Source organism: Eucalyptus grandis, chromosome 3 (assembly GCF_016545825.1).
Source record: "Eucalyptus grandis isolate ANBG69807.140 chromosome 3, ASM1654582v1, whole genome shotgun sequence".
NCBI lineage: Eukaryota > Viridiplantae > Streptophyta > Magnoliopsida > Myrtales > Myrtaceae > Eucalyptus > Eucalyptus grandis.
In genome coordinates, this window is record NC_052614.1 from 56,606,242 (window position 1) to 56,678,330 (window position 72,089).

The 72,089-nt window shown below is 40.9% G+C and overlaps 3 protein-coding genes and 1 long non-coding RNA gene across 8 annotated transcripts; 3 read left to right on the plus strand and 1 right to left on the minus strand.

Annotated features, from left to right (window-relative positions):
- Positions 1-10,923: 10,923 nt before the first annotated feature.
- On the plus strand, positions 10,924-20,023 carry LOC120291981 (toll/interleukin-1 receptor-like protein). Its single transcript, XM_039309816.1, has 2 exons — positions 10,924-11,523; positions 19,969-20,023. Exons 1-2 carry the CDS (start codon positions 11,021-11,023, stop codon positions 20,021-20,023), a joined length of 558 nt encoding a protein of 185 aa, XP_039165750.1. The 5' UTR covers positions 10,924-11,020.
- An 818-nt stretch (positions 20,024-20,841) lies between these two features.
- Positions 20,842-23,513, plus strand: LOC108958706 (disease resistance protein TAO1-like). Of its 5 annotated transcripts, XR_005549540.1 has the most exons (5): positions 20,842-21,072; positions 21,254-21,535; positions 21,622-21,710; positions 21,815-21,998; positions 22,055-23,513. XR_005549540.1 is itself a non-coding variant. In XM_039308907.1 (4 exons), exons 1-4 carry the CDS (start codon positions 20,857-20,859, stop codon positions 22,095-22,097), a joined length of 918 nt encoding a protein of 305 aa, XP_039164841.1. In that variant the 5' UTR covers positions 20,842-20,856; the 3' UTR covers positions 22,098-23,513. The 5 variants fall into 5 exon arrangements, 4 of the variants coding, with proteins under 4 accessions (XP_039164841.1, XP_018726841.2, XP_039164840.1 ...); XM_039308907.1 differs by having other exon boundaries at positions 21,622-21,998; XM_018871296.2 differs by having other exon boundaries at positions 21,815-23,513.
- Positions 22,929-24,558, plus strand: LOC104437909. The gene is made up of 4 exons (XM_039309817.1): positions 22,929-23,019; positions 23,789-24,003; positions 24,184-24,259; positions 24,392-24,558. Exons 1-4 carry the CDS (start codon positions 22,929-22,931, stop codon positions 24,541-24,543), a joined length of 534 nt encoding a protein of 177 aa, XP_039165751.1. The 3' UTR covers positions 24,544-24,558.
- A 1,991-nt stretch (positions 24,559-26,549) lies between these two features.
- On the minus strand, positions 26,550-29,123 carry LOC120291240. The gene is made up of 3 exons (XR_005549169.1): positions 29,066-29,123; positions 27,875-27,997; positions 26,550-27,137 (listed from the first exon to the last, which is right to left on the minus strand). It is a non-coding gene; the product is annotated as an uncharacterized LOC120291240 (long non-coding RNA).
- Positions 29,124-72,089: the final 42,966 nt, after the last annotated feature.

The window sequence follows — 72,089 nt, forward strand, 5'->3', positions numbered from 1 at the left end:
AACCAGCTTTCTATTGCTATAGGACTCAAGCTGCATATTTGCTGCTTGTCCCGGCGAATGCTGATTGGGCTTCCGTTGGTAACTTCTCAGTTCTGTACGATAACAATTAGAGCATGCGAGTTCAGCCAATGGCGAGGGGTGCATATTTCTCCGGTGGTCTATGGGTCTCCGAATGGGGTGCCTCCAAAAAGACCATCTAGTTTGCTGCGATTGCTGAATGTGATATAGGTTGATTTTGTATGCTATGAGTTGATTTTCACGCGTAGAATGGATTTTAGAAAGAAAGCATCTCTCCACGTGATTTGTCAATTAATAATCTCATGGCGATGGTTTATGATTTTCTTCTTGATATCTATTTATCTGTTATAGCCAATTCCAAGTTCCAGATTTTGCTTCTAACTCTTGATTGTTTCTATGAGTGTCGAGCAATAGACTGAATCAAAAGCCATAAGCAGAAGCAGGAAGTAATAAGGACAGGGTAGCAAAATGAGCGTTGTATGTAATGTCATGTAGTGCATAATAGCGCTAGTACTTGAAAGAAGCATTTAATGACATTACTTAGAACTTCTGTCTAACACTTAACGTAACAGTATTTGCTTGTCATTTGGGTTTTTGAAATCTAAGTTTGGCTCGACCATCAACAAATTCTTTGCCAGGGTCTTCACTTATGCTTTGATTTGGAGTTTCATAAGAGGGAAAATGCTGACAAAATGGAGATGAGATGGATGATCTTCTGATATTGGTTGTCTTGGAGGTGTGGCTTGACAAGTACTCAATCCAAGGAAACCAAGAATGGGTAGTGAAGCTCAATTCTTCAACTGAAGGTAGCTGACTTTGTATCTCGCTGCTTCTATTAACTATCATTGCATCAGTAGTCACGGCGGTGTATGCAATACACACTCACCATACTATGGGCTTCATCTTTATGCCGTTGGAAATTTTGACATAAATTTTTGTAGACACCCCATCAAGTGAAGGCTGTCTTGTTTTTTTTACGGTGCCTTCCAGCTACAAATTTCCATTGTTCTTCTTGAGATCTTTCACATTTGATGCGAGAGAACTGTGTTAAGTTTGTCGAAGAAAAGCAGCTTTAAATGAGGTCTCTGACACTTGGGTGTTCCATCTTTGTTTGAGTAGTGACTTACCTTAACATTTCGCTTTTGAGGCATATTGCACTTAAAAGCAATTATGACTTACCTTATGGCACCTTCTCCATTGATGATTTTCATTCAGAGCTAGGCAATGCTGAATGTTTTGAGGCCATGGGAAATGGGAGGCAAATAAGGGACAAAAAGATTGGGAACTATGGCAGTGTCGATGAAGGGACAACGATGAGTATGGAAAATAGGAACAATGACAAGGATGAGATTGGAGAATCTGCTGACCAAAATGATGTTGTCTGGTTTTGTTCCCTAAGCAACATGACTATTAGCATGGGAGGGGCAGGGACTCTACTTCAGGAAAGGGCACAATGGTGAGTTCAGGAAGGGGCATGACTAGAATGGGCACGAGTTTAAGATCAGGGACAAACAAAGGTTCAAACTTGGCCAAGGCTGAGCCTCAAACATCGAGGTCATTAGAAGAGCAATAAGGCAAGCATGAACAAGCACAGAAGCAAGCGGTAGATCTAAGGTAATATAACATATTTAGTGGATGTGCATGTTCTTCGTTCTTTGTATGTGCTCACCCCACAGGCAATGCAAGGTTGCAAACTCCACTTTTACGGGGAGATTCGAGACCAATATGTCATAGTAGAATCCTATTTTCCTTTCTTCATTTCTCTTAAGGAGACCCAAATCCAACAAATAGTGACAGGACGCAGATCATCTGTCTCCTTCCATGGAAAAATCTTGTCTCCAAATCTGCTGTCTCCATTCTGTTATAGGTGTTTCCGGTTCTTCTTTTCTGACCTCTTCCCTAGTTTCATTTTCCATTCTGTTAAGTAGCAGGTTTAATCCATTCTTCTTTCTTGCCACTCGTCATTTTATGGTGATGTTGCAGTGTTCTCTCCTAGTTTTAATCTAACCACGGGAGGATTGGATTTTTTTTTTTTTTTTTTTTTTTTTGGTAAAGGTAAGTAATATATTGATTTTGCAAGAAAGAAGACAAGAGGAGGCTGGCACCAACAAAAACAGACACTCAAGAAGACAAAAGTCTAGAACGAGTGTAAGGGTGCCATGGTTCCCAGAAAAAGGAGCAACAACAACAAAAGGAAACAAAAGACAACAAAAACTAGAAAACCTCCATCAATCAAAAATAGAAGGATGGATGTTCCAGTTTCGTTGAAGTCTTCTATTCATGGGCACATCAGGAACATGCTTAAAGGTCATAGCCTTATCTTTGATAGCCTTTTGAAGATGCATTTTCATCGCTAGAAGATAGAGAGTCTGATTCCGAAAAAGCACATTGTTCCGCTCTTTTCCAAATGATATAACACATTGCACCAAAATTAAACCGAGCTAGGATCTGATAAAACTCTTCCCCATAAACCGCTTGGGAAGCTGAGGCCAAATTATCCACCCAACGCTTGTTGAATCTTGCCGCCCAAAATGAAATAAGACTATCAGAAGCACGGCACGCATAAAAGAACAAATGATCTATAGAATCAGGTACGCACGAACAAAGGGGCAATTTGTAGGGGGATCCTACCATAAGAGATGAGCAAAACCTGAGTCGGCAGCCGATTGCAAAATAAGCCAAAGATGCATTTGATATCTTGGAGGCAAGGCAGTATTCCAAACAAAAGAGGCCCACGAGATGACATTACGCTTGGACGGATCAAATCCCAGGCAGAAGCAATGGAGAAGCGGCCAGGATGGGTGCGGAAGCCCGAAACCGATCCTCCTCTTGGTTGAATACCGGAAGGGGATTCCACCAATTAGCCATGATATTAATGATATACCAGCCCATAGGAGTAGCAAAACCATCAGCTTAGAAGCTGAGGCGGGATATACCTGAGCGATAAATATCACGATTAGAAAAGATCTTGTATAAAGGACCATTTAGGTGCCAAGGTCGAACCAAAAGAGACCGACCTCCATTTCAATGCTCCATCTGAAATATTGCTGAAATTGATCACGAAGATCTAATGGCAGGAGGATTGGATCTTTGGGGTTTTCCATATGCCATAATATAATTGTCTAAATAATTTTCTATGCATTTATACTTCCTTGTTTTACTCTATGTAGAATTTCAGATTTACTTTCTTTTTGTTGTTTCCACATATGATTCTTCTTGGCAAAACTTCCTTTCACACGGAGTGTATATTTCTATAGGCTATTTTATTTGGTTTTCATTTTCTTTTTGAAAGAAAATCTTCTTTTAGTGTTGCCATCTATTTTAAAGGAAGTGCTAATAAGTTTACTTGGAAATCTGAAAACGTGAGGGAGGTTGTCCTCGGGTACCGTACATTTGTTGGGATGAATAGTCGTAGACGCTTTCTCTGGCAATTTAGGATCATCCTATAAGCAGGATATTATTGACTCAACTGCTCAATTTTATCGATCTACATTTGTTAAATCTAATTTCTGTTTTCCTTCTTTATATTTACTATAAAAAATATCATAAAAAATCTTAAAAATATATATTGTAACACAAATACTTTCATAAAAAAAAATTAAAAGTATGCACTACAAACCCCAATCTTATATCCGTGTAACACATGATTCGATCACTATGACTTATGTGGACAACATAACGCAGACAGAGCTTGAGACAGACTTGGGCTTCATTATTAGACATATATCTTGCCAGAAGATGGCCGTGAAAGTTATCTTCTGATTTCGAAATTAAATATTAGCGCCCTTTATAAGATATTTCATTAAGTTGACCTAGAAAATCCATTAAATTTGTGGAACACTGTAAATCATTGATTAATGAGTTGCCGTTCAGTAGTCGGTGATTCTCAAAGCTTCATGAGTTAAAGTAAACTTCTTTAAAATTCTGTATGAGCCACTTCATAGAACCATAAGACTAGAATCTGAAATAATTCGCATGGTACACTCGTAATGAAGGCAGAATTTGCTATCTGAGGACGTCAATCAAGACTTGGATTAAATTATCTGCGGAACCTATGCATAGTCTTTGTTTGGAATTTAAATAATTAATCAAAAACACGTATCAACGATATGATGTAACAAAGCCTATGGTTTTTCTTCATAAGTCACGGCGTAAATTTCATCCTACTCTGTATAACACTTGACCTTCACAGCTCCTTTTTGGCTATTGCCGTCGTATCTTCGTACTTCAATCAGCATACTAGAGTGATTTGGAAGATCATTGGCATGGAAAAGTTGCATCGCTGTCTCCAGTCACTAGGTGATCAAAACTAGATGAATAAGATATGTGAAGACTATATATAAACCTGCTACCATGAAAGTTCCCATAGATAGGCCTAAACCCAGATAGACCTTGCCTCCAAACTTATATATGTAACCTTGACAATAGTTGTTAAGTCAAGTCTCCAAACTTATATTTGTACAATTAATCCTCCCAAGGCTCTTCACTTCATGTGGAAGTCCGATTGTTATAATTTTCCTGTCCGCTTGTTTTTTGGGGGGCTTCTTATGTGGGCTTGGATTCCAATCTTGGGCTTGCATTGTACAAAATGCGCCAGGACCCAATGGTTTGTTGAAGCACTATGTGCACTCGGAATACATTCAGTTGGGGTTCCGTTTTTGATTCGTTTAGAATGTCGAGTTTTAATTTTTATTTTATTTTTATGAGTGTTTCTTAAGCAAAATAACATTTGATTCGGCCGAAACATAAATGTTCATTAAATATAGATGTTACGGACTTGTTTGTTTAATCAAGACAGGGCATAAATGTGACATTAATTTTTTTTATTTATTTGATCAGCACTTCCTTCTAGGGAAGTTCCCTAGAAGACTTGTTTGTTTTGTCTCCTTGTGATGATGATGGTTTGCGGTAGCAGGAGTTGGATTGGATCATGGATGGTGGTGCCTCAGGTCTTCCACCCCACGTGTTGATTTCTTTGTGTCTTACAAGGCGTGAGATTAGAGTTTTGTGAAGATGGGCAATTCTGATGTTGCGAAAATTGTTTATGTTGTCTAGAAACTAGCTTGGGCAACAAACTAATGCTCGAGCATGTGAGGCAAATTCCAGACATTCGGACGAACTTGATTTCTACCGGAAATTTAAATGACGGATTGAAAAGTCGGTCCAAGGATGGGAGTTGGAAGCTTGTCAAGGGGCGTCTCTCACTAACAAGGAGGAAGAAGTGTTGTAACTCTTTACCGCACACAAGCTAAGGCGTGCAAGGACCAAATTCATGCCGCGGGAGAAGAAGCAACACCTGATCTAATGGCATATGACACAATGTATACTAAAGTTGCTTTGAAAAAACAATTTCAGCAACTTATGCTTAGTTGAATCATATTTTGAAAATATATAAAAGGAGAGACAAATCAAGAACTTATGCTCCAATAGACTCGCACAAATAAATAGAAGTTTAAAAGGAAACACAATATTGGAAATAGTGAGAAAATGGAAGTATTAACAGATTATTTAAGGAATAAAAATTAAGTTACTCAAAGCTATTCCACCTATCAAAACATGACTTCTTATGGCACTCAAAACCAAGTTAACACATCATACATCATGATGCACTAGGTATACAACCAGACAAGTCCGATCATCTAATCCAATCAAGCATCAAAAAGCATGTTATGATGAAAGGGATAACAAAAGGCGCAAATTTCCGTCCTAATAGGTAAGCAACATAAGAATCCACTTTTTGCATCCAACATTAGCTCATGGAACAACAACTGATCGAAAGTGAAACTCACGAGAAAATAGAAGTATTGGCAATTGGAGAAGAAGACGACGTCCCAAACCCTTCCACTTCTGTTTATTGACTTGGTTTCCTTGTTATTCAGATATCGGGCCACTAGAGAAAGGTCAAAACATAAGGCCTACAAAATTCATTAAAGCCCACAAGCAGAGCTGGCCACCGGCCGCAAGCCGACGCCCGCCCGGCTGGGGGGCTCCCTCGCCCGGATCTGGCGAGGCCAGCCCTCGCCGGGGCGGGCGGCCTCGCGCCAGCGTCCCGATCACTCGGCGGGCCTTGCCTGTGGCGAGCGGCGAGGCGGGCGAGGCCCGACGCTTGCCTAGGCGGGCGAGGCTAGTCGGCGGCCGTGGCCTATGGTCGGCCGTCGCTGTGGCTGGTGGCCGGCCATCGGAAAAGGCCAAAAAAGAAAAAAAAGGAAAAAGAAAACAGAAAATAAAAAAAATAAAAAAATTTTAAAATATTAAAATATTATTAAAAATTATCAACGTCGGCACTAGCGGTTCTACGTGGCCTTGCCGGCGTCCACATCAGCATTTCCGGCCAAAATGGACCGGATGGACTTAATTGGCAAGAAATGAAAAGGTTTAGGACTCAATTAGCAAAGTTAAAAGGTTTAAGACTGAATTGGCAAAACTGTAATAGGTTTAGAACTTTTTAGACAATTTTCCCCACTGAAACAGTGGTCTCTGCATCCTAACTGTGTAGTTGAATGATCTTACGTCGGTAGTTTCGGTAGTTTCATTCTGCATTTTATACTAACAAGTCGCGTATTTTAATTTGAATGTGGCTTTAACCGATTTGGCTCAAGCATACCGTTTTATTGGCAGCGTCTTTGACCCGAACACCTCTGGTCATGTGCAGAAACCGAAAAATATGGATCTTATGGACGTCGAAGCAGTATGTGCTCTTCTGCTCTTCCTACTTTTGGGAACTATTTCCTTGGTCACTTGCTCTACCAGGAGTTAAGGCTCTGCTGTAATCCTTAGAATTAGTGTCCTCATTGATAATTGAACGGCTTCAGAATTTTATATGAACTATAAGACCTTTAAGATTTAGTGAGAAACAGCTAAACTGTGTGAATTGGAGGCTAAGCTTTTTCGGTTCAGAGAACCCAGGCGTGAGCATGGATACTGGACCAGCTTGACAACAAATTGTCTAAATCGCAGTCTGATAGCTGGAGTAGGGCAGCAATCAGCGGTCACAGAATTAGACAGGAGACCCCACGTCATAACCTTAATCAATATTCCTTCCTAATTTCTAGTTCACACTAGAAAAGTTGGTGCTACAAGTGGTAAAAGGAAAGGTAGCTGTGATTCATGACTATTCTTTGCTTTACCTTTTTCTTTTATTGGTTCTTTTTTGTGATGTCCATGTTTCTATTAAAGACCCGATGCTTTAGTGCGATCAAGTGGGGCAGGGTGCAAGTATCCGTCATTTATCCCAATTTATTAGGTGTACGAAAATGACACTCTCCGCTGAAATTGAATCTAAATCTATTTATTAGGGTAGAATGTGGCACCCGTGAATGATCCAAACCGAAAAGCAGTTGACAGAAGCTAATGGGAAAAGACTTGGACAGGGTGGAGCATGTCTCCCCCACTTCATCTATATGCACTCACATAGCTGTAAGACATATTGAACCATTCTAATCTTGCACTGAAGAATAGAATTCAAGCATCAATTAGAATCACATAAAGAAAACAGGACCTAAGATAAATCTGACCTCCAACCATTGTTCAAATCAGCTCTCTAAGAAAAAGTTTGAAAATGCTAAGAAATCAAACAAGGCGTGTCGATTTTGAATGCCTAAATAATTTTCAAAAGGTAGGAAATAAAAATAGCACCGAAGAATAGGAACTCGATTTTGGGTCCTGAAAAACGAAGTCTCAAAGGAGTGATAGACATTATTTCTGATCAATGGTGTTTATGAGTACTAATTAACGTTTCAAAGCCTTAGAAAATATCATTCCTAAAATATTTCCCAATAATGCCACGTATTGCACTGGCTATTGGCCTAACGTAAGTTAATCACGAGCCTTATCATATGCGCACGCACGCACAAAAAAAAAAGAAGGGGGGTGGTTTGAGGTACATGGGGTCCTTAAACTAGCAAAATGTACAGAAAGGTTCCTGAACTTTTTTTTTTTTTTTATAGAATGGATCCCTAAACTGTATACTTGTTTTGTTTGAATTGGTTCTTCTATTAAAATTACAAATGGAGATGCTAATGTGGTCGTTAAACGCTGACATGGCATTTTATGTGTCAAAATTTTTTTCGCAGATATACTAGTTTGGGATTTTTGGTAATCAAAAAATTAATTTAAAGTATATTTGTTACAGATATATAGTTTGAGATTTTTCACGATATTAACCCAATTAAATTTATAAAAAAAAAACCAAACAGAAATTCATTTTGGAGAAACGCATGCATCTACATCTAAAAGAAGTTTTGTAGTGCATTCTAGATTGCATTCGTTCTGCTTAAAGATGAATTCATTCTGCAATAAATGAAATCAATTCACGAAATTCATGAGAAATGCATTTGTATCCTTTTAGTTTTTGTAGACGATTGCACTCTTTGCTCGCTTTGGTCCTGTCCACTCGCACATGAAGCTCCTGGAGAAGCCGGGGATTGTCCTCTTGGATCTTCTTCAATAGGTTATCCACGAACACACGCTTTGCGACGTCCACCACCTCACAGTCCGGTATACACACGCTCTCCGATCTTCTTACAGGTACAAGTGATGAAGGACACTAACCCTCGCCTCAGATTTGAGTCGGCCCCTACCTCACTGAAGATATGAATGAGAGCCAAGAAAAAAAGTACATAATTTTTGGGAATTTGGTTGCACAAAAAAAGGTTGAGGGAACCCAATTGTGGGTAGCCGTGCTGGTATTAGAGTCTCTCCCTTATCGCCGAGGTCGAAGTTCAAATCCTACCGGTTGCTAGTGTTATAAGTGGAGGCCGTGGTGTTGGTCATGTCTTAGTCTCCCGAGGTATAGGAGCCTGGCCGTTTAAGCTCATGGTGTAGTCCCTCGGTTACCAAAAAAGGTTGAGGGACATGATTGAACATTTTTCAACAGTTTAGGGACTTGATGTCCTATTGCAAGAAAAGAAGAAAATAAGAGCTTCTGATTGGCCTTTATGGTCTCCCAAGGAGTCTTAAAAAAATTTCTATAACTCGTTGAAATGTCTTGGACGCCTTCGCTGGTGTCCACTTGCTGCTGCAGAACGTTAGGTGGGATATAGACGATTAGATTTGATATTAAAGTGAGGCAGCCAACTTTGTTTCTTCCCTCGGACCAATCCAGAAAAAATCTCTTATCTTTTGAGAAAGATTCTCGCAATGACTTGACTGTGGCATTGAATTAATTTAAATTTTCAAGGATTTATACTTAATACAACAATACAATACCCTCAAATGACATCATGTTATCTTAAAAAATCAAATCTACCAAAAAAACGGTTGAGCTTGGGTGACTTTATGTATTCCAGTTGACTAGGATAATGCAATATAATCGATGTCTAATTTCCTATTTTCCTTACAACTATCACCTTAGTATCTTTTACAAACATATCCCAAACACTAGAGTCAGTATTTATGACTTATGAGATTATTTATCCACAGAGACATCCGTAGAAAGCTACATATAATTCTCAAAAGGTGGGACCTCGGTTCATTTCCAAGACATGCAACCTTGGGCCTATGGGTTTGCACATGTATCTTATCAAGCCAAAAAGGAAAATAATTGTGAACTTATCTGATTAGCAGCAAATTTGCCTTTACGTTCTTTCAAGGAGTCCAAAAAAATTTTCACTTGCTGAAAAGTCCGGGGCGCTTCATTTAAAAAACGGAGCGTCTAAAAAATGCAAGGCTGTGCTGAGATTAACATCATTACTTATGGACTGGACCACTTGAGAGTACGAAATTATGCAAAAAATTGCTGGCATTTTGTCTCATTAGAGGCCGATTAATTAATAAATTAACAGGTAAAATCCAGGTCTTTTTTTTCCGAACAAAAAAAAAGTGCACTTCCCTCGGAGTCCACAACAGAAAATGACATACCTCTTAACACTCTCGACTTTTAACTATTCAATGTTTGCAGGATTTGGTCCTCTTCTCCACCATGTTTTGGGCTACCAGAAGTGATCCATCCCGCATGGGAGGTAAATGGTCGCAATAGGAATGTCGCGCAAATCAAAAGTAATTTTGGTTTTTTTTTTTTTTTTTTTTTGGATACCTATAAAATGTCTAGTTTCCTATAATATGTGCATCTAGAGATTTTCTTTCGATAGACAAAAGACAGAAAAATATAATTTGCCTTCTTCGTTTTTAATTTTAGATATTCAATTAGATACTTTTACATATTTTAATTAACAAAGCCAATAAGTCAATGTTATGCTACGGGATAGTTAAAAGTAATCTACAGGACTAGCAAACAATTTATGATCTTTGATCAAATGTGCAATTTGATCCATAAAATATTAATTTATTCAATATGATTTCGAACTTTAATTCAATATGCAATGTGGACTTTAAACTTTAAATTTATCTAATATGATTTGAGAATTTTTTTTTATACATAATCAATACAATCCCTGAATTGTATGAAAACATTCGATGTAGTATTTTCATTAATAATTCAGGAGTAGATATTATATTAAATATTTTTATATAATTTACATACATATATATTAAAATATATATTTCGCTTTAGAGGAACCAAACGACGAGGCATGTTGATTTGGACAACGAAACGGCGCGCGTGCTTGGCAGTGAAGTCGCTGAACCTGGCTGTACAATTCAAGCTGCTGCACCGTCTCCTCATGCTCACATGCCCTCTCTGTCATTCAAAATCACTCTCTCCCTCTCTCTCTCTCTCTCCACGTGCTCTTCCCATGGGCCGCCTAATTGGAATATCCTTCCCCTTCTTTTCTTGATTTTTGGTTTTTGACAGGATAAGAACGTCTGACTGGCCTCTACAAAATTTCCGAACTTGTTGAAAAGCCTTAAGACACCTTCGCGTTGTCTCTTTGCAATTAAATTTTGTTTCAAAGCGAGCAGGCCAAGTATTTTAGGTTTGGAAATCACTTGCCTCGTTCCTCGTTCGTATCCAAAACCTCAGCTCATTTCTTAGCGATGCCACACAACACCAGCCTTTTTTCTCTTTAGATGAGAGAGAGATCTGGAAGTAACAAGCTTCCTAGCCATGGGAAGCTCAGAGGCTGGAATGAGTAGTGATGTTGCACGAGCATTAGAAGGTGAGTATCAAGTGTTCCTGAGTTTCAGAGGACCCGACACTCGTCATGGATTCACAGACTTCCTCTATGATGGCTTGAAAGAAGTTGGATTTTGCGTATTTAGGGATGATGAGGAACTCCATGTCGGCAATGTGATTGGAGAGAGCCTTCTACGTGCTATCGATGGCTCCATAATCTACATACCCATCCTCTCCAAGACATATGCTGTTAGTAAATGGTGCCTTCGTGAGCTTGCACGTATAGTAGACAACGTGTCTAAGTCAGAGGGTAAAAAAAGTATCATTCCTATTTTCTTTCATGTGAAACCTGATGACGTTAAATTTAAGAATCCACTGTATACCGACGCTTTTCTGGAACACTCGAAGGAGTCTCCTGATGAAGTCGAGGCGTGGAGAGCGGCTCTTGAAAGGGTAGCTAAAATCAAGGGATTGAATGTGACAGAGGACCAAAGGTATTACTTTTTGAAAAGCCCTACTTATTCATTTTTAGTTTGCCCAAGACAAAGTGTCCAGTTGCTGCTCTCATCCTCTTCTTTTAACATCTTCCCTAAAAATTTCCCGTATGATGTGGACAACTTCAATTCGATCTGCATCATCACGTATCAAAGTAACTAGTTTGTATCTAAAAAAAAAAAAAAAACTTAAAATATACATGTGGCATCCCAAGAAACACCAATTACACAAGGAAACTATGATTGGGTGAAGAAATTTCACGTCTAAATATTCAAAAGAAGCGAGAGCATCTTAAGAACATGTAAAGAATGATGGGCCATCATCCCAGGGCCTCGAGTTTTGCAGAGCTCACTAGAGGTCCAAATCGAGGTTTGGCCCAAGCTAGAGGCGACCACCATTGCTCGGCGATGGTGCGGAGGCCTCCGAGTGGCGTGGCCGTGCGCACAGAGGGTTGTTGGGGGGGGTGGTGGTGGTGGGTGAGAGAGAGAGAGAAAGAGAGAAATGGCACTAACAGTGTAGGGGTGTGAGAAGTTATTATTACCCATTGAATTGAATTAATAAGTTATAGCGATGAATGCAATTTGAAAAACAAGAGTGAAAATGGGGAATTTGATTTGTGGACATGCAATTCGATGTGTGTGGAAAATCACTTTTTGTAATTTGTCCTTATTGCTTGACATGAGCGACAGTTCTCTCGCGCTGAGAATGGCGAGTCTCCTCCTACCGCTGGGTAGGTTCCCATCTCCCCGGTGAGATCCTTCTCCTATGATGTTTAACCCTAACCTCCTCCGTCATCCTAATACCCGTTGAAACCCTCACTCGATCATGCCTCCACCCCAGTCGGATGTCATGGCCGGCTTTCCTCCTTTTTGAACCTGTAATGAAACACCCAAAACCCTAAAATCCAAATGACACCATCAACAAAGTAACCCGTTTGTTCCCTAATGGGTAAACCCAGAAAACCCATTGCGGTCGACTGAATCCCATTGTCGACTCCTCCGTCTTTTGGCCTCATCTCCACGGTGGTGCTGTGGTCCGATACCCACAGGCGAGTCCCTCCTTTTTTCCTTTTGGACTTCATCAACATAGTGGTGTTATTCCTCATTCGAAGCTCCCTTCAAATCAAATCCTGGCGAAACTATGGCTGATCAGCTTGATGAAGAAAGGCGGGTTGCAGCCCTGTGCAAAAGCTTAGGTGAGTTATGGTCTGAGAATGATGTTGTCGATATACAATGCGCTATCTCAGAAGACAAATTGATTGAGTGCCGGAAAACTTTATTTGGGAAACTATATTCCAGACCAAATGTGCATTTCCGTCTTTTGTGGGTACTATGACCCGGGTGTGGAAAGTGGACAGGGTAAATTGCTCTCAGCTTGGAGCAGGACATTTCTCATTTACTTTCCAATCGGAAGAAGAAAAACAGAGAGTTTTAGATACAGGGCCATGGTGCTTCTCCAGTAATTTATTAGTATTAAAAGAATGTGACCCAGATACCCCGGATATCTGTTATGACTTTAGTAAATGTGCTTTTTGGGTCAATTTCTATGGCTTGCCGTTTGGGAGAGTCACTAACGATGTCATCGGAGAATTAGCTTCAAAATTTGGGGGAAGTTTTAGCGGTGAAATTGGAACCAAGAGGCAATAGCCACTATAAAATGGGAAAAGCCAAGGTGATACTGAATCTGGAAAACCCGTTAAAAACGGGAATACTTGTGAATTTGGCAAAGAAGAAAGTATGGGTAGAGTGCAAATATGAGCGATTACCACACTATTGTTACTCATGCGGAAGAATGGGGCATTATGCTACTGCATGCAAGGAAATCCCATATGAGAAATCAGGGCTGTCGGATGATTTACCAGGAAGATATGGGCATTGGCTTCGAGCGGATGTGCAGGAATTAAGCCCGTATGGGAAAATCTTTTATGGCAAACAGGAACCGGTCCTCGATGACACAGAAAGCGTACCAGAGACCCCTATGCATTCTGTTTCAGAAAATGAAAACCAGCAGCAGGATCATCACTTAAACAATGTAAGGGGACAGAAGAAAGCAGAACAGATAACTCAGAAGGCAACCAGTTCAACCACACAGCAGTTAGCAATACAACTCGTGGGGGATAACAGCCCGAAAAAGAGAGGAAGCGGCTGTATTGATGAAGCATCAGCAATGGTCCTATATGAAGAACAGCAAAAGGAGGAAGAAAAAGCAATGTTAGAGGCTGAAACAGGGGAGAAAAGGCTGATCAGGCACAAATCTAAAGGCACTAAGCACCAATCAGCTAAAAAAGGTAAGCGCTTCTACCCTTACGGCGCGCAAAGTTCCAAAACACTGGAGATTGACACTACTCAGCTGATAGAGACCCCGATTGAGGAAATGAAGAAGACATGTCAGTGGGCTTTGGTGGCTAGCCCTAATAAGCCACCAACAAAGCCATGAAACTTCTAAGTTGGAATTGTCGGGGTTGGGCACACCCCGACAATTCGGCGCTGCGAGTCCTAGTGACTCAAGAAAGGCCCAGTGTTTTATTTTTAATGGAGACTAAAAATCGGGAGAAAAAGTTACATCAGTTAAGGAGGAGGTTGAGGTTTCAGCAGTGTTTTGTCGTGAACCCGGAAGGAATTGCAGGGGGTTTGGCTATGTTTTGGGATAACCAAGTTGAAATATTAGTTGAATCATTTTCTAACAACCAGATAAGTGTTCTCTGTCAAGTAATAGAAAACAGATAGCAAATGCAAATTACCTTCATACATGCTCCTAATGCATTCCGAGAAAGAATACTACTATAGGAGGAACTTTATATAGCAAGTACCCACCACCACTTACCATGGCTATGCTTGGGAGACTTCAATGAAGTCTTGTATCATTGGGAAAAAGTGGGCGGCAAACGAGCGAAAACTATCGGTTGACAGCCTTCAGGGATTTTCTTGAGAAATGCTCATTAATGGATTTAGAATCCAAAGGCTGCGCTTTCACCTGGACCAACAACCGAACATGAGATCAATTTGTTAAGGAAAGACTAGACAGGGGATTATGCAATCTCGAGTGGAGATTATCCTATCCTAATGCAGAAAGCTTTGCACTACCAGCTGTAGGGTCTGATCACAGCCCTATTCTAATTCGTTTACAGACGAGGAGAACAAAGAAGAGGAGGATTTTTTGCTATGAAGCATTCTGGGCTGAAGATGAAGAAAGCGGACAGATAGTTAGTAAGGGCTGGGCTGAAGGGGAATCTCAAGGGCTGAACTTGGCTCAAAAACTGCAAAAGGTGGCAAAACAATTGGCACAGTGGAGTAAAAATAGATTTCAGAATGCCAAACGGAGAATAGATGAGCTGAAAAGTGAATTACAAAGCCTTACAAATGCAACTGAAGTTTGTAAAGAATGTGAGGCAGCAAAGAATATAAATAAGGAGATTGAAAAGCTATGGCGGCAAGAGGAGTTGTACTGGGGGATGCGTTCAAGAATAAGCTGGTTGAAATGGGGAGACAGAAATACAAAATTTTTCCATGCAACAACCATTCAAAGAAGAAACAGAAACATAATTACCTTACTCAAGGATACCAACGGTGAGTGGGTGAAGGAGGATCTACCTTTAAAAGAAACGACAGAAACTTTCTTCAAGAACCTTTATTTGTCAATGGGGGCTCGCGACTTTCAACCTGTCATACAACAAATTCCAATCTTAGTGGACGGAAGCATGAATCAAAGATTGGTGAAATCTGTCACAATGGAGGAGATAACAGAGGCAATGCAACAATTAGGAGCTAATAAGGCTCCAGGACCGGATGGGTTGAATGGGCTGTTCTACAGAAAACATTGGCCAGATCTAAGTCAGGGAATTTTCAATGAAGTTCAGAATTTCTTTGAAACAGGACACTTAAACCCAGACCTAAACAGAACCCTAATCACCCTCATTCCCAAAGTCAAAAACCCAGAAAAGTTAGAACAATTCCGACCCATCAGCCTATGTAATTTCATTTACAAAATCATTTCCAAAGTAATGACCAATAGATGAAACCTTTACTTCCCGAGTCTTATTGCCGAAGAACAAAGTGCCTTTGTGGGGGGCAAACAAATCCAAGACAATATCTTGATCGTACAAGAGGTGCTACATAAGCTGCGAACTCGGGAGAGGAAGAGTAAATTTCAAGCGATCCTTAAGCTTGATATGCAAAAAGCCTACGACCGAATCGAATGGGACTTCCTACAAGCAAGCTTAAAGAAGATGGGGTTTTGTGATCAATGGGTTGAATGGGTGATGCAATGTGTATCTACGGTGTCGTTTAGCATAAACTTCAATGGGGAATCCCTACCTTTTTTCAAGCTATCAAGAGGACTACGACAAGGTGACCCACTCTCCCCATATCTATTCATTATAGTGGCCAATGTTCTTTCCCTCCTAATGAAACAAGCAATTTCAAATGGCACTCTACGAGGAATAAAGCTAAATAGATGCTGCCCAACACTTTCACACCTGCTATTCGCAGATGATTCGATATTTTTCCTTCACGGTACTATTGTGGAATGTCGAATTTGGCGGCCATCTGCACCAATCTTGTTTTGCCACGGGCAGGCTATTAATCTCAACAAGTCGGGTATCCATTTCAGCAAAGGCTGCCCCACGATTTTGCGAAGGAATATGGCGGAGATGCTAAGAGTTCAAGAAATAGACAAAACAGGAAAATATTTAGGGATGCCCTCAGATTGGGGAGGTTCGAAAAAATATGTACTTGCATGGATTCTTGCAAGAGTAAGCATGAAGTTGGAGAGTTGGAAAGAAAACTTGCTATCAAAACCAGGGAAGGAAATATTGATCAAGTCTGTTGTGCAGGCAATCCCACAATATGCTATGTCCATCTTTAAACTCCCGTCTCAATTTGCAAAGCCATTGAGAAGAAAATATCAAACTTTTGGTGGCGGAGTGGAAATAAATCTGCTGGAATTCATTGGAAAAAATGGGAGCATCTAAAACTCAGAAAGGAAGAAGGGGGGCTCGGATTTAAAGATCTCTTATCCTTCAATAAGGCGATGTTGAGCAAGCAAGCTTGGAGGATATCCCAGCAGCCTTCCTCACTCCTAAGTCAACTTCTAAAGGGACTATACTACCCACAAGGTGACTTTTGGAACGCTGGAAAAGGATCTAGACCGTCATGGGGATGGCAAAGCATCGTCGTGGGAAGAGAGTTGATAGCTCCTCAAGTGATGTGGGCTGTGGGCAACGGACAAACTATTTCAATCCGAGGAGATAAATGGTTGAAAAGCGGAATTATAGGAGGGCCAGCATCAAGAAACGAGCCAGAAAAAGTGGCAGCTTTAATACAGCAACGGGATGGGAAATGGAATGTGAAAATACTACGGTCTTTGTTCGATGATAACAGAGTTAAGGAAATCCTAGAAACCCCTATAGGATTACCGTCCACAGCAGACAAGATGGTATGGATGAGCAACAAATCAGGGGATTATTCAGTGAAAAGCGGGTATATCTATTGCAGAAATCAAACAGCCATCCCAATAAACACATCAGCATCCTCCTCTCATCAAACACAGCCAGATCTCTGGAATCTCATTTGGAAATCAAATTCACTACTAAGAGTAAAACAATTCCTATGGAACGCGTGTCAGAATGCTCTACCAACTGTCAAAAACCTACACAGGAGGAGAATTGTACCTGATCCTCTATGCCCAATCTGCAAAAACGAAGTCGAAACCACTGAACATGCGCTACTGCTCTGCCCCTGGACCATCGAGTTATGGCGATTGAGCCCCCTGCACCTCCAAATTTCCAGAATTGGATTAACAAGAATAGATGAATGGTTATACTCGAACAGAGAAAACCCAAGTAAAGCTCATGATTTCAACCTGATTGCTACGGTTCTGTGGTGCATTTGGAAGGATAGAAACCGATTTGTGTTTGAACATCATCCCCTGTCTCCGTATCAGACCCTGTCCAAAGCCATAGCTCTACATGAGAACTACACGAGCTGCAACAGCAAGCCAACAGCTGCAAAAAAGAACAATACCCATAAGCACAGATGGACTCCACCGCCACCAAACACACTGAGCATCAATATAGATGCTTCTTTTGTCGGGAACGAAGTTGATAAATCAGATCTGGAGAGCAGTCACAAGACCGGATACAGAGTAAGTCGAGCTGTGGTGGAGAACAGAGAAGAAATTCGTGGAGATGGAACAGCCGACCTCCTCCAGGAAAGTTACGGAGAGATAATGAACAGAAAAAAAGCACATCATCTTCGGAGGAATGGTACGCCGAGCCTTCAATTGGAAGATCCGAAAGAAGAGGAGAGCTGGAGAAAACACGAAAAGGGGTCACACAACCTCGAGGAAGGATCCGTAGGGACCATGAACAACCTTCATTTAGAAGCTTACCCGACGAGGAAATATTATCACCAGATCTGCCGGATTACGGGACAAACAGAAACCGAAAGAGCTGGAACGAACAGCGTGCGGGGCAAACGAAGCGGGAACACGTACAAGGCGGGGGGGAAGGGGTTGCGAATGTAATCTCCGATCAAGCACTTGAACCGGAGGGCGGCGGAAAACGGGCACAAACCGGCTTATCCAACCCCGCGAGGGAGACTCGGGCGAGTCGGTGACCGGAGCACCTCCTCTGTCGAGCATGACCGCGAGCCACCGGATCTGAGCTGTAGAGACAAAACACACCAGGTTTTTCGGCCAAACGAGAGGACAGATTGGGTACAGAGCGCCATCGCTTTGCATCTGCCGTGACTCGCGGGAAGCCTCGTTGATGGATTTTCGAAATCAGTGAAGCCTCTTTAGCGAGAACAAGCTGAAGCTGAAGCCCTCATGGAAACCCTAGAACATCTATCAAGTCGCTCGACCCGAAGTGATGCAAGTACACTCGACTCCCTCCTGCTCGTGCAAGCGGTTCGAGCAAAAGACAAAACCAAGTTGGGAAGTGGCGGGGCTGGTGGACCGGATCCGCGAAAGAATGGAAAACTTTACGGGCCTCACTTTGGCCCACCGTAGCGAAGAAGTGAACAAGCACGTGGATTTGGGTTGTAAAAGCCCACCGAAAACAAATCCTCCCCGTAACCGGGTAAAATACCCCCGATAGCCTTACTAGATCTACTTACTGCTGCGTTTCTAATGTATTAGCTTCGAACTTATCCAAGTAAATGAAAGCAGATGCAATTTCGACCAAAAAAAAAAAAGTAATTTGTCCTTATTATTTTCCTTTTCACCTTTCTTCAGGGTTGTCTCAGGCAAATTAAAATGCCTGGATATAGTAATCAGCAATCATCCGTTTAATTTAATCCAAAGTAATAAAGGTGGAAATGAATAGTGGGCCAAATGGCTCGAAAATGAGCCTGCATGGCATTTGTATTTTTGTTTTGGGGTTATCGCATGGCATTTACTTTGACATCTTAATATGCGTATCGTCATTCATCATAACAACGCATAATTTGGCAATTGATAAATTTAAATGTAACATACGGTAAATTAACACTTAGTATGCATTATTATGGCATGTGGACGGCCATTAACTTCTCAAATGTGAATGAGCTGTTTTTGCACAATTTTTTTAGAGTGGGCCGTCTCTTGTGCTTTTGGGTTATTTAGTCAATATGACCTACATGCCGCTTGAGAGTTTTGGAGCTTTAACTAAAAGACGGAGTTACTGGAAAGCAAACTGCGAGAGTCTCGGCATTTTGTTTTAACATCAATAAGGAAGTCCACTTTGGATAGGTAAATTACCAAACTATGACCTATGCTACAAACTCCAGGTAAAGCCAAGGCCCAGGTAGGTAGTCCAAACATAGAATTGTATCCACTTGATGGTGTAGAGAATCAAACGAGCGATGTGTGCCTAATCCACACACATTTCTTCATTTCTTAATCATCAAGTTAACCCCATGGGAGTCAGGTCTCTCAATCTTAAAATTTGAATAAATATTACTGTGACACGGCTCTTTAAATGCCATTACATCTGACATAATCATATCCATAGAAGACTTACATGCATAGGTTGAGGCAAGACACATGTTTTGGGCTTGTTTTCTTTTTGTTTTTCAGGAATACATTTTTCTTCACATATCACGGTGTTCGATGGATGACGTTGCATTTGTCTACACTATCTCGGTTCATGATTTTCCTATTACGAGTGCTGAACCTTTTTTCCAGGCTTAGCTATAAATGCTGAAATTTTGCTTATGCACGATATAGTAGCCACTTCGTAACTTTTGCCATCATGTAAGCCAATACTATAGTCTTCATAAATATCTCCACTCATAAATGTACATAATATCTAGTAATTATATCAAACTAGCCTATAATAATTATTCAGCGTATCATATATTGCTCATGATGACTTCAATCTAGTTAAAATTTTGACAATTCCACGTACAATGCGTGGGTGTGAAATTATTTTAGTCAACTAATGAAAGCGCTTTTATGCGTGGCAGTCAAGTAGAGATTGTCAAATCGGTTGTTGAAAACGTATTGAGAAGCTGGAGATAAAGCAAAAAAAGTGCCTCGACATTTAGTTGGACTTGATGATCAGGTGAAACAATTGACAAGGTTATCAGCTACCGACCAATGTGATGTGCGGCTTATTGCAATTTACGGAACGGGTGAAATCGGTAAAACAACCATGGCCAAGGTCATCTTTAATCAATTGTCTTCCCACTTTGGAAGGTGTTGTAGCTTCCTCGAGGATGTTCGAGTAAGCTCGTCAACCGAGGAGGGCAAAGTCCGGCTGCAAAAGAAACTACTATATGACATTGCTGGTTCAAGATGTGCCGAACAAGTCAAGGATAGTGAACAAGGGATGAAGAGGATTAGAGAAGTACTCCACATTGAGGAGGTCCTTGTGGTTTTGGATGATGTTGCTAAAGAACAGCATATTGAGCATCTAATAGGAAATTATTCATTACGTTCAAGATCTCACATAATCGTTACAACAAGAGACAAAACAATTCCATCAGATGAGGGATTTCATGGTAAAATTCGACAGTATGAGATGCTAGACATGGATGCTCCTCACGCACTTCAGCTTTTTTGTCGACATGCCTTTGGTACCGACTCTCCATTGAATGATTATTGTTGTCTTTCAAATAAAATTGTCTCAAGTGTGGTAGGGCTTCCTTTGGCAATTGAAGTGATAGGTTCATCACTTAAAAGGAAAAACAAAGCAGTTTGGAAAGAGACGTTGGATAATTTAAAGAATGTACCTGAAGAAGAGATTCTTAATAAATTGAAAATTAGCTATGATGGCTTAGACAATAATCAGAAACATATTTTCTAGATATATCATGCTTATTTTCAATGAGAAGACGACCAATCCAATTTACATGTGGGACCATTGTCAACTAAATCCCCGAAGAGGAATTGAAGTCCTTACTGAGAGGTGCTTGATAAAGATTTTGGATAATGATAAGTTTTGGATGCATGATCAACTCATAGCACTAGGAAGGAAAATTGTCCGTGACAACAGCCATGGTGAACTTGGAAAGCAGAGTAGGTTGTGGATTGCAGAAGAGGCCTTGGATATTATAAGAATCGAAGAGGTAAGCAAGAAAAGTTCCATTTTCATTTTTCAAACAGAAGTTGAATCCTGAAACTAAGGGTTCCTTTGCTTTCTTTTGTTTGGGATTTTTATCATTTTTTTTCTTGCCCATTCGAGTTGTGAGATGTGGTGGTTGGAAGTTGCTGAAGTTACTCACATTATTGCAAAATTTGACTTGCGAGAGGAAGGACAAGGTTATAGCACTTGACATAGATGGATTTGATTACTCCATAGAGATTAAAAATCAGGAATTTGAAAGATTACAAAACCTAAGATTTCTCAAGTTATGCAATGGAACCTTTGTTGGGGACTTTGCAAGGTGTCGTTCAAAGTTGACATGGATTTATTGGTGTTGTCCTCATTGGGATTTTAGGGCGGACAATATGTATTTGAACCATCTTGTTGTTTTTGAACTTGGCTCAAGTGGCTTCACAGATGATTCAAAAGTATGGGACTTGATCAAGGTATTACATGATTTAATTCTAGTCTAATAGTCCCGGTGTGTACTATGCAATGGATCTTTTACTTAACATGCCATTGATTTTTACAGAGGGCACATAATTTGAGAGTTATATCCCTTACAGAGTGTGATGGCTTAACGACAATCCCGGACTTCTCTAAATGCTTACATTTACAAAGGTTGACTCTTGCACACTGCAGCAGGCTAAAGAGGATTCAAAGCTTCATTAGACATCTACAGTCATTGATTGAATTAGATATTGAAGGATGCATTGGTCTTACAGAATTGCCCGAAGAACTGGGGGCACTAGCCAAGCTACAACGCTTCTCATTGCAAGGATGTTCTGGGTTGTGTGAACTTCCAAGCTCCTTTGGAAATTTAACATCATTGATAGAGTTAGACTTATCAAGTACAGGCATTGGCAAATCAAAGAAAATCACAAGATGCAACTTAAGGTGGATTGAGAGGTTATCTAGATTGAAAAAGTTAGATTTAAATTTGTCAAACATCTGTGCACTTCCAGAGTTGGCTTCTCTTTCTCATCTGGAAGAGCTTACTGTGTCTGAGGAATGGGTAGAATTCAAGAATCATCCACCCTCTCTGAAACACTTGCGTATCACAATGGGGGCGTCATCGATAGAGTTGATTGCTCCATCAAACTCGGTGCGTCATCTTCTTCATTAATATACAATAGACTACGTGAGTGCATAGGCTTGGAAATTGAATTGTTCTAATTTCTGTTTGATGCTATAATTCGGCAAAACTACAAAAGAGTAAAAAGTCAAATATTATTCTGAATTTGGAAGAAGATAATTTTTTTAATCCAACGACAAAAATATATCAGAGATGATATTTAAAAAATTTAAATACTTTAGTGTTCCTTCATCATGTTCTTTTTAATTTGAAATGTTTTTTCTATAAATTAAATAAATAAACAAATGAGTGTTGGATATTTTGTAATATGGTATGTATTTATTTCGAAGCCTTGATGTTTAGCAATAATTGCTCTCTTGAACTTTGGTACTGATGCGCAATAGCTTGCAAATTTTGAGAAGTTTTAGATTACCTTCTCACATTTGCCTCACCCAAAGAAACTTTGATTTATGTTGCCTCCATTATTTTATCAGCCATCGTAGCCTTTAAGTTTTACCTAAATGGACGAACTCAATTTTCTTTTATAATCCATGTATCGTTCTGTGTTTTGTTAACTTCATGACCCATGTAATGGACGTTATTTTGTTCAAGAAGAGTGGTCCATTTTTAATGGCCATACAAACGGAAAAAGTAATGGCAGAAACACAGCCGAGAGTTTGTTGAGTAATCTGCAACTTTTCAAAGTTTGCATGCTATTGTGCAGTAGTGCCAATTTCACGAGGGTAAAATGGTGTTTATGAAGTATGGTGCTATTGTGCAAGGGAGCTAAAGTTCAAGGGGACTTTGAGCAATTATGCCTAATGTATGATATAAGGCTGACCATAGGAGTTAATAGTACGGACATTGATTAGATAATCAAGTACTAGTTTAATCTGGACTGCCATAAAGTATCTTTACTACTTTCAGAAATAGATGACGTGATGTCTTTTGTTAAGCATTCCAAAGCCTCTAAAGCGCTAGACATAATTTTTTTTTTTCTTTTTTGGTCCAACCTAGACATGGTTACTTAAATACTATTTAAAAAAGAAGATTTTAAATAGACAGTAAAAAATGTATGCGGAATCCGGGCTCTTATATTTTGTTAGTGTCTAAATAAATCAATACCTGCAACTAAAATGAGTGGAATATGAATATGTAATCTTGTGCTAGTCAAGGAAGGAATCCAAATTGAAAGGAAGTCTTATATATTAGAGAAAGCTTTGATTCCTTTCTTGGCCAAATATCCTTTCTTTAGCCACTTATTTCTACTTCCTTTTCTCTTGTTGGATATTTGCGGATCCTAGAGCAATCTTTCCTCCTCTTTTTGAGGTTGCCATCTTCTGTTGTACTTTAAGTTGCATACTTTTTCTTTTTCTTTTTTCTATTTTAGTTAATTTTCCCTACTTGACTTTATGGTGTTGGATAGTGTTCTTCAATATTGCCAATGAACTCATATAAATCATTCTTGAAATATTAATTCATAAAACTTGCTTTATATATAAGACATTATATGAGATATTGATAGATTTCAAAAACAAATCCTGAAAACGACTGCGCTCAGTCGTACGAGACGACTATGAGTTGCAAAACCTTGACTAGGGCGAAATTGACTCTGGCTGACTAGATTTCCTAGATGACTCTAACTCCGCAACGTCCCCAAGATTCTCCCCACACGCACTCGTTTGCTTCTTCCTCTGCTCAACTTATTTACTTCTCTCTATCTCTCCCCATCATATCTCTAATTATACGAGAACAGAAGAGAAAAGCCTGCAGGATTCTTGGACCTTTCTCTTTGAGAATTCCAGTTTTCAAATTCCACACACCTACGAAAACAGGCTGGTAAACTCTCACCCTCAGGCGTTCCCGTAAATATACGGAAACGAATATCTAACTTTTATTCCCCTTAACCTTTCTTTAGAGATCCAGGACTTTTACTTATAGTGGTTGAAGAGAAAGGGGTCCTTGTGGGGCTAAAAGGGGTTTATTTTGACGTTGCTCTGGTTCTTGTTTTGGTGACAGAAAGCGGTGCTCAAGCTGGATGTGTGCGACAACAAGGACAAGAGGAAGGCCATGAAGATAGTCTCTAGATTTGCAGGTATCAATCAAATAAACCCTTCTTCTCATATCTGTCTCCCTACTTCTATAAAAAGAACAAATCCCAGATCTTAATTTCTGCAGTTAAGAAATCCGAGTCAAAACAGAGTGTGATTTAGCTGCATATGTGCAGGGGTCAAGTCAGTCGAGATAAACCTGAAGGACCAGAGGCTGGTGGTGGCAAGAGATATTGATGCTGTGGAGATGATGAGGAAACTGAAATGGATGTGTAAGACGGACATTAGTCCCAGTCTGACAGGCCAGAGAGGCTCAGAAGAAGGATGACAACAAGAAAGACTATAGGACAAGAAGAAGGACGGCAGTCATTCTGTTGTTGCTGTTGTTTTTATTTTTATTTTTTTCTTCAAAAGTAGTCGATGTTGAGTGACACTCGTTTTGCTATTCCTCAAAATAGCAAAATACCTTCACTATTTATATGAATATTTAATACAAGTATACAGGCTTGTTATAGGCTTGCTTAACCGACATACTCTTGTGACAGTGGTAGATGCATAGGCCACGCGTTCTCTATTTAATCCCAACTCTTTGACTATTATCCAAGTCGTTTGACCAGATATTATTTATTGGATTCTCCTACGCGCTGATGTGGGCTCCTTTTCTACATCTATTTCCAACTACTTCAATAAACGAGATATTTGTAAAGATTATTCTACAGAAATATCTAGAAGAGAGAGAGAGAGAGAGGTGGGGCTTTCTTCAGTCGAAAGACTCAAAGGCCGATCTGCCCAACTCTACCCGTTTGCGTACGGGTATTATCAAGTTCCTAGCTAATCCCAATTTTCTTTTTCATGCCAATCCCAATCTCAAGTTTGATACTTGAGCTTTTCGAAAACCTCAACTTTTTTACTAACTGGTTTATACAAAACGTTAAAAGATCTTGCGTCCGTCAGTTCATGATCATTAGTTATCAAATTGTGTTCATGGAGATGGCACTATAATATTTAGATGTCGAGTTGGTCTTGCCGTCCTTGAAGGCATATAGGTTCTTTTATTAACGTGACCTGAAAAAGCACTTGCGCGCATCCCACTATGCTTCACGTCCCAAATCCGTCAAGCAGATACGATTAAACGTTAGAAAAAGTCATGTTAGGATGTTAATGGCCTCAAAAGTAGTTTGCCACGCCAGTCTAATTTGCACGTTCCCCATCACATCAACTTTGGTTACTTCAGAAAACTTTCCGCAGGAATACAAATGATTTATAACGCATAGAATCATGTGGATCCACAAACTTTCATAAGCTTTTGTGAGTATGACCATGCAAATGCGAGTAGCGGTAGGTCGAAGAGATCGAGGAGGAGTGCGAGGATGAGGTTGTGGTTTCGAATTTGGCGTGGAGTGTGTCGTGGAGAGCAATGGTGTCTTTGAAGTAAATAGGAGAGCTTTCATGATGGCTTCCTGCTTCGAGAAAAAAAAAAATTAACGACACAACAATATTGCATAAATTGATGCCTCATCCCCAAAAATGAGTAAACGGACAGAGTCTTCTCTTTTACTCTTTTTCTAATGTTATTTCTCTTTCTGCTAAGATTGTTCTCCCCTAGAATTGATAGTGATATTCCTTTTTTTATAAATAATTATCATAATTTTAACTAAATTATACGCCCTCCCGCTATTCCGTTCTTATAATTTTTGAAGCAGTCCAGTCAGCTGATCTCAAGAATTAGAAGATGTTCTATTTGACGTCGTGAATGGTATTAACTATTAAGTAAATATTCAAAATGAAAAATTTATAGCATAAGTATCCTTATTTTGGCCTTCGACCTTCTAGTCATATGCTCTCGTTGACATTTCTCAGTTAACCATAAATCAAGTAGTTAAGGACTCTAAGCATGCGAGGTCTGCGGCTTATAAGTTATAACCTTGAATCTGCTATTTATAAATGTCTACCCTCTATTGAAAATCATCGAGGCCAGCAGGACCAACAGCGATGTTTTGTAGTTGGTACTCGATCTCCACTGAATTTCATTTTTCTCTATCCTACAGATGAAGTTCGACAGCTACATGTTCAGCTCGTACGCTGACTTTTTTTTTTTTTTTTTTTTTTTGGGGTCTAAAGATCGTACGCTGATTGGGCTGCCTAGCTTTGTATTGTTATACTAATTATTCAGCAGAGGAAGCTTGCTTAATTTTATTCCATGCATGACCCAATTCCACCGTTGCCATTTTCGCACGATGCCTTTAACATTACACCTGTCGCTGTACGATGAGAAGAATATCGCTAGCTAACACATGCCGTCAGAAGAAGAGAAACTCTCTCGACTTCCTGTCGGGCTCTTCCCTACCGCATGGTAGCTTCCAGTCGGTTTAATAGCATCGAAGCTATTTTGAATCGTTTCACCCTCAGCAAGCTTCCTTAAAATTCCCTGTCTCCTTGGTAATCTCTCTCAGCCATTCTCAGCCTCTGTTTCCGCATTTTGGGTTGAATCGCCCAAGTCTTTAATCCCACACCTTCCTCTGTTCCCTCTTGTCGTCTCTCCGAAACCCTAAATTCGGAAAGAAAAGTTGACTGGTACCTCTGCGACTACAGTTATATACCCTTCTCGAGTCTTCCACAAAAACCCTAATTACTGAGTTTCCTTTCCCCTGACAATCCTTATAGCCGCTTTTCTCTTTTCGCCCCTACCCTTATAATATTACCCTATATCCTTCGCTCTTAAGTACCTTTTGGTAATCTGTATTGTCCCTCCCTTGTTGGGCTTCTCCTTGCTCTCTATTGGAATAGGCCCGGTGGTCTTTGGATCACGTATCGTCATGGAGCATATCTTCGCACAAGGCTGAAAGAAGCTAAGGGCGCCAGTCTGATCCTCGTTCTTGGGCGAGGCTTTATTGCTGAGGTAGTTCTCTTCATTCTTGGAACCTATATTGAAAAGGGAAATATGACTGATCAGCTATCTGAGGAAAATATATTAGAGGCGCTGTGTAGAAGCTTGGGTAATCTTTGGTCCGAGGATGACGTTGTAGATGTTACGGAAGGAATCTCCGAAGAAAAACTGAAAGAATGTCGTTTAACTTTATTTGGAAAACTCCATTCTCGCCCAAATGTGAATTTTCAGGCTTTTCTTAATACTATGAAACGGGCTTGGAAGACAGAGAATGTATCCTGTACTGTGCTAGAAACGGGGTTCTTTTCATTTTCATTCAAATCAGAAGCTGACAAGCAGAAAGTATTAGACAATGGACCGTGGTCCTTCTCTAGCAATCTACTCGTGCTGCAACAATGTGATCCAGATGTTCCTAAAATGTGTTATGATTTCACTCATTGCCCCTTTTGGGTGCATCTATATGGTCTTCCTTTTGGTAGAGTGACAAAAGAAGTCGTCAAAGAAATAGCAGCCAAGGTTGGTGAAGTCATAGATGTAAAGCTGGAAGCTAAAGGAAACACCACTTATAAGGTTGGCAAAGCCAGGGTTAATCTCAAACTAGATGCCCCCCTAAAAATAGGTGTAGTCATTAACTTGGGAAGTAAAAAGTTGTGGATAGAATTCAAATATGATCGACTCCCACACTATTGCTACTCTTGTGGAAGAATTGGGCATAATGCCACAACATGCAAGGAGATACCATATGAAACCACAAGGTTAGAGGAGGATTTACCAGGAAACTTTGGGAACTGGCTACGTGAGGAAGTCCGAGAACTCAGCCCTTATGGCAAAGTATTTTATGGGAAACAAGCTGCACTCCTTGAAGATCCAGATATAGTACCAGAATCACCTCTTCCTGTAGAAACTAGTGCAGATCAGCATGTGGGAAACGCAAATGAACAATCTCTGTTACTCTTACAAAGTCAGCAATGTCAAAAGGAGACTACGAAGCAAAAGGCTGAATCCATCCACACTTCTCTAGCCATAACTAGTAAGGAAGGTAAAAGCACACAAAAGAGAGATAGCAGCTACCTTGATGAGGAATCAATGATGATTATCTATAACGAACAGTCAAAAGATCAAGATCACGAGCAACAACATCAGAAAGCAACTGACAGACCCCAAAATAGGGGTATAATCAGACACACCAAATTGCATTCATCCAAAAAAGGGAAGCGGTTCTGTCCCTATGGACCACAATCCTCAAAGACTTCAACTTCTGACAAGCTACAACTAGTAGACATTCCTATTATTGAGGAGCAGCAGTCCACATATTGGGCTTTGGTGGCTAGCCCTAATAAGCCACCGGGAAAGCCATGAAACTAATTAGTTGGAATTGTCAGGGTTTGGGCTCACCCCTGACAATTCGCGCTCTAAGGGTCCTAGCGATGCAGGAAAAGCCCAATGTTATTTTTCTAATGGAGACCAAAAACCAAGAGCAGAAGGTGCAGCGCTTGAGAAGAAGACTGAAGTATCAAAACAGCTTTTTGGTGAACCCTGAAGGAATTTAAAGAGGTTTGGCCATTTTTTGGGATGACACGGTTGACATAACGGTGGATTCGTATTCCTCACATTTTATAAATACGCAGTGCAGACTTCTTGACAATAGACATCTTATGCGACTCACTTTCCTTCATGCCCCAACAGATTTTAATGACAGAGTTCTATTATGGGAGGAATTACAAAGGTTAAGCATCTTAAATAATTTACCTTGGTTGTGTATAGGGGATTTTTAATGAAGTGTTGTATCATTGGGAAAAGGTGGGAAAGAAGTTGGCAGAAAATTTTCGCCTTGTTGCATTCTGGGACTTTTTACACGCGTGTTCTCTAATGGACCTAGAAAGCAAAGGGTGCGCATTTACATGGACAAATAGAAGGGACGGAGAAGAAAACGTTAAAAAAGGCTGGATAGAGCTTTATGTACCATGGAATGGAGAATAGCATATCCAACTGCAGAAGTCGTCGCCTTGCCAGCCATCGGGTCGGATCATTGTCCTCTAATCCTGTCATTATTTCCTACAACAGGTCGTAAACATCGGGATTTCAGGTATGAAGCATACTGGATAGAAATGAGGAATGTAGGCGAATTGTAAAGCAAGCTTGGGAAGGGTCTCAAAATAAAAATATGGCCGACAAATTACAGATAGTGGCTGTTCAACTGACTGCTTGGGGTAAAAAACAATTTCCCAATGTACAAAAAAGGATAGATGGGCTGAAATATGAGCTTCAAACCTTGATGAACAGTCAAGTCATACAATATGACCATCATAAAATTCAACACATTAACCAAGAAATAGAATCACTTTGGCGACAAGAGGAAATGTTCTGGGGTATGCGATCAAGAATCAAATGGTTAAAATGGGGGGATAAAAATACAAAGTTCTTCCATGCTACCACTATTCAACGGAGGAGTAGAAACAAAATATCCATGCTTTTGAATGATCAGGGTGAATGGGTTAGGAATGAAGAAGCTCTTAAGGACATGGTGGTAAATTACTTCAAAAATATTTATTCGACAGAAGGTCCTAGAAATTTTCAGCCCATACTTGATCGCATCCCAACCTTGGTGGATGCTTCTATGAATCAACCACTAAAGGCTCCTGTCACTGTGGAAGAAATTAAAGAAGCTACCCACCAATTAGGACCTACTAAAGCGCCCGGACCGGATGGATTCCATGGCTTATTCTATCAACATCATTGGAATGATATTGGAGGAGACATTTGTCGAGAGGTTCAGCTTTTCTTCCAAACAGGTTATCTAAACCCAGCCCTGAATAAAAAACAAATCACTCTCATCCCAAAACTCAAAACCCAGAAAAGTTAGGGTAATATCGGCCTATTAGCTTGTGCAATTTTGCCTACAAAATCATCTCTAAAATTCTCACAAACAGACTGAAACCCTTTTTACCACACTTAATTGAAGCAGAACAGAGCGCCTTTGTGGGAAGTCGGCAGATTCAAGATAATATATTAATTGTACAGGAAGTTTTACACCGACTAAGAACTCGTGACCGGCACCGCAAATTCCAAGCAATTCTCAAGCTTGATATGCAGAAGGCCTATGATCGATTAGAATGGGACTTTCTACAAGAATGTTTAAGAAAGATGGGATTCTGTGAGGAATGGATAAACTGGACCATGCAGTGTGTCACATCAGTCTCTTACAGCATCAAGTTCAATGGTATATCCTTACCCTATTTCAAGCCGACTAGGGGTATTCGCCAGGGAGACTCTTTATCACCTTATCTTTTCATAATAGTAGCTAATGTTCTCTCTCTTTTGATGAAGCAAGCACTTGAAGCAGGTACACTTCGTGGAATCCGTCTGAATAGGTATTGCCCCACCCTTTCCCACCTTCTATTCGCTGACGACTCTATTTTCTTCCTAGACGGAACCATCCTGGAATGTCAAAATCTGGCGAATATTCTCCACCAGTATTGTTACGCATCAGGTCAAGCTATAAACTTGAATAAATCAGGAATTTTTTTCAGCAAAGGGTGTCCAGAACAACTACGACGAAATATGGTGTCAGAGCTGCAAGTTCCCGAAATAGTTAAAACAGGGAAATATCTTGGAATCCCTTCGGACTGGGGTGCCTCAAAAAAAGAAGTGTTTGCTTGGATTCTCGCTAGAGTAAATATGAAGCTAGAGAGTTGGAAGGAAAACCTGCTCTCCAAAGCCGGTAAGGAAATACTTCTTAAAGCAGTAGTGCATGCAATACCCCAATATGCGATGTCAATTTTTAAAATCCCTGTATCTATTCTCAAAACCATTGAAAGGAAAATAGCTAACTTTTGGTGGAGAAATAACAACAAAGCGGCTGGGCTTCATTGGAGAAAATGGGAAACTCTTAAACTCCGAAAAGAGGAGGGTGGGCTTGGCTTTAAGGATCTAATCTCTTTTAACATCGCTATGCTCGGGAAACAGGCCTGGCGTCTCTCTCAATACCCGGATACTCTATGGAGCAAAATCATGAAAGGATTATACTTTCCTAATTGTGACTTTTGCCAAGCAGGGAGAGGCTCACGCCCATCATGGGGTTGGCAGAGTTTACTAACAGGAAGAGAAGTGATTGCCCCTCAGGTCAGGTGGATAGTAGGGAATGGTCAAAGAATATCCATTAGAGAAGATAAATGGCTGACTAGGGGGCCAATCGGAGGTCCAGCAAGAAGAAATGAACCTTGCAAAGTGTCGGAGTTGATAGATTTTGAAGTGGTGAAGTGGAAAGAAGACCTTTTACGGGCAATGTTTGATCATCAAACGGTAATGGAAATTCTCACTATCCCTATTGGCCTCCCTACTACAGAGGATAAACTGGTCTGGACAAACAACAAATCTGGGATTTACACGGTGAAGAGTGGATATTTCCTAAGCAGAAAACGTACAAAGCCTTCAAAAGATCACATGCCAACAACATCCCACCAATTCAACCCAGATCTATGGAAACACATCTGGAATGCAGCTATACAACCGAAAATAAGCCAAAATGCTTTACCTACATTAGACAACTTATACAAAAGAAAAATTGTACCTGCACCTGTATGTCCAATATGTAATCTAGAACCGGAGACTATCGAGCATACACTCCTTCTCTGCCCATGGACAACTCAGCTTTGGAACGACCCATCCCTGCAAGTCGAAGTGAACCGTGTGGGCTTAACCCGTTTTGATAGATGGTTATGTAAAGCATTCACAAGTTTAAGAGAATCTCAATGCTTTGACCTGATTGCGTCAGCACTATGGTGTATATGGAAGGCCAGAAACCATTTTATTTTCAGGAAGAGTCCCCTTAATCCTCACCATATCCTGTTCAGAGCAAAAGCATTACAAGAAAGCTATGCAATATGGAACCCTAAACCAAGAAGGCAGAACCAGGACAACAACTTACAGAGCAAATGGCAGCCCCCGAGACCTGGTGTACTCAAAATCAACATAGATGCATCGTTTGGACATGCCTCTACAGCCTTTAAAGAATCAAACTCAAGCCAAGAACCTCCTCTGCCAAGTACAGGAAATTATTTTGAGTCATTCCGAGAACCAGTCAGGCCTAGCATCCTCTCAACAACCACTCCCCCAGCATCTGATACAACCTGGGCAGCAGTTCAAAATAGTTCAGAAGCAATGCGAGGTCCACAAAGAAGTGTAGAAAAGGTTAGTCGCGCCTCGAATGAGAACAATAATCCCCAAATTCCGAACACTCGTGAGGAAATGATCCAATCAGAACCAATCCATAAAACAAGACAAGCGCGAACGGGTAAATGGCGCCCCTTACACTCAACCAACAGAACAGTCCAAATCACCCACATCAGACAGGGCATAAATAATCCCGAACCAACATACAGATCGAACATTGAGTTCAGGGGATCAACGGAACTGGTGAGCGATTCGGCTGCTGACACACTTCAATTACCTATAAGCCATGTCATGACTCGTGAAATGGCTCTGAATCGAGAAGTTACTACAGCTTACTTCGAACCAAACGGCAACACCCCTGAATCTGGGCAACTCCCCTGTCCACAAAGCAACTCAGATGCATATCACAAGAGAAAGAAAATTTTGAGGAAAAAACAGAGTGTCACTAGTAGCAGTCTTCACACCAGACCAGATCTGATAGGGGATGGGAACGATGGACAGTGCGACAATCAACAACATAATCCCCTCTACAATGGATCTGCACTTTACAACTACAACAACGGTGATCGATTTGCCAGACCCATCTTCAACGATGTTGCCGACGAAAACAAACGTAGAACAGATCTAGGCAAAGCTGTTACTGATGGTGATACACGAAATACCTGTGGGTCGGGCGAGAGATTCGAAATAGATGGAGAATGCTGCAATTCCAAACGCCATCAACGGAAGATGGATGGATCTGCGCAGATTTAAGGCTGCACAGGTGTGAGCGACTCATAACCTCGGTTTTGGACTTTGAACATTCTTTGTGACTCAGATCCCCAGGCGTCCCCTCCCATCATCGCAGCCGGTGGCTTGTATCGCAGGGACGCCCTGGGAAGGATCATTGAAGGATTCACGAAATCTATAGAGGCGAAATCTGCTGAGCTTGCAGAGGCACAAGCGATGATAGAAACTCTGAACTTTATCTCGTCAAAGATTGCCCCGTATAGACCAGAACAACAGATACTCATTCACTCGGACTGCAGCACGTTGGTGGCTGCGGTTCTCTCTTCAGAAACCCTTAACTAGGAGATACAACCTACGGTAGGCGGGCCAAGTGCGGGCGGAAGACTCTTCTAGTATTATTTTAGCCCATTTGTCGCGATTCAAACAGTGGTATTTGGTTAGCCAAGGCCCATCGATTGGGATGCCTTCCTAGGGATTGGGTTAATTATCCCCCTTTGCACTTTTGGACTTCTTGTGTCTTTGATGCTTCCTATGTTTGTACTAATAACTTGTCTTAGTAATGTAATATTACTTGTTTGCTCAAAAAAAAAAAAAAAAACACATGCCGTCAGACTTCGCCGGGGCAATCCGGGGCAATTCGTAAAACGAGATTTGTTCTTTTTTTATTGGTGCTCACACGAATGCTGGGAAAACTATATAAAAAAAAGTACAACAGCCAATTCAATTTAAAAATTTTCAATTTAGCCAATTTAATACTAAATTTTATAATGATTTGTTAATGTGATCATTTTGGTCAATTTTAGCCAAAATCGCTGACTTTAGTGCGGTTGTCACATAAGATGTTGCCAACGCTAACATAAATTTTTTTTGCAATTTTTTGGGTTGGGCCCCCAATATATAATGCAAGCATGTACCGGCCAATTAGACACATCTTATTCCATTATTCCATTTAACAGTAGGTCCGCATTAGGTCAATGAATAGATAAGTTTATATTCAATCAAGGGTGGGCTTAGTTCAATTTTAGAAATGCGGCTTTGGATGTACATGTAATGCAAAATAATGAAAACCATAATTCTTTAGGGAAACGTAGAACTCTCTATAAAGTAACTTTCAGTTCAAGTAGTGTTTGATAAAAAAAAAAAAAAAAAAAACTTTTGCAAGGTATTTTGGTTCAATTTTTTATATTTTTTTATTAAAAAACTCAAACCTTTCACTAGAGTCGACGTAGGGCTCAAGCCGTCGACGAGCCGAGATCTACCACCGACCGCCGTCAACTCAAGAAGTCATGTGAGAATCTAAGAATACCTCGCACTTTTCGTATTAAAATGATTTCCTTGAATAAAAAACGAAATTCCTTTTTTTTCCAATTTTAAAAAGTGTTTTTGTTAATCAAAAAATGAAATGTTTTTTTTTTCCACCTCTAGCAGCAATCGCCTGGGTCGAGTGACCCTTTGTTGAGACCTACCTCTTGGTAGGGAGCGAAATAAGTTTAGAGATATCGCCTGAAGGACGAGCCTAAAACTCATAATTAGGCGCAAACTCTCCTAAACACATACCTCACGCAATATTGGGGTGTTGATGAAAATTTCATTTTATAATAAGGAGTCGTTATTAGCCTGTTAAAGCCAACTATAAATCAAGTGAGTCATAAGAGAGTATCTTATTTCCTACATAACTAGAGAATCTATTATCAGGATCTGATTATACTAATTAAATAATTAGTTCTCTTTCGGTACATCATCTTGTTAATTTCAAAAAGATTTTTTGCTAAGCAGTCTGAATTGATTTTAGACTTATCCATTAACACCTAAGATAACCATGCGGCTATGCAATCATTAACATAACAATTAGCAACCAAAGTGACATCGAATAAATTGCATGGAATAGCAAACATCTAAAACTTAGAAATAAATAAATGCTCGTCCTAACTAAGCAAAGGGAGGTCATAATCATCATATTGGGAGGCTAGAATCATCATAATGAAAGCACGTGAGCAAGAGTGTTCATTTCTAAGAGCAAATGAAACCCTATAGTACAGTCTTAAGGGCTTGTTCAATTTTGAGTACAGTATTTATCAAAAGATTTTCAAAAAAAAAAAATTATGAGAAACTACTCAAAAACTAGTGTTATGGCTTTTTCATAATTTTTTGGAATAAGCAAAATTCTTGAAATTTTTTTAAAAATTTAAATTTTCACTTTAATATTTGAATAAAAATATTTTTTAATCCGAAAATAAGGACCCGGCCGGACCCTGGGGCCCGGTCCAATCATGGGCTGTAGCAAGCCTTAGATTCGGGCCAAGGACAAAAATGAGCCATTGTAAAAGGCCCCAACCTTAATTAGAAACTAGAGGTGTTAAATGGGTTGCACAACACATTTATGGACCCATTTATGGTTAAATGGGTCATTAATGGATCAAGCTTTCTTTCATAAAACACCCCATAATGGGTTTTAATGGGTCAAAATTAAGATATATGGGTTTTAAATGGATTAGAGATATCGACCCATTTATGACCCATTTATCAACCCATTAAAAACAACCCATTTATTTTCACTCAAAACCTCACAATCTCTCTCCTCTCTTTAACTTTACAATTTTTTTTTTTATAAAAACCGAAATTATAATTATTTTTTATTTTAATTTAATTTTCTTTTTCTTTCCTTTTTTTTTTTCTTTATTCTTCCTTTGGTGCCGACACATGACATGGTCGGTGAGCGGCCAAGCGAGCCTCGAGCTCGGCGACGGCGACATCAGCGAGCTCGAGCTCGTCGAATCTGCAGCGAGGCGGAGGCCTCGTCGGCGCCGCGAGGCTCGAGCCTCGCCGATCACGGCAAGACTCAAATTCGCGGCATCGGGCGGGGCGAGCTCGAGCTCGCTTGCGCCGGCGAGCCTTGAGCTCGCCGAGATCGCGCGAGGCAAAGGCCTCACCGGCGTCCGAGAGGGGCGAGCTCGAGCTCGCCCCGACAGCCCGGCGAGCGTCGAGCTCGGCAAATTCGAGCCTTGCCGTTCGGCAAGACTCGAGCTCGTCGGCATCAACAAGCGGGGGGCGAGCTCAAGGCTCGCTTTGTGGCCGGCCGTCGGTAGTCGTCATGGCGGCGGGTGACCAAAAAGAAGAAGAAGAAGAAGAAGAAGAAGAAGAAAAAAAGAAAATTAAGTATTATATTATTAAAAATAAAATAAAAATAAAATAAAATTAAAAAATTAAAAATTAATTTTTAAAAATAATAAATAATTAAAATTCGATTTTTAAAATAATTGTTTTAAAAATTATAAAATTTATCCATTAAATTTGTTGTATAGAACATTTTAGCAATATCATTTTTAAAATATATATAAACCTTTTTAGGTTTTGTTAAATGGGTCGAATACGGTCGGAGTCGGGTATGGGTAAAAAATTTTCTTGGCTGTAATGAATGAGTCATAAACGAGTTAAATGGATCGATTTGGGTCGGACCATTTACAACCCGACCCGACCCACCTGTTTAACAAGTCTATCAGAAACGAAGCCAACTTACTAACAAATAAGCCCAATCCAAATCTAACTATACTAAGCCCAGCCCGAACTAACTAGACCAAACAAGTCCAAGTTCATCAGCCTAAATTAGCCCGAATATTATTAGACCAATTAAGCCCGTGCCTCCTCTTCTTTTCTCCACGCCACCTTCCTGCTCTTGCTCAGTAGAAACTAATAAAAGAGAACCCGCACGCACACCCATGGCCGAGGCTCACCACAGTGAAGAAACTTTTCTCGTTGTTGACCGGTACGACCATCACCGGACCGCCATAGCAAGCGACTTCCCACCACCGGACAGCCGTCTGTGTCCACCACTATGACGCTCGCAGCCAAACCACAAATACAAAGTACATTCACAGGAATATGTCAAAAGCACAAGACAAAGGACAACCAAAATTCTGGGAGATTCGGACTTGGTGGGAATGAAATCTGACTAACAGATGTATTCAGAAATTAGTAGAAACTTCAGACCGGACACAATGCATCTATGGATCCTCAGAACAAATCGGAATCCGAGAATCCGAGACTAAAATGAACGGTTCTAGTTCGGGCATTCCCTCGAACATATGGTGAGCACGGAAGATATCGAACATTTTTAGAACTCGAACTCGGGTCTAGACCAAAAATCACCAGGAAATGCTCGACATCGAGCACCAGCTCAGTTAGAACAAAGCGCTCAGAACTAGAGACACCAAGTTCAGTTCTTCCTTAAAACAGAACAGGGCAAGGCAAAAAGGAGTTCATGGGAACGTGTTTCGACCGCGGAAATCCCTACCTGGCTCGGAGAGGGCGGTCATAGGGCGAGCTCGAGCCCAGTCGAGCTATGGCCGACCGCTTCGCGATATCTCGGAGCCAAGTTCCTCGGGAAAAAAAAAACTGGATCGAACCCAAAGAAAACTCACCTGGAATTCGGTCGCCGGGGAAGAGGAGGCCGCGGGCTCGCGTGTGTCGGCTAGAGGTCGTCGGCTTGCGAAGGGGATGGTCGGGTAACGCTCAGTCGAGAACGAAGCTCGGCTCCGTCTCTCGCTTTCTCTCCGTCCCTCCCTCTGCTCACTCTCTAGTTCGTTTTCTCTCGGCCAAAACCCAAAAACCCAGCACTCTAAACAACCTCTCTCTCCCCCTTTTCTTCTAACCGAGCCCTCCTCCGCGAACCAACGTGCTATCCCACTATTTAGCGGCGACCCAGCTGCTGCCAGCCTGCCCCCTACGAACGTGCCGCGCGCGACGTTCTCCGCGGCGCCGTCCTCTCTGTCCTTCGCGCTGTACGCCGTCCTTCTTGTATTTTGTCGTCGAGGCTCCCGTCCAAAACCAGAGAACAAGAGGAGGAAGAAGAGAAATGGTGAATGGGCCGGGCTGGGGAGGAAAAAGGGCGGCCCGGCCCCGATACTGTGCGAGGAAAAAGAAGGAAAATGAGAAGGGCCGGGCCGGCCCAGCCCTGGCCCGGCCCTACTTCGTTTCTTTCGTCTTTTTTTTTAATTTTTTATAATTCTTTTTACAATTTTAATAATTAATACTAGTAATGCAAATATAACTAATGTCTATGTGTGATACATTTTAATGAAAATTACTTCTTCTTTTTTTTTTTTCAGTTAGAAATTAATAATTTTTATGTGATTAAACCATAAATAAATAGGGGAAATTTAGATGTCAACACCCTTACTAGCCATATTTGGTGTTGTAGGACCTTATTGGCCACCCTTGCGCAAAGAGATGTACATTAACAATGAGGGGGGAAATCAGAAAACTAGATATTGGATCCAACATACACTAAAAATTAAGTTTCAATAACTAGAGCACCAAGTCCAATAAGAAAACTAACAAAAAAGAATTGATATCAGATTATATGAATACCAAATCAAGCGCACCAGAGAATCATTATGCCCGTAAAAAAAAATCAATAAAAGGACAAGCATTAGACGAATAAATCTCATCGAAACCATTCTTACTTCAGCATATTTATCGTGAAAATTGTAGGCATTTTGCTCACTGTCGAAGACTATGCCTACTATTGATACATCATAACCTAGAAATCTAGAAGGTCAACATTAGCCCAGTTGAATCACATATCGAAAATATACATAAAATGAGAGAAAAATCAAGAACTTATGCGCCAGCATACTCACAAAAATGAATAGAGATTTAAAAGGAAACACAATATTGGAAACTCGAGACAAAATAGAATTATTGGTGGATTATTTAATGAATAAATATTAAGTTACTCATAGCATTTCCACTTATCAAACATGACTTCTTATGGCACTCAAAACTAAGTTAACATTGTTAGAAATTTGCAGAAATCAAGACCCTGATTATCAAGATTGAATGTCAAAATGTGTAAAGTTCTATCCTAACATCTAGTTATGATGAAGTCGCAAATAGATACGCGAAGCTTGAATTGTCCGACATAAGCACTTCTAGCCAATTGCCCTTTTGACATTGATGGTGTGTCTTCGATGATCATATAATTAAAGTAATGAGAATAATTAGAGGTTTAGCTTAGATGATCTATTTATATGCCCATTCAAAATCTTACAGATAATGTCTTCCATTAAGATAGTCATCTTTAAATTAGGGAGTAACCATAGTTATCAGAGTTTGATTAGGATAATAAAATGTCAATAAAACCTAATGTGAGTAGTATTAAACCAAATGGGATTATATTAAAAATATTATAACAAACATGCCATGGATCGTGATGCACTAGCCACACGACCACACAAGCCCTAATATCTAGTCCAACCAAGCATCAAAAAGCATGTTATGATAAAAGAGACAACGAAAGGCACAAATTTTCATTGCAATAGGTATGCAATACAAGAACTCGCTTTTTGCATCCAACATTAGCTCATGGAGTAACAACCGATTAAAAGTGAAACTCATGCAAAATAGAAGTATTGGTGGCTTGGAGAAGAAGACGATGGCCCAAACCCTTCCACTTCTGTTTATTGACTTGGTTTCCTTGTTACTCAGATATCGGGCCACTAGAGAAAGGTTGAAACATAAGGCCTACAAAATTCGTTAAAGCCCACACGCAGAGCTCGCATTTTCTCAGCCACAGCATGCCTTCTCTCTTAAAGCTTTGACTCGGATATGAGGCTCGATCGGTGGTTAATTTAGTCTCAAATAAAGACCTAAACTCATCAGTTAGTCAAATGTCCACAGGCCAACCAACAAGTGATCTTTCCTGCAACGGGAACATGAGTTCTTTTGTCCAAAAAATATGAACAAAAAATTGCAATCCATATGATTAAGAAAAAATTCAAATTATTTTTTCCTTCTTTTCTTCCCGCCTTGTTACCTTAGGAGACAGCCCCTAGCTACAGACCCCCAAAAAAAAAACCATGGCCTTCGATGCCATACGCACGATCTTGTTCATCGCCGCTGTTGGATCTCTTTAGATACTTCTTGACCGGCGTCGAATTCACCACCAGATCTCTCCAAGTGGTTGCCGGGGAAGAGGTCGCCGCAGTGAAACCAGCTCTCCTTTAGCCCCCTCCGCACCATCTCCCACGAGATCATCACCAACCTTTCCCAGTCCTCGTATCTTCCCGTCTTCTTCCATTCTTTACAATTGCTGCGTAATGATCCACTCTCTCTTTCTTCGTAATTACACAGTCTCTCCCTGAGATAATAGTCTCTGCGTCCTAGTTGCGTAGTCGAATGCCCTTATATCGGTAGTTTGATTAAACTGCATTTTATACTAACAAGTACCACATTTTTCTTTGTATGTGTCTTTACCCGATTTGGCTCAAGTATACCTTTTTATTGGCAGAGTCCTTGACGTGGACGCGTCTGGTTATGTGCAGAAACTGAAAAATATGGATCTTATAGACGTTGAAACAGTATGTGCTCTTCTGCTCTTCCAACTTTGGGGAGCTATTTCCTTGGTCACTTCCTCGACCATGAGTTAAGTTTCTGCTGTATTACTTAGAACTAGTGTCCTAATTGATAATTGGACGGTTTCAGAGTTCTATATGAACCGTAACGCTTTTAAGATTTAATGAGAAACAGCTAAACTGTCAAGGTTAAAGAGTGAATGTGTGAATTGGAGGCTCAGCTTTTTCAGTTCAAAAACCCAGGCGTGTGCATGGACACTGGGCCAGCTCGAGAACAGATTGTCTAAATCACAGTCTGATAGTTGGGGCGGGGCAGCTATCAGCGGCCGCGAAGTTAGACAGAAGACGGCCCCAGTCTTCACCTTATTCAATATTCCTTTCTAATTTTTTATCCTGTTCACACTGCAAAAGTTGGCGCTACAAGTGATTAAAGGAAAATATGCAAAAAAAAAATAAAAATAGCAAGGCTTGGTATGATTCATGAGTGTTCTTTGCTCTTCCTTATTGTGATGTCCGTGTTTCTAGTGAAGACCCGATGCTTTAGTGCGGTCAAGTGGGGCAGGGCCCAAGTATGGCATTTATCCCAATTTATTAGGTGCAAGAAAATGCAATTCTATGCTGACATGAATCTAAATTTATTTATTATGGCTGAATGCGGCACCCGTGAATGATCCAAACCAAAAAGCAGTCGACAGTAGTTGTAGGGAAAAGACCTGGAAAGGATGGTGCATGTCTTACGACCATTCACCTATATGCATTCATATAGCTCAAATAGCTGAAAGACATAATTAAGTGATTTTAATCATTCATCGAAGAATAGAATTCAAGCATCAATTAGAATCATATGTGAAAAATAGGATGTAAAATAAATTTAACCTCCAACCATTATTCTAATCATCCCTCTAAGAAAAAGTTTGGAAACGGAGGCATGTCAATTTTGAATGCCTAAATATTTTTCAAAAGGTAGGAAATAAAAATAGCACCGAACAACAGGAACTCAATCTTGGGTCCCGAAAAACAAAGTCTCAAAGGAGTGATAGACTTGATTTCTCATTGATAGCATTTACAAGTACTAATTAATGTTTCAAAGCTTTAGAAAATATCATTCCTATAATATTTCCCAATAATGCCACACGTTGTACCGGCTATTGGGCTTATGTAAGTTCGTCACAAGCCTGATCATATGCGCACAAAAAAAAAAAAAAAAAAAAAGACTAGAGGTACAGGAGTCCTTAAACCATTGCAAAATGTCCAATCAGGTTCCTCAACATTTTTTCGTATAAAATGAATCCCTAAACTATATGCTTGTTTTGTTCAAATTGATTCTTCTATTAAAATTACAAATGGAGATGCTGATGTGGTTGTTAAATGTTGACATGGTATTTTATGTGCTAGAAAATTTTCATAGATATACCAATTTATAATTTTTGTGAAAAAAAATTAATTTATGATAAATTTATCATATATGTATCGGTTGAGATTTTCATGTTATTAACCCAATAAAATTAGAAAAATCAAACAAAAATTCATTTTGGACAAATGCGTGCATCTCCATCTAAAATAAGTTTTGTTAGTGCATTCTAGATTGCATTCGTTCTGCTTAAAGATGAATACATTTTGCAATAAATGAAATTAATTCACGAAATTCATGAGAAATGCATTTGTCTCCTTTTAATATTTTAGAAGATTGCACTCTTTGCTCGCTTTGGTCCTCTCCACTTGCAAATGAAGCTCCTGGAGAAGCCGGGGATTGTCCTCTTCGATCTTCTTCAATAGTTTATCCCCGACCCCGAGCACGTGCCTCTCCAAGTCCCCGAGCTTTGCGATGTCCTCCACCTCACAGTCCAGTACAGACGCCCTCTCCGATCTTCTTCAACATACATGTGGAAGCAATGAGGGTCACCAACCTTCGCCCCAGATTTGAGTGAGGCCCCCCTCGCTGAAGATATGAACAAGAGCCGAAAAGGTATGCCGATTAGGAACCCGATTGCACAAAAAAAATAAAATTGCCGGATATGATTGAACATTTTTTTTTTTTTTTTTTACAATTTAGGGATTAGATGTCTTATTCCAAGAAGGAAAAAAGAGAGAGAAAAAAAAAAGAGCTTCTGATTGGCCTTTATGGTCTCCCAAGAAGTCTTAAAAAATTTCTAGAACTTGTTAGAAAGTCTTGGACGCCTTCACTGGTGTCCACTCGATGCGGCAGAACGTTAGGTGGGAGACAGACGCTGGTGTCCACTTGCGGCCGCAGAATGTTAGACGGGAGAAAGACGATTAGATTTGATTTCAAAGTGAGCCGACCAACTTTGTTTCTTCCCTCGACCAGTCCAGAAAAAATCTCTTATCCTTTTGAGGAAGATTCTCGCATTGACTTGATCGTCACACTGAATTAATATAAAATTTCAAGGACAATGCCCTCAAATGACATTATGTTATCTTGAAAAATTAAATCCGTCACAAAAGAAAGGTCGAACTTGTGTGCTCTGTATTCCAGTTGACTACGATAATGAAATCTAATAGATGTCTGATTTCTTATTTTCCTTCCGACTTTCGCTTTAGTATCCCTTGCTAACATATGCCAAACGCTAAAGTCAAGATTTGCTACTTGTAAGATTATTTATCTATAGAGACGTCTACCTATAATTTTAGGAAGTTGGGACCTCAGTTCACTTTTAGGAAATGTAATCTTGGACCTGTTGGGTTGCACATATCTTATCAAGCCAAAAAGAAAAAGAAAACCAAAATATTTTATATTGGGATTGAAGAGACAAAGGTGGGGTTGGGAGCCTTTTCATGGAGAACAGCTTGGATATAGGAGTTTCCACGCCTAGGATTGACCAGCAGTTGGCGGTTGCCTTAAGGTACTACAAATTGAAGGAAGGAAAAAAAAACTAAAGAAAACCAAAATAATTAGCTCCAGATCCGGACCGAGCTCACAGGCGACGAACCGTGATTCGCTCATATGGAACTGAAATCACACGAGCGGATCTGTAATTCGCAGAGTATATGACCCGGGCAGCTCTTATCAGAGCACGGGAAAAACATTTGATTACGGTCCGAATGTATATAGAAAAACATCCTGAGACCAACATTTCTGCTTTTGTGTGCCAGCACAACAATTAGCAACACGTTTATTGAATCGAAGATATCAATAGATAAGAGAAATAGAGAGAGTCGTGTATAGAGCGAATGATCATAATCTCATTGTAGTGACGATATAAATTGACAAAGAAAAAAAATCTCTGGATCATAAAGTCATTGTCACCACACAATACCAAATAATATTGAAAATTCTCTCCTCCTCAGCTGTATAGTAATTAGTATCTTGTCGCTGCGCCCTAGTTATGCCAACCCACTTTCAAAGCGACCAGCATTCCTCGGGAAAATTATTAAAAAAATAAATAAATTTATTTTACTTTTATCAATTTAATTATAAACATTTCAATTAAGTTTTGCAACTTGGGTCTATCCGGCCAATTTTGGTTAGAAATTGTAATGTGGATGTTGGTTGTTCAACGTGGTATGATCGACACTAATGTAAATAAATTTTATAGTATTTTAATATTTGTTAATATTTTATTTGTTTCTTTTATTTGTTGTTTATGTTAACTTATCTCTCTCAGTCGTCTTCTCCCTTGGAATTTCGTCAAAAAAAAAAAAAAAAACTTCTCCTTTGAACTTTCCAAGTTCACTTCGACATGCCATTGCCAGCAAGGGCCAGGACACCCTCCTGGCCGTAGGCCAGCCTTCATTATCTATTCGTGGTTATTCTGTGTGTGATCAAAACCAAATGCATAAAGATATGTGAAGACTATATAAAATTGCTCCCATGCACGTTCCCATGGATTGACCTAATATCCAGATAGACCTTGCCTCAGAGAGGGAATACGTAATGTTGACGATAGTTGTTCAGTCAAGTCTCTCCAAACTTATATTTGTAGAATTGATTCTCCCAAGTTTCTTTTGAGTGTTGTGATTTTCCTTTCTTCTTTTTGTTGTTGGAAGGGGGGTGCAAAAATGGAAGTTGAGTTCTAAGGAGCTCCTTATGTGGGATTGGATTCCAAGCTTGGGCTTGCATAGTATGCTAGGCCCCAGTGGCTTGTCGAAGCACGTTATACGCTCAGGATACATTCAGTTTGGGTGCTGTTTTTGATTCGTTTAGAAAGTCAATTTTTAAATTTTTTTTCTGAGTATTTCTTAAGCAAAAATAATATTTGATTTGACCGAAACATAAATGTTCATTAAAATAGATATTACGGACTTGTTTGTTTTGTTGGAGAAATCTTTCTTATTTGTTTTGAAGTTGACAAAACGTTTCCATCAGTCTAGTCTGAAGACGTGCAGACTCTTCTGTTAAAGTTTAAAGACCTCCAGACTCAAAATTTAAAGTCTGCCATCATTGACAGTTCCTAGACCAACGAAGAAGTCTTATTCAGATGTGAGTATTTCTTTAAGGATTTGATTCGTTTGGTTGAAGATCATCTCACGGCTGGAGATAGCATCTTAAGATCTATTATTCATATTGCAAATGATTTGAGTAATCTAGATCCGATGATTGGCGAAGTATACTTGGAATGTTTTACTTATGGAAGCCTAAATCCTGATTGTATGGGCGAGCAGGATTTGTGGGCTATCTTCATTTTCCTTAAGTGACTCGAGATCTTTCTAATTGATTCTGTCCAATAGGTAGATTGGAAGAACTCCTTTGGAAGGTGCCAACGGTTATGAAGGCATGAAGGAGTATATAAGGAAGACTCTCTAGTTATTCGAGTGAGTGCGAGATAGAAGAATTTCAAAGTCTGAAGCTCCTTGTTCTTTGCTAGTTCATTTGTTGAGCGTAAATTTGCATTCAAAAGAGTGTCTAGATACTTGTGAGACATTGAGGAAGTGTAGCAGAGTCTCTACACTGTGGAATCAAGGATGTGCGACTATAACATCTCTTTTGATTCTTAGTGAAATCCAGCCGGTGAGCTGTCAATACGGGAGAGTGGACGTAGGCTTGGTTTAAGCCGAACCACTATAAACTTTGTGTTCCAATTCTATTTCCATTATCTCTTTACTTAATTCACAGCGTTATATATTACTGCAAATCTTCTATATCTAAAGTCTACGATTTTTCTTAAAAGTCGAATTAAGTTGCTAAGTCTTGTAAAATTTGTTTTTACACCTATTCACTCCCTCTAGGTGTTCGTACTAGCACTATCAATTGGTATCAGAGCCTGTGTACTCATTCATTTGAAGTGTTTTTACTTCAGAGTTAAAGATTCATGGCTAGTATGTTGGTTCCAGGTTTGGTTGAAGGGCAAAGCAACACCAAGCCGCTTTATTTCGATGGAAAATAATACAACATATGGAAAAACAAGGTGAAAGCATTCCTAAGATCGAAAGATCCTCTGGAATGGGATGTGGTAGACAGAGGAATCATTCCTAGAGCTATAACAGTCTCAAAAAAAGGAAAAGAAGTTGCAGAGGCTAGCAACATGACTCAAGAAGAGATAACCAAGAGACAAGCTCTTGATGCAAAAGCAATTTATTCATTATATTGTGCATTATGTCCTATTGAATATAACTGAATATCTTCTTGTGAAACAGCTAAAGAAATCTGGGATAGATTGCACATCACCTATGAAGGAACAGATCAAGTGAAAGAAACCAGAATCAATATTCTGGTCAATCAATATGAAGCCTTCAAGATGAAGCCAGGAGATTCTATTATTGACATGTTTAGCCGTTTTACAGAGGTTGTAAACGGTCTTGAGTATCAGGGTCAACCAATCTCAGAACCTATGAAGGTTAACAAATTGCTGCGTGAACTTTCCAAAAAGTGGAATCACGTAAAGACTTCAATAAGGGAAACACAAAGGATCAAGCCACTCTCCGTTGACGAATTGGTTGGAACACTTCAGTCCTATGAAGTGGAGCAAATTAGTGAAGAAGAAGATCCCAAAGGTAAGAAGTCTATCGCCTTAAAATCTAATGAAGATTCTGATGTTACAGGCTCTGAAGACGACATGGACGATGAAGAACTTGCTCTCATAATAAGAAGGTTCATGAAACTGAACAAAAAGGGAAGAAGATTCAATTGGAAGAAACAGAGTTCGCAAAGATTTCAAAATAAATCAGCTGAGGATAATGAATCCAATAAAGATGTGATTTGCTTTGAATGCAAGAAAAATAGACACATCGGACCCAAGCGTCCCTTTGCTAAAGAAAAAGAAAGGAAAAGCTAAGAAATACAGAAATGCACTCAAAGCAGAAACTTGGAGTGATACGAATGCGAAGAGAGTGATGATGATTATGCCAATATTTGTTTGATGGCAAAATCAAAATCAGATTCATACTCTGAAATCGATACAGACTCAGACTCGGATAGTGAAGTCGATATAAGTAATTTAAAAATTCCTATTAAAGTCTCAAAGTACATTGATGAACTGTATCTTAGTCTCAAAACCTCTCTTAAGAGGATTTCCGAGCTAAAAATGGAGAATACTACTTTGAAGCAACGGGAAATTTTATGGAAAGAAAAGTTTGAAAATCTAGATAAAAGTTTTATTACTTTAAAAGAAAATATAGATTCTCTTTCAAAAAAAAAACACACTCTTGAAAAATGATATTTCAAGTATTTCAAAAAGGTTTTCTATGGGATCGAGAAATTAGAAAAGATTCTTTCGGTACAAAGACCTTACTTTAACAAATCAGGCTTGGGAATGACACGAAACCATTCCTTTAATTGATTTTCCAAAAGTAAATGAAAGAATCAAACAAAGACTTACAAAAGCCTTTTATATAAAACACTTTCAAAAAGTCTTTGTAAAACTGTTGGCGAAGTGCTCTTAGATGTTCTCGTTGTAACAACTCAAAATACTTTGAAAAAGAATGTCTTATGGTTTGGAAGCTTTGTTAAGAAGGATTGAGCAAAGACCGTATATTGCACTAACTCTACTGGACCCAAGAAAGTGTGGGTATCAAAGAAAGCTTGAGTCTCATTTTTAATTGTAGGTCACTATCAAGAAAAAATGTCAAATGATATTTCAATAGTGGTTGTTCGAGGCATATGATTGGAGATTCAAATTGTTTTGTTAAATTAAAACAAGTAACTGGTGGAAAAGTCTTCTTTGGCGAAAACAACAAGGGAAAAATCGTTGGATGTGAAACCGTAAAGATTGGAAGTCTTATAATCAACAGCGTCTCCTTAGTAGAATGACTCAACTACAACTTGCTCGGTATCGGCCAATTGTGCGACACTTGGATTCAAGATTAATTTTTGTTGACACCTAAAATTTTGGTTAGTTAGGCTTTAATTTCTTTTAATCTTTGTTTTTCCTTTTCGGATAATCAACAAAATAAATAACAAAAAACAAAAATAAAATAAAATAAAATAATAATAAAAATATAATAATAAAAGCAAAAAGCAGCAGCCCCCTTTTCTTTCTTTTTCACACGACTTGGCCCCACCCCCTTTTTCTCCTTCTTCTTCCTTCTTCTTCTTCCCTCTTCTTCTTCCTCGCTCCTTCTTTCTCCGCCTCGTAGTTCACGCGCGAAGATGACGACGCGCGCAAAGGACGGCCTACGGCCGAGGAGAGTAGGCCGCGTCGGCCGGAGAAGATAAGATCGCGAAGCGCCATCAATGCCAAGCATGCTTCGCTAGATGAGCTCGGATGGGACGCCGGTTCAGCCGAGGAGAACCGCCCGGCGCGCGAAAGGGACCGGCGGTCGAAGCTTCGTCGACCGGATTCCCTCGCCTATAAAAGGGCACCACCTTCGTCGATGAACAACACGAGCGAGCTTGGAGATCTTCCCACTGAGAGACTTCGGGGGAAGAATCGAAGAGCGGCGAGAGAGAACTCGGGTCGCGAGCTTGGCCTGACCTCCCAGAGAGACTTCGGGGGAGGCGCGGTGAGCGAGTCCGAGGAGGTTAGATCCGGCCGGTGGAGGCTCGGATCTGGCCGGAGTGAGAGAGACCCGAGTGCGAGGGGTTAGATCTACGAAGAAGGGGGCTGAGCGAAGGGAAATCAGAAGAGGAAGGCTCGGATTTGTCCACCGCCGTGCTGTGATCCCTCCTCGACGCTGTCGTCATCGCTCAATCGCCACCGACGAAACCACCTGCGCCCACGGCCCCGACGCCGACCAGCCACGCCTCCGCGCTGTACTCCCTCTGCAGATAGGTATCAGCCACCGCCCGTCGTTCGTTTCTCCGCTTGAAACCTTGGTCGTCGTCCCTGGCTATCGCCGTAGCTTCGCCGTCGCTTCCCCCTCGAGAAAGCCAGTAGCCGCCTGTCGTCGCCCTAAGTCGTCGTCGCCGTGGAAGACCGTCGCAGCTGCCGTGGACCGTCGTCGCTACCGTCGTCGACGCAAGCCGCTGCCTCCATCGGCGCCGCGTTTACGCGAAGAAGAAGGGGAGTCGCGCCGGGTCGAAGGCGGGTCGGTGACCGGGTAGGGTTTTGACCAGGGCGGGTCGGGCATGGGTCTCGTTCGGGTAGAGTTCCAGCCAACTTGGGCCCTCGCGCTTGGGCGGGTCCTTTTGAAAAATAGGGCTATTTGGGCCGGGCTTTTTTTAAATAAAAAAAAAAAACAAAAAAACAAAAAGAACAAAACAGAAAATCTGGGCCGGGCCGCGGGTCGCGAACCGGGTCGGTCCCACCCTGGAACCCGACCCGGTGCGATTTTTATAATATATAATGATATAAAATAATATTTTAATATAAAAAAGAAAAAAAAAAGAAAAAAGGCAAAAAAAAATCCGAGTCGGGCCCGTCATTCGGATCGGCGCGAGTCGGACCCAACCCGCCAGATTCGGCCGGGTCATTTTTTATATTATTTTTAATATAAAAATAATATTTTAAATAAATAATAAATGTCTTATTTTCCGAAAAATAAAAAAATCAAAATATTTCATATTTTCCAAAAAAATGCCAAAAATTCATGAAAAAGCCAAAAAAAAAAATTCAGAAAAAGCCAAAAAGACTTAAAACCCCAAAAATCCCTTTTGTGTCCAAAAAATTAGAAAATGACTCAAAAATGTTTTCCTCCCAAAATGCATGGAAAATCTCTCAAACATCCAAAAAGCCTTAGGGTTTAAACAAGATTAGGTACCAAAAGGGCATTAGTGATTAACTAGTGTAATCAAGTCCCCGATCCTAATTTCTCTGCAGTTGCGCGGGAGAGCGAGTATTTCTCCCGATACTTCGCTTGGGTTTCTAATCGACCCACTCCAAATCGATTAGTGGCGACTCCATTTAAAAATTGATTTATAGGTTAAAAACTCAAACTATTAAAGTCATGAATTGGTGGACTTGGAGAGTCCGGGCTTAATAAATTCAGCCGAGCCATTAGCCTCCTTAGGCGCTCGTACCCGGTGCGGGCGTCGGAAAAAAAAAGAGTCGCGACAGCTTGGCGACTCATTTGGGAATTTGAGGACTTAGGCCGTTTTATCTTTGTTTAAATGCTTTCTTGACTTGGTTTTTTTTCTTTTATACGGGGTAATAGCTTAAAGTTTTTTTTTTATTCTGTTAAAATAAAATGTTTTTGTGATTATAAATTGTTGTGCATGCTTTACTATTTTAAACGCTACACATGGCACACACAACCCGGCCGCCGGACCTGGGCCGCCATAGGATTTCTAGGATGGTGTTAAGAAAGATACGACCTCGAACGCGAGACTGCGATGTAGAGGTTGCCTTTCTTTTCCCGAATTTCTTAGCCGAGGTTAGGGGGTATGCTGCTAACGCGAGACTGCGACGGGCGGATACCTTTTTAATTTCATCAAGCCTTCTGAGTTAGAAATCGAGCCGCACGTCCCATGCGCATGTCTTTGTGCTTGCCATTTTTCTTTAAAAGCAAAGTGATTTCTTTACTTTTACTCAATCTTTTTATTTGGCCCATGGCAATTTAGGATAAGCTTTTCAAGTCCCAGTTTATATGCGATGGGGAAAGACGATATCCAGTTCATTCCTACTCCCAAGGCACAGCTCTTCAGATGGTGGGGTCGGTTAGATCGGTTGCCCAAGAGCGTGTGAAGGCCAAAGTTGGTCATCTCCTATCGTTGATCCAAATCACTGTTCGCCCTGAAGTCATACAAGCCATAGCGCATTTCTGGTGCCCGAAGACGGTTACTTTTATATTCGGTAGGTTTGAGCTAACCCCAACCTTGGAAGAATACAGCATCATCCTTTGGAATGCCTCTTGAGAAAAAGCTTGTCAAACCATCAACGAGGCCTCATCCCGATACGTGGGTTAGCACGGCTTTTAAGAACGAAGTCCATACTATGATACAAATTCTTGAAGATAACCATAAAACCTGCCCACTGGAATTTATGAATGCATGTTTCCAAAATCAGCCTATGACCCAGAAAAGTGAAATTTTCCTCCTAGCCTTTTTCGGGCTCATCATCTTCCCCCATCAAAGAAATGCCATAACTCCCAAGATGGCATGGATAGTTGATCGATCTTAAGAGGGGAATTATGTCAACATGATTTTAACTGAAACATTCTTGTCCTTTAATCGTTTTAAAGACAACTCAGAGAAAATCATGCGAGCCTCTCCTGAAATTTTACAAGTCTGGTTCTTTTCTCACCTAAGCAAATTTCGAGACTTCATGCGATCATCTGAAACGAATGCTTTTGAAAACCCACTACAAAAATTTATGGTTTTAGGACCGTATATTCCCAATCAAAGCTGTTTAAATTGGGTAAACTTCCTAAGAGACCCAGCTCGAGGCATTCCAATGGTGTGCTGGTTGGTTCCATGAAAAAAGAGCTCGCTTAAACATAAGCGTGATCTCCCAATTCCATTGCTTGGCCGCACGGCGCCATTCTCTATCACCCTTATCGGGTGGCACGACAATATGGAGCCCTTCGGGAGATCCCATCGTCTTCCATCGGGAAGGTCTCTTGATTCTTTTCAATACAAGCCATGACTACGAATTCGAAGTTTCTACCGCTCGAAACTTGGGACAAGTGCCATCGCAAAGGATCGTGGTACTCCGAAGGGCTTGAGGAGAAGAAAAAGCCCACCACGCCTCCATGTCCTACATCCACAACCATCGCATCCCGAAAAATGGAAGCCATCGGTCCCTCACTCAATCGGCGAGCGGCCAGCACGAGCAAGCGAGCTCATGGAGAGGGATTTGGGAATGGACCGGATGCACACCTCGGAAGCCAGCCCCAAGGGAGCAACCATTCTCGCAAGAACAAGGCTCCGTCGCATATAAATTGGCAATCATGTGCCCCTTAGTATTAATAGTGTGAAAGTTTCGTCCCATTGTTTAGGGACTTTTGTTTAATATCTAGTATTTCATTCTGTCATTTCAATTTCAAGTTTTAGATGTCAGAAGTCTGCAGTCTATAAAATCCTCTTTTGATAAATAAAAAAAAAGCAGTTAGATCATTGCCATGGGTCAATCTTTGTTTACTTTCAGGCTCATTCATTGTCTTCGCAACAAGCGAGGTAACTATGAATCGCGGCCACCAATCACTCGCGAATGGCCTCATACAATTGGGCCCGATCAGAATGATGTACAAAATCGCCTCATTAACATTGAAGACGGCGTAGGACAGATGTCCATTGTCCTTCGACAACTCTCGAGACAAATGAAATCCACTCAAGCTTAGCCCAACTCTATAGTTGCCTCAAACACCGTCATGACACCTGCAAATTTGCCGAGAAAATAGCCGGTACCATAGGCAGTTTGAAAAGATCATGAAAAAAGTTAAGCCGGTGCGGGAGCGAGAATCCCATGGACATGTCCAATTACACCGGCATTAAGATCCCTGAAAAACTCAAAGCACCTGAATGCGAAAGGTACGCTGATGCCTCCCGTCCAGAGACCTACTTGCAGGCCTACTTGGTCCGAAGGATGATTCAATCATACCAATCGAGCTTGACCGCTCCTGCCTTGCGATGGTACATTGTCGGGAAGATTAGCCTCCTTAAAACTGGAGGGAACTAATTCATGTTTTCACCAAGAATATGATATTGACATCGGTACGACATAGCCTTGCCCTACGAAGAGCTGATGATCCGGAGCACGAGGAACCGTTAGCTGCGAGTTAGGAGAAGAGCATGTCAATAAAGCCTTGCATGATAAATGGGTAGCTGAACAACACCATTCTTGGAAAATTTCCCACTAGAAAAGGCAAGGAGCCTTTTGCGAGATCCAAGACACGAGCTGTTCAAGACCGGGGCACGACGGGACAACTCCCAAGCTTACTCCAAGAGCTAGGGTCCAAAGGATACCAACCCCTATCAACCTGGAAAGTGAATCAGATAGTGAAGCTCTAGTGTCTTTCACTCCCCTTGATAGAATCGAGTTGGCGAAACGCAGGGCCTTACTCAAAAGGTCTGGACCAGGGGCCAAGAAAAGAAAGCCTAAGCAGATCAATTTAGCATCTACTGACGAGCCACCGCACCAAAGCTTCGAGCGTTCCCAAGAGTACAACTCTGAAGACTTCCCGGCCCTAGAATACAACCCCAAGGACTTCCCGGCGTTATTTTGACAATGGCGACGATTCATCGTATAAGCTGCATTTCCTACTCTCATCCGAGGATGAAGGCCCGTCAGAAGAGGAAGCATACGTCTTTTTCCGCTACGATCCTAACGAAGTACTAAACTCGTCCTCTAACCATGAGGATAGCTTCAATACTTCATCCTCATTCGGAAATTTTGACCAAGAAGAAAGCAATGGGGTAATCTCGGTAGAATCCAACTTCCCTGAAACAGAAAAATTCACCACTACAACGAATATGCGGTGGGAAAACCATTGGCCTAACCAAGATACATCAAGCCCGTCTTGCCCTCATAGGATCATGAGCCCCATAGAAATGTGGATACCCAATCTCCGCAAGTATAACGGCACGACTTGCCAGTGGCCCACTTGCGGTATCTCCATGCTGAAATGAGTCGGTACTATGGCCCGATGTCATTCACCGCTCGGGCCTTCAAGAGAGTCTTACGGGGTGCATTACAATGGTTCATCACAGCGAGATATCTACCTCATGAGAGATTGGAATGAACTGTCTTCGCATTCACCCGTATCAAAAGCCAGATTGGGAATGAAGTGCCTTGTCAGAGCTTGGTTCACTTCAAAAGAAGACCAATGGAGGATTTCCGAGCGTACGCAAGGAGGTGGGAGGCTTTTATGATGCAAACTTACCCTCAACTGGTCGAAGAAAAAATGATAAAACTGTTCATAGGGGCTTTACCTCGCAAACATCGTTGTTGGTTGCATGGGTTGCATCTCCATAGCCTCAATGAAGTGGTCATTTCATGTGAATACTTCGAGTCTACTGGAGGCGAAGAATTCAAAGACGCTTAGCTTCAAGATCAGCACTATCAAAGCGCTCCTTTACACAGGGGTTTTCATGGGTTTTACTTGTTTTTGTAATTATATGTTTCTTATCTTATCTAGTGTGCTACGGTTGTATTTTCCATTCCAAGTACTCTATTGTACAGTTATAATATTTTGTTTTAAAGAGCATGAGGCGGTACTCCAAACCAGCCCGGTGATGCTATCCAACCATGAAAAATATATCATCCAAGGAGAATGCGAGGGTGGGCTTCCTCATGCTTTTTCTCCCCGAATACATATTTTGAAAACAAAAACACTTCATCACCAAAATCTTTCAAAAAACAAAAGATGATAAATTTAATCATGTTTGTCTTTCTGACTCACTCACTTCATGTCTCAGAAGATCATTCCCGTCCCCTTTGACTTAGTGCGACAGGGGGCATTTGAAGCAAGCACATTATGTGAACTCACCAAATTCAATGACACCCTCCCAAGAAAGCAGGGGCAAACAGAAAGGATCATCATGTTTCAAAATGGTAAGTCCTATTCCCTGAACATAATGTCGAAAATGACATCCTCTCTCTTCCATCTACAGGAAACGAAGGATGGGATGTAATAGGCACAGGCATATTATCAACTTGAAGCATGCATAGCATGATAGCTCAAGGTAGGATGTCCCGAGTTCATTGACAGGGCTTCCAGCTTCAACAAGCCAAAAGCACAAAGAAGGATTTGCTTCTCTTAAAGTGATTACTGTCAACAGGGAGAAAATCTAGACAGTCAAAGCGATCTATAGCCCCACACCCTGGACAATGATGTTGGAATCTAGAAACTTCACTTCAGACGCATGCTCTCGCAAGAAGTAATTGCCAACAGAAAATTAGAGGTTTTGATTGTCCATCTCAGATTCCATAGAAGCTTGAGGTACATGACCTTTGCCCAATGATGCTATAATTAAAGACAGAAGGAGAAATTCCACAGAAGGAAGGCGTTGAAGATGAATCAACGACCAACAATCATGCATACATGGTCACAAGTGAGGAAGGCCAATTGAAGGAAACATTAAACTATACCAAGATAAAGAGGCCATCATCGACATTCAAATATCTTTAGGAGCTAGCACATACAAGCTTTGGAGAAGAGTGATTTGGTATCGTTTCCAATACTCCCCACTCTTTGAATTCACTTCGACATATTTTCTCCTATTGACGGGAAGCATAGGATTCAAGAAACAAGCTTAATGGTTAATTTGGGCAAATCAAATGACCCATATCGATTTACCTAACTTGGTACAAAAGGACGTGTCGTCCTGGAGCCGGTTCGGTTAAATAAAAAAAAAAGAAGAAGCGCCCTACGGACACCATCGGCGCCTCTAGCCGAGTGGTATCCGGGAAGAAGCAAAAGGTCCGAAGTCGGGGTTCGAATCCCGACGTGGCGTTAGCCGCTTGGTAAAAAATAATAATAATACTCTTTTTTTGCTTCTCTTGCACTTGCAAATTACGAGATCGGGTGATCTAACAAAGCAAGGGACATAGGACTTCGTGTCCCCATCTCACTTGAGTCCATCCAATCATCGCAAACCGGTGAAGGGTAAAGTTGTATCGCTTCCGGTTATTCAACTCTTGAAAGAGTTCATGACTAACACATTCTCTCTTGTTTGTTACGGGATCACTATTTGTCAAAAGCAAGGATAACGAATCAATGAGAAACATGTCTTGTTTGTTGCGGGATTACTTTGTCAAAAACAAAGATAATAAATCAATGAGAGGCATGACAAACTCTCTAAGCGAAATGGCGTCTGAGCAATCGCCAAAGCAAATGACGGAAAATCTTCAGGCATCAACCCACATTTGATTTTGGCCAAACTAATTGATCTACTTGTACATCTTCTCTTACGCCCAGGGGCAAAAGCGAGATGCCGTCAGATCCCCAACCCCGGTGATCCTTCATGAGTCATATCCCTAATCAATAGGGATAACTATCGACACCCTTTTGCAAATAACCTTTTTGATGTTCAAAATTTAACATATTTGGAAACACCATTATGTTATCTCCCAGAGTTGTCAATAGGGTCTTTTTTGAGTTAAAACCATTTACTCGTTTTGAAAAGTTCAAACTCCATCATATTCAAAATGTTGCATGTCATTTCCAGATGAATTCTGCATGATGATTTTGGCTATCTAAATCACTGATTCCACTGAGGATTATCAGAATAGACAGCTAAGTGAAGAATACAAGATTAATTGAGCATCTGGATGAGGTACATCGGAATGATGAAAGGCAAGCCATATCCTACACACGAGTCCCCATCTATACACTTGTGAGATGAGTGCGGAAGATTCCATGGCTGCGGGGTAAAGAGTTCTCTCGCGAATGGTACGATAACCAAAATAGTGAGAGGCATTCCATCGCTCACCCCATTGAGCCCCATACACTGACGAAATTTCTCTCATATCCCCGTCGAAGAACCACCACACTGGGGCAGATTAGAAGCGAAGCAGCATCACAAGGTGAGAAGAGGGATAGAAATTTTCTTGCTCGCACTTGCATCAATCTTTGGGTGTCTTTATTGCATATGAACACTCGCGTTAATTTAAGTGCCCTAGAATGACGAAGAGCAATTCTTTCTCTACGCACTTGTATTCATTGTACAACCCAAGTGAGTCTGTAATTTTACCCTCACATTGAGACAAATCAGAAGTTACTACCATTTAAACAGCATAGCTCGGAGCGCTAGCCGAAGACGAAGACTCAAGAGTCTAACAACAGTGTCGTGATTGAACTTGCCTAGGCTAGTTCCTCTAACGACAAAGAATGAAAAAGCATGGGTATAAAAAAAGCAGTGTACCTGGTAAGAGCAAGGTCAATGCCCATAAAAGAAGAACTGGAATAAAAATAGGGGCATGAAAAAGCGGTGTGCGGTAAAAGCAAGGCCAATGTCCCCAGTCAAAAATGCAGCCAAGAAAATGTTGCTTGTTGTGGTCCATAGAACCTCCATTTGACGGTGAGAAGAAAGGCGGTGACAAATGCCAAGACAATCACCAGCTCTTACCTTTTTACACATGAATCAAGCCTACATTGCATCCCATTGTAAAAGTCTCTTCAGACTAGGGGCACTTCAATTAACGTAGGATTTCATATGCCTATAAGCATCGCTCGAAGAAGTACGAGCAAGACTATTCTATCTCTTTTCGCAGGACTCTTGACTTGCAAACCTAGGAGATGATCGTGCGGCACTTTGTTCATGAGCCTTGACCTCGACGGTCCCCTTCGATGAGCCACTGGCCAAGACTTCATCATAGTTTCAACAAAGACCTCTCACATTGGTAAAGTCGTACCGTTTGCGAGAATACTCGGACCCCTGTTGACATGATGATAGTGAGAAGTGTGGTCCTTATAAATCCTGCATCAATGGTCAGGATAACCTTTTCCATGAGAGTGAGCGAAAAGTCCTTTCAGACTAAAAGTCCCTCATCTGGCATGCTCAAGGCATCTACATTCTAAATGAAGGTTGTCTTTCAAAATCTTCCCCAGTGGAAATCAAAAGATGCAGAACTGACAAAATTGTCATGCATAAATCACATTTAAACTCATGAATTTACAGCATATACAATCATGTGTGCATATTGTGCAAATAGCAGACATACTCTCAGAGATCAGAGATATTGCCAGGTAAACATATCCCTGTCCCCACTTGTCTTAAAGTACCTACCACTGTCCAGGTACTCTCTTATTGACACTCAACCTATTTAAGTCGTCCCTTGAGTTTGGGTGCCTACTGCTGTTTGGGTATCCCCATTGTCTTAGAGTACCGGCCATCGTTCGGATACTCCATTTTCCTGACACTCGACCTATTCGAGTTGTCCCTAGAGTATTGATACTTGTGACTGACCAAGTATTCCTTTATTGTTGAATACCTACTGCTGTCTAGGTATCCTTGTTGTCTTTGAGTACCGGTCACCGTTCGGATATTCCTTTTTCCTGACACTCGACATGTTCAAGTTGTCCCCAGAGTATTGATACTTGTGACTGACCAAATATCTCTTGGAATACCTACTGCTGTCTAGGTATCCCCATATCGTCAAGTACCCACCGTTGTCCGGTACATCATTTTCATGATACTTAACCTGTCTGAGTTGTCCCCAAATGATATAGTAGCTGTTCAAGCACTCCACTGCGTTGTGCACCTGCGGTTACCCAGGTATGCTCTCTTATCATCATGATACTTGGACCAGCCTGAGTGGTCCCAGATCATATCATCAAATACTTGTGTTCATCCAAGTATTCCAGTACTCTGTACACCTGTGGCTATCCAGGTGTTCCATCCCTTTTAAGTGCCTGCGGCCATTCAGGTAAGCCTTGTACTACATTCAAGCTTATGTTACCAGGAGGTGAGAAACCTTCATGAATATGTGGGGCACGTCCTCGATATTCCCAATTACCCGGAGGTGAGAGACCTTCACGAATATCCCAGGTACGTCCTCGATATTCCCCTTTACCAGGAGGTGAGAGACCTTCATGAATATGCGAGGCATGCCCTCGATATTCCCAATTACCAGGAGGTGAGAAACCTTCACGAATATCCCAGGTACGTCCTCGATATTCCTAATTACCAGGAGGTGAGAGACCTTCATGAATATCCAAGGTACGTCCTCGATATTCCCTTTACCAGGAGGTGAGAGACCTTCACGAATATTCGGGGCACGCTCTCGATATTCCCAATTACTAGGAGGTGAGAGATCTTCACGAATATTCGGGGCACGTCCTCGATATTCCCATTTACCAGGAGGTGAGAGACCTTCATGAATATGCGAGGCACGCTCTCGATATTCCCAATTACCAGGAGGTGAGAGACCTTCACGAATATTCGGGGCACGTCCTCGATATTCCCATTTACCAGGAGGTGAGAGACCTTCATGAATATGCGAGGCACGCTCTCGATATTCCCAATTACCAGGAGGTGAGAGACCTTCACGAATATTCGGGACACGTCCTCGATATTCCCATTTACCAGAAGGTGAGAGACCTTCATGAATATGCGAGGCATGTCCTCAATATTCCCAATTACCAGGAGGTGAGAGACCTTCACGAATATCTCAGGCACGTCCTCGATATTCCCAATTATCAGGAGGTGAGAGACCTTCATGAATATGCGAGGCACGTCCTCGATATTCCCCTTTACCAAGAGGTGAGAGACCTTTATGAATAAGCGGGGCATGCCCTCGACATTCCCATCACCAAGAGGTGAGAGACCTTCACAAATATCCAAGGTATGTTCTCAATATTTCCAATTATCAAGTACCATTCGATACTTGTGAATGTCCAAGTATCCCCTAAGAATTCATAATTGTGATCATCCAAATACCCTTTCAGTGCTTATGGTCAGCCAAATACCCATTTCGACGCCTGCAAAGGCCCAAATATCCTTCATGTTAGTACTTGTGAATATCCAGGTACTCTTTGATATGCTTGTGAATGTCCGAGGTATCTTCCAATTGATGCCTGAAAAGGTCGGCACATCCTCCCGAGAAAGGTCGGGTTCCAAGCGGTGTCTTTGACGAAGTCGGACACCCCACAAACATGCCACGAGAAAGGTCGGCACATCCTCCCGAGAAAGGTCGGGTTCCAACCGGTGTCTTTGACAGAAGTCAGACACCCCACAAATCGATGCCCTGAGAAAGGTCGGCACATCCTCTCAAGAAAGGTCGGGTTCCAACCGGTGTCTTTGGCGAAGTCGGACACCCCACAAATCGATGCCCCGAGAAAGGTCGGCGCATCCTCCGAGAAAGGTCGGGTTCCAGCGGGTGTCTTCAACGAAGTCGGACACCCCACAAATGAGATGCCACGAGAAAGGTCGGTGCATCTCCCGTCACAGCGGCGAAGAATGGTTCGGGTTCGAGACAAACCACTGGTTACTCAACGGGCGACCGAAGAATGGTTCGGGTCTGAAGGAGCAATCTCTTGACAAGGCAGAAGAAAGGTTCGGGTCCTAGACAAATCATGGATTGTTTTAACGGGCGGCCAGAAGAATGGTTCGGGTCTGGAGAAGCAACTTCCCGTCACGGCGGACCGAAGATTGGTTCGGGTCTGGAAGAGATCGATCTCCGTCAAGGCGACCGAAGAAAGGTTCGGGTCCTAGACAAATCATTGATTGTTTTAACAAGGTGACCGAAGAATGGTTCGAGCCTGGAAAAGCAACCTCCTCATATCACCCGGGTAAGATGACGCCTTGATACTTGCCAAAACTCGGGGTTCACACCCTATCTCACTCACTCCCGGTAAGTAACTACAGGTATCTTCTTATTTGTTTTAGTATATGCAATATTATATTGCTCATTTTCTGCATAGGACACTAGGTCCTAAATATCATATAATCTATTGATATATATAGACAAAATTTAGGTATCAGGTTTATCTTTGAATGCAACCTCTACGAACTCACCTTGAAGAGGGGCTGGTGACACCTAAAATTTTGGTTAGTTAGGCTTTAATTTCTTTTAATCTTTGTTTTTCCTTTTTCGGATAATAAACAAAATAAATAACAAAAAACAAAAAACAAAATAAAATAAAATAAAATAAAATAATAATAAAAATAAAATAATAAAAGCAAAAACGGCGGCCCCTTTTCTTTCTTTTTCACACGACTTGGCCCCACCCCCTTTTTCTCCTTCTTCTTCCTTCTTCTTCTTCCCTCTTCTTCTTCCTCGCTCCTTCTTTCTCCGCCTCGTAGTTCACGCGCAGAAGATGACGACGCGCGCAAAGGACGGCCTACGGCCGAGGAGAGTAGGCCGGCGTCGGCCGGAAGATAAGATCGCGAAGCGCCATCAATGCCAAGCATGCTTCGCTGGATGAGCTCGGATGGGACGCCGGTTCAGCCGAGGAGAACCGCCCGGCGCGCGAGGGACCGGCGGTGGCTTCGTCGATCGGATTCCCTCGCCTATAAAAGGGCACCACCTTCGTCGATGAACAACACGAGCGAGCTTGGAGATCTTCCCGAGAGACTTCGGGAGGAATCGAAGAGCGAGCGAGAGAGAACTCGGGTCGCGAGCTTGGGCGACCTCCCCCGAGAGACGGGGGAGGCCGCCGGTGAGCGAGTCAGAGGAGGTTAGATCCGGCCGGTGGAGGCTCGGATCTGGCGGAGTGAGAGAGACCCGAGTGCGAGGGGTTAGATCTACGAAGAAGGGGGCGAAGGAAATCGAAGAGGGAGGCTCGGATTTGTCCACCGCCGTCTTGTGATCCCTCCTCGGCTGTCGTCATCGCTCAATCGCCACCGACGAAACCACCTGCGCCCACGGCCCCGACGCCGACCAGCCACGCCTCCGCGGCGTACTCCCTCTGCAGACAGGTATCAGCCACCGCCCGTCGTTCGTTTCTCCGCTTGAAACCCTAGTCGTCGTCCCTGGCTATCGCCGTAGCTTCGCCGTCGCTTCCCCCTCGAGAAAGCCAGCTTTGTCGTCACCCTAAGTCGTCGTCGCGCCAGTGGAAGACCGTCGCAGCTGCCGTGGACCGTCATCGCCGTCGTCGGCCGAGCCGCTGCCTCCATCGGCGCCGCGTTACGCGAAGAAGAAGGGAGTCGCGCCGGGTCGAAGGCGGGTCGGTGACCGGGTAGGGTTTTGACCGGAGCGGGTCGGGCGTGGGTCTCGTTCGGGTAGAGTTCCAGCCAACTTGGGCCCTCGCGCTTGGGCCGGGTCCTTTTTGAAAAATAGGGCTATTTGGGCCGGGCTTGTTTTTTTAAATAAAGAAAAAAACAAAAAAACAAAAAGAACATAACGAAAATCTGGGCGGGCCGCGGGTCGCGAACCGGGTCGGTCCCACCACTGGAACCGTCCCGGTGCGATTTTTATAATATATAATGATATAAAATAATATTTTAATATAAAAAAAAAAAAAAAAAGAAAAAAGGCAAAAAAATCCGAGTCGAGCCGCGGCCCATCCTCATTCGGATCGCTGGCCGGGTCGGACCCAACCGCGGATTCGACCCGGGTCATTTTTATATTATTTTTAATATAAAAATAATATTTTAAATAAATAATAAATGTCTTATTTTCAGAAAAATAAAAAAATCAAAAAAATTTCATATTTTCCGAAAAATCAAAAAAATAAAGAATATTTCATATTTTCCAAAAAAATGCCAAAAATTCAAAAAAGCCAAAAATTCATGAAAAAGCCAAAAAAAAAAAATTCAGAAAAAGCCAAAAAGACTTGTATTTTTCCAAAAATACCAAAAAAACCCCAAAAAATCCCTTTTGTGTCAAAAAAATTAGAAAATGACTCAAAAATGTTTTCCTCCCAAAATGCATGGAAAATCTGTCAAACATCCAAAAGCCTTAGGGTTTAAACAAGATTAGGTACCAAAAGGGCATTAGTGATTAACTAGTGTAATCAGTCCCCGATCCTAATTTCTCTGCAGTTGCGCGAGAGCGAGTATTTCTCCCAATACTTCGCTTGGGTTTCTAATCGACCCACTCCAAATCGATTAGTGGCGACTCCATTTTAAAAATTGATTTATAGGTTAAAAACTCAAACTATTAAAGTCGTGAATTGGTGGACTTGGGAGAGTCCGGGCTTAATAAATTCAACCGAGCCATTAGCCTCCTTAGGCGCTCGTACCCGATTGCGGGCGCCGGAAAAAAAAGAGGTCGCGACAATTTTCAGGAAGGAATGTGTTCGGGAACTAGTAAAAATCTATCACAATCCTTCTTGGGCGAAGACATGGAAATATTTATCTTTTGGATATCAATCTAGAAAAATCTCAATATCTAATCTCAATTCAAGATGAAGAAAATCTCTGGCATCGAAAGCTTGGGCATATCAATATGAAACAAATTGCCAAGATCTCTTCAAAGAAACTTGTTCGTGAACTACTTAACCTGAAGTACCAAAAATCTGACTTATGCACACCATGTGTATTGGGAAAATAGGTTAGAAATTCTTTCAAACCAATAAATCAAGTTTCCACTAATCGTGTGCTGCAGCTTTTGCATATGGATCTCTTTGGACCAACTAGAACTCAAAACATTGGTGGAAAGAGTTATTGCCTAGTAATAGTTGATGATTATTCACGATTTACCTGGGTCTACTTTTTGGCAAGTAAGTCTGAGACTTTCTCTTATTTCACTAAATTTGCCAAGAAAGTGCACAATAAGAAATGGTATGTTATTTCAAGCATACGGACAGACCATGGAGGTGAGTTTGAAAATCAAGACTTTGCTAAATTTTGTGATGAATCTGGTTTCCAGCAAATGTTCTCCACTCCATACACTCCCGAACAGAATGGAGTTGTGGAAAGGAAGAATAGATCTTTGCAAGAAATGGCTAGAACTCTTTTAATTGAAAGTAATATTTATTCTCGTTTTTGGGCTGAAGCAGTTTCTACAGCATGTTATATTATTAACAGATTTTTCTTAAGGCATATTCTGGAGAAAACTCCTTATGATTTGTTCAAAGAAAAGAAGCCAATTGTTTCTTATTTCCATGTCTTTGGTTGCAAATGTTTTATCTTGAAAAACGCAAATGATCGAATTGGTAAGTTTGAAGAAAAATCAGATGAAGGAATCTTCCTTAGATATTCAACATCCAGCAAAGCATACAGAGTATACAACAAGAAGACTCAGTCTGTGGAAGAATCGATGAATGTCAAATTTCAAGATTCTATACAAACTCAATCAATCCAAACTCAACTTAAAGAATCTGGACTTGCTCCAGACTCTACAAAGCTACTTCCCCTAAAGCAGCTTAGACTATAAAAGGACAACAAACAAATATTGAAGAATCAACTGCGGAAGAAGTTCAGCAATCTGTCAGACCAACCATCAATAGGAAGTACAAGTTTAGTCATCCCAAAGAACTCATCATTAGTAACATTAATGAAGGAATTTGTACAAGATCCAAAAGGCGTGAAGAGTCTAGTGCTGTGGCTCTTATTTCTGAAATAGAACCCAAAAGCATAGAAGAAGCCTTAACTGATGAAAGCTGGATTGAAGCCATGCAAGAAGAGCTCGGGCGGTTCGGTGTTAACGATATTTGGGAACTAGCTCCGAAACCAAAAGGTAAATCTGTTATTGGAGCTAAATGGGTTTTCAGAGACAAGATGGACGAAAAAGGAAAAGTTGTAAGGAACAAAGCAAGACTCGTGGCCAAAGGATATACGCAAGAAGAAATGATAGACTATGATGAGACTTACATACCTGTAGCAAGGTTAAAAGCAATTAGATTATTGCTTGCTTTTGCTTGTTATAAGAATTTCAGGTTATTCCAAATGGACGTCAAAAGTGCATTCCTTAATGGATTTATTCAAGAGGAAGTTTATGTGGAACAACCTCCCGATTTTGAAGACCCAAGGAACCCAGACTCTGTATTCAAACTAAAAAAGGCTCTATATGATTTAAAACAAGCACCTCGAGCTTGGTACGATAGGTTAAGTACATTTTTAATTCAAAATGGTTTTACCAAAGGTAAAGTAGACACTACTCTATTTATCAAATGGGAAGGTAAAAACTTTTTACTTGTTCAAATTTATGTTGATGACATAGTATTTGGATCATCTAACGAAAATCTATGCGAGGAATTCTCTAAGTCTATGCAGGATGAATTTGAGATGAGCGTGATGGGTGAATTGTCTTTCTTCCTCGAACTTCAAGTAAAGCAATTGAAGGAAGGGATTTTCATTCACCAAGAAAAATATGCAAAAGAACTTGTTAAAAAGTTCGGATTAGATAATTGCAAAAAGACTGAAATACCAATGTCTAGTTCTTCAAAGCTGGATAAAGATGAAGGAGGAAAGAAAGTTGACCAGAAACTTTACAAGAGTATTATTGGTTCACTTATTTATCTTACTGCCTATAGACCTAACATTTTTTTTAGTGTTTGTATTTGTGCTAGATTTCAGTCAAATCCAAAAGAATCTCATCTAAGTGCTGCGAAACATATTATCAAATACGTTGCAACAACTTCAAAGTTAGGTCTATGGTATCCTAAAGAATGAGACTTTACTCTTCTCGGATATTCAGATGCAGATCTAGCAAGATGCAGAGTTGAAAAAAAGAGTACTTTCGGTACTTGTCAATTGCTTGGTAACAGAACAGTATCTTGGTTTTCAAGGAAGAAAGTACTGATAGCTTTTCAACGTGAAGCAGAATATGTAGCTTTTGGAAGTTGTTGTTCTTAAATCTTATGGATAAAACAACAACTAAGAGACTTTGGAATTGAAGACTCATGCACAGAGATCAAATGTGACAACACCAGTGCAATTAATCTCACAAAAAATCCAATTCTTCATTCAAGAGCAAAGCATATAGAGATTCGACACCATTTTATTAGAGACCATGTTCAGAATGGAGAAGTAATGATCAAATTCATTGATTCAAAGAATCGGTTGGCGGGCATATTTACAAAGCCACTGGAGAAAAGTCTATTTGAGTCTATTCACTCCAGACTTAATATCTTAAAGTCTGAAGAAGTTCAGGGTAAGAAATAAAAGTCTGAAGATATTCGGACTCGGAAGATTAAGAATTTCGACTGTAAATTAATCCTGTTTAAGCAATTTATTTTCTTGAAACTCGAAAAGGTATGATTACTTATTAACCACCGCTTGATTGATGCTAACTTCCCATAATTTTTGAAGTCATAGCATTTATTCTTTTTCAAAAAGGAAGTTATTATTGAAAAGATAGTTATCCTTTTTTTTTTTCAAAAAGGTAGTTATTCATTTTGAAAAGGCATTTTTTTTTTATTCCTTTATGACAATCCGTATACCTTGTTTCGATTGCTTTATATACAATCTTTTCTTCTTCGTTTTTACTCACAAACCCTAGAGCACAGAACTTCACTTTCTTACTTTTTCTAGTTTAATCCATAAAGTTTTCATCTTTCTCGAATCAAGTTCGAAAAATCCTCTCAAAGACTGTGACAATGTCTTCCCAAAGAAAGTCCTCAAGGATTGCAAGCAGGGGACCACAGCATATGCGTGAGGGTCCTACACATTTGACCTAACCAAGGAGGAAGATTCATCGAGGCAGCAACAGAGTCCACAACATTCTCAACCACGCCATTCTTCTAAGGCTAGATCACACGAATCTCAGCAACATCAAGTGGAAGAAGAAATTCTTGAAGATGTAGAACCCGTAAGGACTCTTAAGCCTGCATTTACTTTCAAACTCTATACTGCCCTGAAGGAAGGAGGTTCTGCCATGACCTTTATTGATGAACTTCTGAAAGAAAAAGGGTACCGAAATGAGTCTTACTTTTTGAGAATGATGGAACGCTTGGGAATTGCCCCTGCTGGTTCGGCAGAAAGGGCGTTTGTGAACTTCCCTAGTGATCCACGTTTTGGAGGGTTTAGTCAACCAGAGGGAAAAGATGACGATGAGAAAATGTACACTCATTTTAAGCCTAGAATGGGTGTTGTTGCGAGAATTCAAGGAAAAGGGGTGGATCTATTTCGTTCTGATGAACATAAGGAAGTTTACTCTAAACTGCTGAAGCGAGGGGTGATGAATCCAAGGAGTGTGGATTTTGATTTTCTTGACTCTCTAAACGAAAAGTTACGGGAAAAATTTTCTCTTCTCCAACTTGAACGTTTTTGCTCTTAGACAGCCGTAGCTCATCCAGAACTTACAGCGTATTTCTATTCCAATCTAAGCTTTTTAGATGCGAATAGATTTTCTTTCAGTGTTAGAGACCAGGATTATGTGGTTGATGTGAACACTCTGGCTGATGTGATTGAGGTAGAGAGAGGGAAATTCCAATCAGTTAGTGTGTCTATTGGTCATGCCACTATGGAGCTTGTTCGAGACAGAGTTGCTGAAGGACGAATTTCGTATTTGAGGATGAGTGGCTCAAATGTCCTGCTCCATAAGATTGTGATTAACTGTCGTAGACTCAAGTCCACATCAAAGACCGACGTTGCCAATTCCAAAGCAAAGATGATGTATGCCATCAACACTAGTTACAAGTTCTCTCTACCACACACTATCATGTTTCACATGTATAGGTCAATGGTAAAGGACAAGGGCCAACTTCCTTATTCAGCTCTTGTTACTCGGCTATTCAGACATCTCAATATTCAACCTCCAAAATTCTTTTTGTTCAAACCTGTGATCCAATGGTGGTGGGACTGAAGATGGTTTCAAAGATGCATCTAAAGGAGCTAAACAAGGCTTTGGAGTGTGTTAAGGAAAAGACCCCTATCAAGACTCGACAAGACCCTGTGGCTGCATAACGGAAAGGCAAGGAGCCCATGAGAGCTCCATCTAAGAAGATGAGAGCACTCATCTTATAGGATGAAGAAGATGATGACGACAAGACCATTTCTGCTCTTGCCTTAAAGAACTTACAGCGTCTTGTTCCAGAGACAAAGGATAGAGAGAACCAAGACTGAGAGGAAACAAAGCAAAGGAATGAAGAGAGTGAAGCAATGAGGAAGGAAGGCGAAGAAAGAGATGCAAAGGAAGAGCATGAAGAAGAAAGAGATGCAGAAGAAGAGGAAGAGCAGAGAAGTCACGATGACTTTCCAGCAGAAGAGGAAAGACAAAGTCATCATGACACTGAAGGAGAGGTAGAGCATGAAGAGTACTTCTCTCCACCTGAAGGCACAGAAACAGGGGGAGCCACTGACAAAAGAGGTAATTCTTCTCTTGCTTTTACAAGTGATGATATCAGCCGTTCTCCTGCCGAACCAGAAGATGTATATGCATCTCAATTTCCTGAAGAAGGAAATGAAATTTCATCTCCCAGTTTGGATATTAATGCTGATGTCCCATCATCTGCCCACACTCCACAATCTTGTGAATGCTAGTATGAGCACCTAGAGGGGGTGAATAGGTGCGAAACCAAACTTTTACAAAGTACAGTGTAAAACCTTATGATTAACCTGAGTCTGTTTAACAGTAGACTTTAAAATAGAAACGAGACTCTAATAATTAAATAAAGTTATGAGTAAAGTAAAAGAGTTTAGGAAAGAGAATAAGAACACAAGGTTTATAGTGGTTCGGCTTATTCCAAGCCTACGTCCACTCTCCCGCACTGACAACCTACCGGCTAGATTTCACTATGAATCAAAAGAGTCGTTACAGTATCACGTCCTTGATTCCATAGTATAGAGACTCTGCTACACTTTCTTAAGGTCTCGCAAATGTATGAACTCTCTTTTGTGTACAAGTTTACGCTTAACAATTGAATTGACAAAGAACAAGGAGCTTCAGATTTTGGAATTTATCTATCACGCGCACACTTGAATAACTGGAACATCTTCCTTATATACTCCTTCATGCCTTCATAACCGTTGGCACTTTCCAAAGGAGCTCTTCCAATTTACCTGTTGGACAGATTCAATTAAGGAGATCTCGAGTTATTTAAGGAATATGATGATAGCCCAACAATCCTGCTCGCTCATACAATCAGGATCTAGGTTTCCATAAGTAAAACCTTCCAAGTATGCTTCGCCAATCAACGGATCTAATTTACCCAAATTGAAATCAAAACGAATAATAGATTTTGAGATGTTATATCCAGCCAAGAGATCTTCTTCAGTCGATAGAATAAAATCCTCAAAGAAATACTCAACTCTGGATAAGTCTTCTTCGACGGTCTAGAAACTATCAATGAGGGTAGACTTTAAATCTTGAGTCTGGTGGTCCGGCGGTCTCCAAACTTTGATGAAAGAGTCTGCAGGTCTTCAGAATAGACTGATGGAAACGTTTTGTCAGCTTCAAAACAAATACGGAAGTTTTCTCCAACAATCTCCCCCTTTTTGATGGTGACAAAACTTTCCTGCATATTTGGATACTTTTGACCTGCAAGACAGTACTCAAGCAAACTGAGAGTGCTAGTATGAACACCTAGAGGGGGGTGAATAGGTGTTTATGATAAATCTTGGCAAATATATGCGGAATAAAATAAACTTCAAACAAAGGAGTTAAGGAAGAGAATAAGAACACAGAAATTATAGTGGTTCGGCTTAATCCAAGCCTACGTCCACTCTCCCACGCTAATGACCTTCTTGTTTGGATTCCACTATGCAATCAACAAGAGATTACAACTCCGAGTGCAAACACTTAGTAGATCACACTATCTCACTAAGTCACTCTCTTGGTATTTCTCTCACGATTACAAATGTTTAAGCTCTCAAGAGACAAGTATATGATCGAAAGTCGCTCAGACTTTGGAATTATAAATTCTACGCTCCGTCTTTTACTTGCTCATCGGTCCATGATCTCCTTAAATACTCCTCCACTTCCAAACTACCCGTTGGACGGTATCCCGAAGAATCGTCTTCCAATATACCCATTGGACACTCGTATCTTAGAAGATTTGGTAGCCGTTGAGTGACAAAGGTAGAATCCCAACTTGATTCCGATCGCCCATACAAACGAAATCTTGGTTTCCATAAGTAAAGCTTCTTCGTATAGAAAGATCTTGTCTTCAAGATCCAATCGTCAATCAAATAGATTGAATCAATCAAATCAATCTTGATGTGGAATCCAAACCGGATCACTAGCCGTTATATGATTGGGCTTGAGTTACGTTACATGTCAAATCGGATGTAAAGTCGATAGCCATAGACTTTACAATCTCGAAGTCTGTAGACTTTAAAATCTGGGTTCAGACTTTACAATGCGAGTCGTACCCGGTTCGGCTTGACATAGAGAGTCCGTCTTCTGGTTCGGCTTCGGCATAGAGTCGTCTTCGGTTCATCATTCACGTTCAATCTGGAATTAGTCGAGTTGACGGACTTCGAGGTAGAACAGACTTTGATACTAAAGTCGGCGGTCTTGGACTTTGAGTCTTGAGTCCGCGTCTTGGACTTTGAGTCTCGAGTCCGCGGTCTTCGGACTTTGAGTCTCGAGTACGGGTCTTCGGACTTTGATAATATCCTTTACATGTTCTATGATCTGCATGGTCTATTACTTAACCATTAAACATGTTAGTAGCCTTTGATTTATTTTGTCATCTTCAAAACATCATAAGGGATTTCCCTAACACAAACATGGATATTTCATAAAATATAATTGGCTTAGTAAAGATAGCATTAGATCAGCATCCACAGGAAATAAAAAAGTTAGTCTTGTAAATAAACAACTATCTTTGCCATGAAATACCAACAGTGCTTAAGATGTTGCAGCAAACATTTAAATGATCAAGCATTCCAAATCCAAATCCAGTCACAACTAAACAACCAAACAAAAGTAAAAGTCAATCAAAAAATAAGTCAAACAAGAGTTAAATCTCAAATATGCACCATCTCCCCCTTTTTTGTCAACATGAAAAAAGTAGAGACAAAAAGATAATGAAATTAGGATTGCTTTGGAACGTGAATAAGCTGGAAATCTCCCATCGACTGGACAATTCCTTCCAACTTTTTCAAATCCTCATTCAGTTGAGCTACTTCTTGTGAATAAGCTGGAAATCTCCCATCGACTGGACAATTCCTTCCAACTTTTTCAAATCCTCCTTCAGTTGAGCTACTTCTTCACCCTTGGCATTTGCTTGAACTTGAAGAGCAAGGGCTTGAATTTGATCATGTAAGGAAACTGAAGAGGCTTGACCGCATTGTGCAAGTTACGAACTTCGCATCCCAAGGCATAAATCTTTCCTCGCATCTCCATAAGAATATCAAGCGGTCTTCGAAAGTTTGGTGAATTATCGGTCCCGAGTGCTAGCTTCTACATGATCGGTAGGAGTATTGGCAGATGATGGCAAGTCAGCATGATCACTCAGGTTTGGCGATGAAACCTCATGACCTTTCTCTGAAAATTGAGATGCATAGATGTCTTCTGGATCTGCAGGTGAACGGCTAACACCTTCACTAGTAAAAGCAATTGAAGATGTACCTCTTTTCTTAGCAACTCCCCTGTTTCATTGCCTTCGGGCGGTGAAGTACTCTTCATGCTCTGTTTCCTCTTGTTCACCTCTGTCTTCTTCTTCTTCTTCTTCTTCTTGAGTCCTTTCTTCCTCTGCTTCTTTTCGCATTGATTCTTTTTCTCCACTCCTTTGTTCGAACTCTTCTCTGTCTTGATCCTCTCTCTCTCCTCGTCTCGGAACAACGATGTAAATTTCTCAATGCAAGAACTGAAATGGTGATATCGTCCTCATCCTCCAAGATGAGTGCTCTTCTTTTCTTTGATGAAGCTGTCATGAGCTCCTTCCCTTTCCGTTTTGCAGCCGAAGAAACTTAGTGAGTCTTGACAGGGGTTTTCTCCTTTGATCGCTCCAATGCTTTGTCTAGCTCTTTCAAATGCATTTTGGAAATCATTTTCAGTCCCACCACCATTTGATCACATGATCGAACACACAGAATCCTGGGAGGCTGAATATTCAATTGTCTAAATAACTTTGTAACAAGCGCTGAGTAGGGAAGTTGTCCCTTGTCTTTCACCATCGTTCTATACATGTAAAACATGATTGTGTGAGGCGAGAGAACTTTTGCCAACGTTGATGGCATACATCAACTTTGCTTCCGAGTTGGAGACATCGGTCTTCGAAGTCGATTTGGGTCTGAGGCAATTGATCACGATCTTGTGAAGCAAAATATTTGAGGCATTCATCCTAAAGTATGAAATTCGTCCTTCCGCCATTCCATCCCGAACAAGCTCTACCGTCGCATGACCAACATACACACTAATTGATTGGAATGCCCCTCGCTTTAGCAACTTAGAGTAAAGTCGCTTGTGTTCCTCCGAGCAAAACAAGTCTGTCCTTTTGCTCCAAATATTTACCGCAACATCCATTTTAGGCTTAAAATGAGTGTACATTTTGTCATCATCATTCCCATCAGGTTGACTAAGACCTCTAACATGTGGATCACTAGGGATATTCGCAAATGCTTGTTCTGCCAACCCCTTAGGAGCAACTCCCAATCGTTCCATTATACGCAAAAAGTGGGTTTCAGTTCGATACCCTTTCTCTTTCAAAAATGCATCAATATAGTTCAAGGGAGTGCCTCCCTTCTTCAAAGCAAAATAAAGTTTAAAGATAAAAGCGGGCTTTTGAGTTCTTACGGGTTCTACCCCTTCAATGATTTCTTCTTCCGCTCTTTGATCAACACCCTGAGGTCTAGCTTGAGGAGATTGACACGATTGAGAATGTTGTGGGCTCTGCTGCTGTCTTGGAGATTCTTCTTCCTTGGTGAGGTCAAAATGCGTAGGACCCTCACGCATGTGCTGTGGTCCCCTGTTCGCGATCCTTGAAGACTTTCTTTGGGAAGCCATTCTCACAGTCTTTGAGAGATTCCAAACTCGATTCGTGAAAAAGGTGAGAACTTTGAAGATTAAACTAGAGAGTAAAAATAAGAAAGTGATGGTCTGTGCTTTTAGGGTTTGTGAGGAAGACAATCAATATATAAGGCAGTCGAAAAGAGGTATAAGGAACGACGTAAAAGGAAGAATAAAAAATGCCTTTTCAAAAAATAACTGCCTTTTAGATAACCATCATTTCAAAAGATAACTTCTT

Excerpts from the sequence above, each read along its gene's own strand:
- LOC120291981 (XM_039309816.1), top strand. The coding sequence starts at position 11,021 with ATGGGAAGCTCAGAGGCTGGAATGAGTAGTGATGTTGCACGAGCATTA. Across the intron at positions 11,524-19,968 it reads AATGTGACAGAGGACCAAAG|TCAAGTAGAGATTGTCAAAT; the intron begins GTATTACTTTTT and ends TATGCGTGGCAG.
- LOC108958706 (XM_039308906.1), top strand. The coding sequence starts at position 20,857 with ATGTGGGACCATTGTCAACTAAATCCCCGAAGAGGAATTGAAGTCCTT. Across the intron at positions 21,073-21,253 it reads ATATTATAAGAATCGAAGAG|AGGAAGGACAAGGTTATAGC; the intron begins GTAAGCAAGAAA and ends TTGACTTGCGAG. Across the intron at positions 21,536-21,621 it reads AAGTATGGGACTTGATCAAG|AGGGCACATAATTTGAGAGT; the intron begins GTATTACATGAT and ends TGATTTTTACAG.
- LOC104437909 (XM_039309817.1), top strand. The coding sequence starts at position 22,929 with ATGGTGCTATTGTGCAAGGGAGCTAAAGTTCAAGGGGACTTTGAGCAA. Across the intron at positions 23,020-23,788 it reads GCTGACCATAGGAGTTAATA|ATTTCCTAGATGACTCTAAC; the intron begins GTACGGACATTG and ends CTGGCTGACTAG. Across the intron at positions 24,260-24,391 it reads GATAGTCTCTAGATTTGCAG|GGGTCAAGTCAGTCGAGATA; the intron begins GTATCAATCAAA and ends GCATATGTGCAG.